The following is a 60948-nucleotide window of genomic DNA, read 5'->3' as shown; positions in this document are numbered from 1 at the left end:
TTCCCCCTACGCAAAGAATACTAATGGCAATTCTCCGGTAATGTTTTCTGTACATTGATGGAATAAAGCTCCATTTTAAAATTTAGTGAAATGAACCCCGCACAAGCATGCAAAAACACAACAACAAAACAACTTGATTGCGTGACGGGGAAAGTGAGACCGCGTGACCTTTCCGGTTTTAGAAGCAGCCGCGGTTACCAAGTTTCTCGTGACAGACACGCACTGCGGCTCAGCTCAGAATGTTTACTCATCACGCTATAGTCTTCCAATCTGCCGCTATTTCTTGGAAAATGGTTTACTTGGTGACCTATTTCTGCAGTTACTGGTAACTTAATGACTGCTCTTATCGCCCCAGCCCGGGCAGCAAGGTATTGTACTTTATAAAACGTGCGTCACAGGCCAAACTTCTGATCATGATGTGTCCACAAGCACTGTTTTGCGATATTTGATCTAACAACTTTTATGTAAACTTCATTCAAACTTTATTGCAGTTTTGAGGGCCTCATATTCTTTGTCTACGACCGAGAAGCCGTGAAGAAAGAAGCAGATCCACCTGAAAATGCGATCGTTTACTTCTATCCTCCCTCGGTAAACTATGTCGAAAATTGTTTCGTTATGTTTATGTTCTGTTATGTAATTCTTCTTGATCATGTACTTTTACTGTATTTACCTTAATACCGACAGTGAGTCCAGAGTCCAGTGGGTATTCCTTTATAAAGATATACAAATTCAATATGTTCAAAAGGACCAGTCACATCAGTTATTTAAATTTAGAAAAAGTAGATTTCCTTATGGATCATACTTAATTATGCATACTGCTGATACTGTCACTTTGCTCATACTATCCTAGCTATAGTCCAGTTTTCTGGCCCTCTCTCTCTGTCACACCACTTTGGGAGAGAGGGTACAGGGACAATTTAATTTTCTGTGCATGCTAGTGATAAACCAATCACATGCAACACTCAGAACAAAATGTCAAGACAAAAAGTTGGGTGTCTTGATGGGATGGCAGTCATCTCTGCCTCTTTGCCAAAAGCTATACAAAATCTGTCTTGAACCTTAAGAATACGGTATATTGGAACATTTCAGTGTTAGAAGATCATTTTGAATACATCTGAGATGACGCTATAAAAACATTCAATTAATCAGAATTGAAGAATTTTTGAAATCCTGTTCTGTTTGTAACAGCATTTCACCAATCGGCAGAAATTCAAAAACGGATATTTTGGCGCGTCTTGCTGATGGTGGTTGTATATTCCCACAAATGCAATCACACAAAACAAAACAAAACAAACCCGAAATCTTGATGTTGTGGCCAGTCCATGCATGAAAAACTATACTTTTTATTTAGGGCACATATGACTTGTTTTGGAATTTACAAATGAAGAATTTATCAGTTTCTGATGAACAGCCATTGATTCACATGCATGAATTACCACAAAAATATCCTGTAATCTACACACACAAAATTTTTTTTGGGCATATTTTATTTGAGTCTACCAAAAACAAATTTTAAACGTTACCTGAACCAGAAGTTCCGAACACAAGATTTTGTAATATCTAATCTTTAAGATTTTAAATGATTTGATACAACTGAGTGTTAAATTACAACAAGTAGCTTCAGAACAGGAGGCAGATATAATTGACAACGATCTCAAAAATACATGTGCAATAGCAATTAGTCAATAATCTGGGCATCCAACAAGATTAAACATACGCAGACAATAATTGTCTGCGCATGTTTGTCGAATATTGGTCCTAATTAGGTAATTAGACTAGTCTTATTATTATTTGTCTGCCCTACAAACAGGGAAGATGGATTTACTTTACATGTAACTTATGATTTGTTTGGCTGAAGCTTTCTGCTGGGTGGAAATGTCAATTGAGTTTTATGTTATTAATAGTTCCTAGAACAATTTTCGTAATCACCTCTTTCTCAACCTTTATCTGTGACAAACTGTCTACTTGTCAAACTGTGACAAGTTGTCAGCATGGAGATTTGTACAAGACAACTTGTTGCCGGTACATTATTGTTGTAATACACAGGAAACTTTGTTGGTGCATGTGCATTTGCCTAAGATATATAGTCAATGCTTTCTTCACAGGGGTGGGATCGGAGGCACGGTGGCCTAATGGTTTGTGTGTCTGACTCTGGATTGACGGTCCAAGTTCAAGCCCTGGCCGGTGTCACTTTGTTGTGATCTTGGGCTAGACACATTACTCTCATACTGCCTCTCTACGCCCAGGTGTATAAATGGGTGCTGCTGAAATAATGCTGGGGGTACCCTGTGATGAACTAGCATCCCATCCAGGGGGAACTAGAAATATTCCTAGCTGCTTAATGCTACAAAAAATCGGGATAAGCTCTCCTCTGGCAGTATGGGCCACATGGCTCAAGTATTCCATTTTTTTCTTCACAGGCATCTATTGAAGATCGGATTTCTGTCTGTGGACAACTAATTGGCATGTCACATTTTATGCATGGCTTTCTCAATGCCAGACCAGCTCTTTGTAAGCTGCAAACAGAGAAGGTGGCTACTGTACATTCTGGCAAATACACCTTGGTAATAAATTGTAACTGTTTTAGTGCCATAGAAACTAGTAGTAATGTTAGTGTACTGGATATAGGTATTTAGATTTTAAAAATAAAATAAAAAAAAAAAACCCAAAAAAAAAAATACCCCCAACATACGGGTTCCACTTATTAATATATAATACCAGTGCAGTAAGTTACATGATTGTGATCTCATTTCTTTCGTGTGGAGTGTGTTGTGTATAACTGTCTTGCCTCTAGATTTGAAAATTGAATGTCTAATTGTCACTTCAAACAAAAAGTTGCATGAATTACCTTGTTTACTCTTAACTCTTAGCTTTACATTGTCTGAGTCATTACATGTAAATGCAAGATACTTTTCTCTGTGGAAATGAGAAAAAATTATCTCCCAGGAAACTTATTCATTTAATAACTTATCTTTGATAGACCCTGTATGCCAAAAACCCTGGATCTTTAATATTGCATGTGCTTGTCCTAAATTTCAAAAAAACATTTATGAGAAGGAGTATTGCTCTTCCAAGGATCCATGAGATAAATAACCATGTGCCATTGTTTTGTTCCATGTCACCCTAAGTGATGCAAGGAGAGGGTTCAAAATCCAGGAAAAGTTTTGAATGAAACAATTTTGTATGTTAGGGAGGTGCTGTGGCCTGCTGGGTATTGAGGCCCTGCCAGGGGGGTTCCCGTGTCACTTGTCTAAATTTTAAAATGTGCCGTGTCGCTGTTTTATGTGCCGCTGTCGGTAGTAAAATTGAAGGAAAATTACTTGTCCTTGTCGGAATTTAAGTTTTTTAAGAAGGGTTGTCGTTTGTCGCGATTTTATTTTATGTGCTGTCGTTACTTTTTGGGCTATGTCGCTTGTCGGAATTTACCCTGGCAGGGCCTCGGTATTGCGCTTGACTAATCAGATCAGATAGTCCAGCTGGATTGAGCCCTTGCCGGGGACACTGTGTTGAGTTCTTTGGCGAGACACTTAAAAATCTTAATTACTGTGCTTCTTTCCACCCACCCATGGGTACTGGCAAAGTGTTTGGGTAACCTGACAGAATGTTGGGGAGTTACTTGTGATGGACTAGCATCCCAGGGGGGATTCTCAGTATTTCAAGTGACAGGGATGATCAAAGGATTTTTGGGGGTAAACTTGTAATTTTTGATTTTGGGAATTTTTTTGGGTTGGAAAATTTGGCAAGTATTTTTTTGGGGTGGCTTGATTTAAGTAGGGATTTTTTGGGGGGATTAAAAACAATCCAAAGATTTGTGGTAGTGCCTTGGCTGCTTTGTTGTGCAAGTAAAGTACGGACACTGAACATGTTTCTAATGTTTTTTGTTGTGTTATATCTTTAGATCATTCCCCCTTTCTTAAAAATTTAATGAATCAGAAATTTAGCATGGGATTTTTTTTTTTTTTTTTTTTTTTTTGGGGGGGGGGTTGATTTTTGGTCCAGGGATTTTTTTTTTTTTTGGGGGGGGGGGTTTGTTGGAAACCCTAGGGTTTTTGGATCTTGATTTATGCCCCCATTCAATCATCCCAGTCACTTGAAATCCTGAGTACCCGCCCCCCTGGGACTGGCATCCCATCCAGGGGGGAGTAGAAATACTTCTAGCTGCTTCATGTTACAGAATCTGAAGCGCTTTGGGCCACTTGGGCTTAAAAGCTAAACCACAGGGAGCCCTCACATCCGTTAAGAATATGAATAAAAGATTAACCTACCTTTATCGCGCGCGTGTTTTTGTGGCGGCCATTTTTAATTTTTAATTCGCGCGCGGTCTGCTAGTGGGAGGTCTGGAACCGATATTACGGAAGTCTGGGACGGGCGGCAGAATTCGTAAATTCTCGGAGGATCCGATCGCTCACCGAGGATAAATAAGTGTCATTTTCTTAGAGCTCCGAGCAGCGTCTGCGCGATCTCCGTAATATCGGTTCCAGACCTCGCACTAGCAGACCGCGCGCGAATTAAAAATTCAAAATGGCCACCACAAAAACACGCGCGCGATAAAGGTAGGTTAATCTTTTATTCATATTCTTAACGGATGTGAGGGCTCCCTGTGGCTAAACATTGAGTATGCCAGGCCCAACACAGCTAAACAGCAGTGTCATTAACTATTGATGTATTTTGTGACAGGCACTTGGTGGGGGCCTCAGTGAGCCTGATTCACTGTTGATAAGGCAGCTGGAGACACTTCATAGTATCTTCACATTTTACCATGGCTCACTGGAGAGGATCAGAATGGTGAGTTAAAGTTTTAACCTTGAGAGATCCTGCCTATGCACAGTGTGGTATAAACCGACATTGACCTGAAAACTTGTGACACAAGGGGGGGGGGGGGGGCAGGGGGTTGTCTGAGCTTCTCACTTTCCGTACCTTTTACTTCCAGTTACCGTCACTCCCAGGGGGGATACTCCAGCTTGTAAATGACGGGGATGATCGAATGGAGGCAAAACTCAGGACCCAAAAAATCCTTAAGTCTTCCGACATTACCCAAAAAAATCCCTGGACGAAAAATAACCCCCCAAAATATCCCTTGTCAAATTACTCCTAAATTGCCAGGAGGGGCAATAACATAACACAAAGAACGCTCGTTTTGTTTATTCATCATACCATAAATATGCCAAGGCCGCGGCAAGGCACTTTAGTTCGTTTTTAATACCCCCAAAACCCCTATCTAAATCAAGTCACTCAAAAAATACTTGCCAAATTTTCCAACCCAAACAAATCCCGGAATCGAAAATTGCAAACCCCAAAAAATCCTTCGATCATCCCCGTCATTAACAAGCCGGAGTACCCCCCTGGGCCGTCCCTACCTCTTTGTGCTATTTCTATTGAAAAATATTATGCAATGTTACAAAAATTTTCTTCAATTTCTTGCCCCTCCCACCACCTTGGGAATCCTGCCTCCAGCCTCTTCTCCTGCCTCCATACCACTCCTATCCCCTATTCTCCCAGGCTCCTGACCCCTGCCCCCCTGCCCCCCTGCCCCCATCTACACAGTATCCACAGTCTTTTAATCTTAAAGTATATAATGATCAAACTACCAATAAAGGGGTGCAAATGGTTCTGAACCAGATGCACCCCTATGTACCACCAAGTTATAAAATGAATAATGTCATTGATGACATACATTGTTTTTCAGATGTGTGAGAGTCAGAAGATCTTCCTGACGCGGATGAATGTAATCTGGGATTGTTATCTGCATTTCGTTCGTCACTATGGTGATTTCCTGCCAGGAGTGTTTGATCCTTTACCATTTCTTGATCTGCCCAAAGTATGTATTGTGTATTTTGTGTTAGTTGTTTACTATTACTTGTATATAACTGAATGAATAAGCACACTGTCTCCAGTATGTGCCTTTAACCTCCCTTAACTACCAAAACTTTACTTATGCCGTAGACGCTAATTGAATCATTACAGTAGTTAGAAATTATTTATTACTCAACTATGGCAGCTAAGTAAATAAACCCACCGTAGCGAATTTTGAAAGCTGACGTTTCAAGCATTAGCCCTTTGTCTGAGTTTTTTTTTTTCTCAGATGAAGGGCTAACCTTCGAAAGGTCAGCTTTAAAAAATTTGCTAGGGCGGTTTATTTACCTTTATCAAATTTTAGTTGATAATCAACTAAGCATTCTGTACAGACCTGGGGCAGATAGTCTCCCAGTGCAGGCTTAATGCTTGGTTTATAAGTCAAACGTAATTTCTGTTTGTTAATAGAGAGTTGCAGCCACGTGTTTTACCAAGGCTTCCTACATTTTACAAGCTTGCCAACGCAGACAACACATTCTTGGTGGATGCATTCTCTACAGTAACAGGTATTCAATCATGTCACACTCTGTTTGACAGAGTAATCTCAGGACCAATCACTTTGGTCTGAAATACAGGGTTGACACAGGTCAGGAGATTGGTCTGGAAAAAAATAAGTTCTTCAAGTTCAGGGAAAAGTCAGGGAATTTTATTTTGGGTCAGGAAAAATTGACATTTTGAGGAAAAGGCAAGGACAATTGGAATATAACACCACTGATTTCATACAATTGATGGTTGGAAGGAACATAATTTTCAGGTCAGTGTGATCTCAGCAATGTTTTTTCTTGGAAGTGGAGGCCGGAAGCCACTACTTTATCTGACATTGTTTATTTATTTGGTCAGGGAAATTTTATTTTTATCAGGGAAAAGTCAAGGAATTTTAAAAACTGATGTCTGTGGCAACAATGAAATATAGCAAAATCCTAGCAAAACCCCATTCTGAAATTGATAAAAAGTTGATGTGAAGTTGTGGCATGCAATGCAGCTCAAGATTGGTTTGTTTCTGAACCAGTGATAACTCGAAGCAAAAACCAAGTAACCAGTGCCAAGTGATTGACGCACGTAAGCCAAGTCACGATTAGTCTAACTTTGCATCAGATTGGTCAAGAAAACACGGTTCCAAAACGGTTAGAGCTGATGTCACACAAGTCTCTTGAACCAATCAGTAAGCTAAGTAGATACAAACAAACAAACAGTTAATGCAAACAAACAACTAAAGCACATAAAGTGCGGTTTTCTAATGGTATCATTAAACCCAGAAGCATAAAAAATCACATCTGACCGATAAAAAAAATGATAAAACGAAACCAAACCTGTAGCCAGTGTCATCTATATAGGAAAACGTGTGTAAGCTTGCACATGTTTAGTCGACACATTAGGATGCTTACTATGATTGGTTAGAACGTGTGTAATATGTATTTTTAAAACTTAACAAACGCTAACCTTCAGCATGCACTTGCATGACTTATTTTGAGAGTTAATCAAAAATTAATCTAAATATTCTTACACGTTGTTGTTTTCAGTATTCTGTGTACCCAGTTGGAGCCGTCCATAACAGAAAGGCTTCTTCTTCTTAAACCCAATCAAAGCAATGTAAGTGTGACCGGGAATGGTTCTAAACATTGAACATTGTGTATAGAGCGGTTTTCACTTGAGTGTCGAAAGTAAATTGCGTTTGCTTTGGTTTTGCATTACTATGCTTAGTGATTGGCTTAAAAATCTCGCGGCATTTTCTTAGCCAATCAGGAGTAAAACCAAAACCAATCACGACTCGCTCGCGCACGTTTACCCGCGCTTCGTGCCAGCTACGTGTATTTGCTTCGAGTTTTGATTGGTTTACTGAATTGTCTGTGTCCTTTGTGATTGGCCAGAGCAATTACTTTGGTTTTGGTTTTTACGACACTCAATTGAAAACTGCTCTATGTTCGTCATTTCCAGTGAATTGTTTGTCATTATTTGGTTCTTTTTCTTACCACTGTTTTTTTGTTACAGCATCCTGCAAGGCCGGTAAAAACTGGTAAGTTTTATAATTTGCACCTGTATTTTCTGGAAATACAATTAATAAACCACCAGGCCCCAGTTGTTCAAAGCCTTTAGGGTGGATAACTCTATCCACTGGATATATCACTATCCACTGGCTAAGTGTTGACGAAAAAAACTACGCTATCCACTGGATAGTGATTTATCCTATGGATACCATCATCCACCCCTTGAACAACTGGGCCAGAAAGCAACTAGTACTTTACGCGCATTCACATTAGTTTCGTAAGGCATCTAGGAAGGCTTTTGGTCCGGAAGTCACAAGTGAAATCGTTTATTACAAAACAGAAAAATCAAAACTTGAAACAAAAACATGTAAACTGTGGCAAGCGCGGGAAAAAGTCACGCGAGCAAGCTAAAAGTGATCAACAGCTTATTTCACCTTACAATATTAATACATTGTCAAGCAGACACGTGATGAGATTAAAGAAAATCATCAACTAGGAGATATTGTCTATATTTACCAGGAAATTCAAAGCATTGTTTGCCAGTTAGTCAGGGCCGTAACTAGCAAGAGGCAAGACGAGGCACTTCCCTCGTCTAGATTTTAGCCCAAATTAAAAAAAAAAACTTTCAGGTCGGAAATAATCCCCAATTGAACGTTATTGATTTTTCGGAAGAAAAATCTCATGAAAAATACCATAAAAATAGTGTCTTAGAGCTTCTAGATTTCAAAGTTTTCTTTCTGTACCCCGCTTAGGCCATCCCCTTTTTTCTCTCTGTTTAGCGTCGTCCGACCGACCCAGATTTTCGCGTTTTCAAAAAAAAATTCATACCGAAGGTAATGAAGGCAATGACACATTATTTTAAATAATGTTTCATCCTTTTTACGCTGTTCTCGTTTGAGTTTTTAAACCACGACGTCGATTTTTCCTTCCACCATTGTCGCCATGTTGACTTTGTAACCATGTCTTTTTGTTTCCAGGCTCCACCGATATTTTGCCTTTCCACAAGTTGCTCGAGCGAGATTTCCCAAAAAGTTGCCGGTAATTTCTCAAAAAGTTGCTGCAAAAATCCAAAAAAGTTGCTTCTGATAATAAAAGTTGCTCGAAAGTTGCTCCAAAAAATCCAAAACGCTGCTTCTAATCAAGAGAATCTTTCTAATTATGTGCTAATTTCCCTTTGAGGGTTAGATTTCTAAGTAGTTTTCTGCAATTTTACAGCAACAGAAGTATCTTAACAACATATTAAGGGTAAATTTGATAAATAACAAGGTTTTCTTTAATTGACAAAAATCGTGAAGATATCGATAACGTCATGTTTCCTGGCGAGGTTCGTAATGTTTAAAGCAGAATGAGCGGAAAGTTGAGTGACGGACTTCATATGTACCTCGAAAATCTTCGGCAAACTTCGGAAATCTTTGGAAACGTTCGTAAGCCTTTGAACAACACTCGGATAATCTTTGGAAATCGTAGGTTCGGAAATTGCTCAAAATGCAACAAGTTGCTCGAGAGGAAAAAAGTTGCTCGAAGGGGAAAAAGTTGCTCGAAATATGAAAAGTTGCCAAAAAGTTGCCGAACAACTTGTGGAAAGCCCTAACCGATATTATGCTGAGGTACCGGGCCTCCTAGTTCCAGACTCCTTATCCATTTTTTTTTTTTTTGATTTTTTTTTTTAATTCCGACCGACCGACCCAAAATCAGAAAACACATTCGACGATAAACGAAAAAAAAAGGGGGGATGGCCTTACGGCTTGTACTTTCGACACTCACAACTTTTGCCTCGTCTATGTCAAAAGTCTGGCTACGGCCCTGATTTAGTAAGGAGAATTGAAGCGTTTATGTTATATTTGTTCCTCAGAGCATGAACTACCATTTGGCGTCCGTATCCTGAATGCCTTCCTTACTCTTTCTGAGTATCTTAACCTTTACGACGCTCTGGCCGAATCTGCTTACAGGCAGACTTCCTCGAACGAAACATCTGGGACATTTCCTGATTTGTACGCAACGTCCTTTTCATCCGCGGGCAATAGAAATTCCTCGAGTAGGCAGAATGATGCGAGCGATGAAAAACAAAATCTGCAACAAGTCTCTAGTGCCATTAGTGGTGCATCGGGCGAAGGCCTTAAAGGTAACTCTACAGAAAATTCTGCAGAGGATGTCGCGTCTGTTGCGCCATTAGATGCGGCAGATGACGCAAAGATTGAAGACGAAAAACAACACACTAATGGCGATTCTAACGTTGCGGATCAGGAAGAACCTAGATCAGAGAAGCAATCTAAAACTGAATCAAATACTCCACTTGATGCGAAGACTAGCTCTGTCGAACACACAGACGAACAAGATGTCAACGGCGATAGGACAATTGAGGGAGGAAGCGAAAGAATTGTAAATGAAGTTGAGGAGATAAATGGAAGTGAGAACTGTGTTTTAGCTGAAAAAAGAGACGAGGAAGAGGGTACAGACATCAATGGGCACAGCTTAACGGATGGAATTGAAGTGACAAATTCTACCGCAGCGTTCGACAGCAGTTCTTGCGAAAGTGGATTTTCTAACGATGTTTGTCTTACTATGGAAGCTATTGACGTGTCTGGGTTAAAAGTCATTGAATGTTCTGCCCCTCAGTCGCAAGGGCAACAATGTAACGAAGAAAAGAACGAAATTAAGCGTAGTATATCTTCTACTGGTTCTTCGTGTAATGGCTCAAACTGTACAACGTCGGAATCAGCTAAAGATGATGATGATACAGATATTTGTAGCTTAGTATTGATAGATTTGATAACGAAAGTTGTTGCCATGGTCGAGGAAGAGAATTCTGACTTGAAGAATAAGAGCAGTGCCCCTCAGTCGCAAGGGCAACAATGTGACGAAGAAAAGAACGAAATTAAGCGTAGTATATCTTCTACTGGTTCTTCGTGTAATGGCTCAAACTGTACAACGTCGGAATCAGCTAAAAATGATGATGATACAGATATTTGTAGCTTAGTATTGGAAGATTTGATAACGAAAGTTGTTGCCATGGTTGAGGAAGAGAATTCTGACTTGAGGAATAAAAGCAGTGAAAGCGTTGTTGGTTTTGGGGCGTGCTGCCAAGCGTGCTCGGATGTGCAAAAATCACGTGACTTTTCTAATGGGAGCGCTAAGCCTTGTGGATCCAAAGAAAATGAGGACAAGGTAGCACCTAACGAATCTGTCACAAATGGAGACTCGAGCTCTGTTGAGCACGATCTGGAGACTGAAACAGTGGATTCCACTCCAGATATTCAAGAAACAATTCCGCCACAGTCGGATAGTAATGATAGCGAAGAAGCCAGTTGTAGTCAGTCACCAAAAACTGCAGATGTCGCTGAAAACGGTCTCCCGTCTGATGCGAACTCAAGCAAAGAAAATAGTTTGAGAAGTGACTTGATCAGGACTCCTATAGTGTGCGATTCGTTTTCAATTCGCAATCTCAACGTAGGAACTGAGAAGTTTTTAGAAAAGTCCTTCGCGTGCGTGGACACTGATACTGATACAGAAATTCAACAATCTCAGCCAGGCAGGCCTGAATCTGAGGTAAATACATCGACTTTAGATGTTAATGGCAGTGCAGATGCAGTAGATGGGCTTTCTATGACAGCATCGTTTTACTCAATTGAATCTGATTCTGAAATCTTTGTCGCAAACGGCCACGAAGGGGTCTCCTCGTCTGAAGGTATTGAAGCGCCAGTTGACACGGCGCTGGAAGAGGTGGAGGAGGAGGAATCACCCGAATGGTTCGAACCGCCATTGGGTGACGTCCACTCATCATCCCTCTCGGATTTGGAAGGTGAAGAGGAATTGTTGTTCGAGGAAGAAGGTGGAGGAGATGAAGTAAATCAAGTAAGTACAACTGACTTTGTTCAGTAAATTGTCGCAAATCATCGTGTACTAGTACAAAAGATACGTTAGTTACAGCGAGGGTTTTTTTTGCAACATTTTGTGTCATTTGTACGCACACTTTTAAGCCTCGTCCGCACTGACCCGGGTAAATTTGAAAACGCCGCGTAAATTTTTTTCCCGTCCACATTAACCCGGGTAAATTTGAAAACGATACCCACTTTGGAGAGCGTGTTTGAAAAGCTCCGTTTTCGGTGACCGAAAACGCCGGTTCAGTGTGGACGGTTTGCCTAACCGGAGAAAAAAGATGCGTTTTCAAATTTACCCGGGTCAATGTGGACGGAGCCTTAGTCATGTATAAAGCACTCCATCCCTCCGTCCTTTGCCCACTTCCCCAACCACCAACCCAACTAACCAACCAACCAACCAACATCCAAGCAATTCCCTTCTTTTAAGAGCGGTTTTCACCTGAGTGTCTAAAGTAATTCGCATTTGTTTTGGTTTTGCATTACTATGCTAAGTGATTGGCTTAAAAACTCGCGCCACTTTCTAGACCAATCAGAAGTAAAACCAATCGTGACTTAACCTCGACTTAACCTCATGCCCAGACCTTCTCACTCTTCTGGGTACGAGATTAATTGTGACTCGCTCGCGCGCCGTCACCCGTGCTTTGCGTCGGCTACACATGTATTTCCTTCGAGTTTTGATTTGTTCACTGGAATGTTTGCGTCCTTTGTGGTTGGCCAGAGTGATACACTCAATTGACAATCGCTTTACGCTCAAGTCAGCTGTTTTTTCAACGACTGCGTAAGTTATCCATTCGGTCCCTTCTTAATACAGTGTTTATTATGTGCAGTGGTTTTCGTTACAATCTTTCCTCTCATTTGATAGGTAGAGGGCTTAACGCACGTGAATCTGTATGTCCAAGCACACTCTAAAGTTGTACTCATTCTTCTGGCCGAGGAGGGACTGAACAGCGACAGCAACAGTATCAAAGCTTTGGTGAGTACAAACTAAAAGCTACAGCGTGTTTCTTCGCGCAAGTATTGATCATCTAAACCACCTGATAGTGAAGGTTGAGGCGTTTTACAGTGTATCACCTCAGTAGGTCATTAACACTCTAGGTTCCCAGGCCGAGAACTGAAGTCGAAAGAGCTACGATCAAACATAAAGCTGTATAAACCTGAAACCTTAATTCTGCCAGAAATAATCAGACGGTCTGATCTTTCTTCTTTTAAGAGGAAACTTAAAGAAAATTAATAGTTAATTTATTAGTTGGTCCACATCAGGACTTTGGTCTTGCCAATTGTAGCAACCTGCTGTATTAAATAAACGATGTATGTATGTTGTCTCTGCCACCACATCCCTTAAATAAAATTAACCTTGCTCTTTTAGCATAAATTGTTATGCTCAAGCAACGCATGAAAATCCAGATCACGAAAAGAATCTGAATGTTATATACATTGATTTTTTGATTGTTTTGTTTAATTTTTTTATTATTTGCAGTGGGAAACATCGCTAAATCAACTTGGCGAACTGGAGTTTCTGGTCAAACAGTCTTTAGGCGATGAATCAATTCCTGTAAGTAAAAAAATATCTAGTAATGGTTAGTGACAATAGATCTGGGTAAATGTAAGTGATGACTAAAATTTTCCTTGCTCCATCCAATACTTCGCCTATTTAACATGAAATTTGTTGCGCCTGGATCTAAAATGATGAAAGTCGATAATCTACGAAACAAGAACTTGGAGTAGCTCAGATATCTTTTAATCAGTGTTTACTAATTAAAATTAAATATACGAGAGATGCGTCAGAAGGCAGAAATAATTAGGTCATTTCCTTATTGTCTTCGCCACTGTGTCAGAACGAGTCTTCGTGTAAAACTATTCACATTAAAATGTGTTTTAATTACGCGTTAATTTTCGTGCAAATCTATTTCATTTTCAAATGAAAATTTTTGCACAGGGACTCGTTTTGAAACAGAGGCTCATGCTGGTTATGCTTTTTTTTTGTTTTCAGGCTCACTCGGATGAATACAGTTTTCTTGTGTACGACAGTTTTGAGAGGAATATGAAAGGTAATAAACTGCTACGTGTTTTAGAACCAAATATGAGTGAAAAAACTAGTCATTATGAACACTCGAACAAAGAAAACAAAAACTTTTTTTATTAAATTAATTTTTTAAAGGAATGTTTTAATTAATATTCAATATATTCTGATCTTTAGGCAACCTTGATGAACTTGTCTATCAAGTGGACCACTCGTTCTGCGAGACAACCAAAGTTTTGCATGAGCAGTTTGAAAACTGTTCAACTCTGAGGGATGTCACTTTAAGGTAGGAGATTGAAGATGTGGAAAATAAAGCCTTTATCCGGAAATATTGTCCTTGCAATCTGGGCTTTCCATTGTCAACTCTAAATAAAAATATAGGCTTTGTTTAACGAGGGTAGCGCATAATAGTATTGCGACTAACAAACTTTTGGCCCTCGGATTCCCGATCGAATTGCAATTTAGTTGTATTGGTTTTTGAGGAGGAAGGGAAAACGGAGAACCTGGAGAAAAACTCTCGGAGTAAAGGCGAGAACAAACAACAAGAAACAACACACATATGACTATATATGGGATGTATATGTAATAAACACCCACGTGATCGCGCGCCAATTACGTAACAAATAAGCGCGGAGGGAAAACAAAAAATAGAATTTTGTTATTGGTACGAGTACGTGGACAAGTGTTGAGTTGGGAAAGTAGTTCATACAAGGTTTAATACAATACCTGCTGAAACGAAAATATATGTTTTGTTTTTTTTGTAGGAGCCGTTCTTCCACAGTGTATGGCAAGAGTAGCCTGGGTCGAGGAACGTACTTCCACATGAAGGGCTCATACAGAACCGCGCAGGGTGTGCCGTCACCTCGTGACCCAATGTTAAAACTTGAAAGAAGGGCCACGAAGGTCCTTCACAAAGAACATGACGTCAACGTTTTTTGATGGAGGAAATTTATTGCAACCAGCTATTGCCGGAATTCATTCGATCGATCGATTATCGGTCGGTCGGCAGGTCGATCGATTGATCATCGGTCGGTCGGTCAATCATTTATTTAATGCCCAGGGGCTTAAAGATGAATTACAGTCCGTACTGCGCAATCTCGGCTGCAATGTTTATGTGAGCCTCACAAACAAAGCAAAACTAAAAATTACGTGACAAACTTACCTGTTTCTTCATTATTAGCGCCAGATATCCTTGCAGAACAAATAATTACAAGTAGAAGAACCTTGACGCTATTTCAAACCGACGTTTCAGCTCATCGGAAATTCTTGAACGAAGCCGAGCGAACTGTAATGGCGGACTAAAAAAACTTCATGTATGCTGTCAACGAAGTGTAACGTTTCAACGAATTCAAAACAAAAACGAAAATTAAGCACGTACGTGAAATCACGACCCAGTTTGAATTTCGTTTTCATAGTGAAAGACCTTAGGAACGAGGCTAAGTATGTTGCATAATTACTCGGTATATGCGAATTTAGATGCATGTCTCCAGTTTATTTCTTTATTTTTTTAAGAAATTCATACAATTATAAACCAAATAATTCAGTTGTGGATAGTAAGGATCCTATCTCGCTCACGCCCCTTTTTTCCCAAAATTTTAATTGCCGGGGAAAAAAAAAAAAAAGTGGGGCCGGAAAAAGGAAAAAATTTTAAATTTTTTAACAAAAGGGGCCTCGGAGGAAAAACACAATAGAAAATTATTAACTTGATCGACAAAAAAAAATCAAAAACAATCTACTCAGCTTGAGAGGGCTTTAACATTATGTACTTTTGCTTTCTAAAGAAAATAAGCTTGGTTTCTAAGCTACCTTGAGTTTTTTTTTGACTTTTGATATTTTCTTTTTTATTTTATTTTTCTATTATTATTTTGAGGTTTACTTCAACCAGAAAATATCGAAAAGATCATTTAAGAGTCCAGTTATCATGAACTAATTTGCCTAATCCAATCCACGTGACTTCCATTTGACCCGTACGATCGCTTTAGTTATTTGAATGATTTTGTGGCTTAAGACGCCGCCTGTTCAACTATCGTCCTCCAGATTCATTTTCGCATTCTCCTGAAAACCAATGCGAGAATAGCACCCTGATTGCACCAAATAGTATTTAACCTGAATACGATTTTCGTGACTTTCCTCCCGGCCGTGGGCAATCGCCAGCAATCACGTAGAATTAAAAACACTTCAAATGAAAAAAAATTGACAAATAGATCTCTTGTTGTTTTGTGTTTATAGTAAAACACTACTCTACCTAGAAAGTCAAATTATCATCTGCAATATGTAAACTGCGTTTATTCCCAGAAAGTGCTCAAACTATTAAGAGTTATTCACAGAGAAGAAAATCATTTATAGGGGATCCCAGAGAAATTGAAACAGTAAGGTGTTTCTTCTTCTAAACTTGGTTATTATTTTCACCTTACACTGTCTTGTTTAACATACTAACCATTACAATCATGGTTGCTGGATGCTGTTGCAGTGTAGTTAACATGTAACTAATACACGTTGAAAAAAATAAAGAATAATATATAATGAACATATCAGTTCTCAAACATTCTTTTTGTTAGTAAATAATAAATGGTAAATTTTAAGCTCGGTGATAAATAATGAAGATTAATTTTTCAACAATGACACGAGCATGGGACAAAGAAAAATTCTGACTCGCCGACAGAATCGAATCCATCGCCTCCCAGATACCGGTTGGGCGCTCTCACCAAGCTCATCACGAGTCTCTCGTAGCTCAGTTGGTTAGAGCGTCCAACCGGTATCTGGGAGGCCATGGGTTCGATTTCGGTCGGCGACTCAGAATTTTTTCTTCCCGATGCTCGCCGGTGTCATGGTTGAAAAATTCGTCTTCATTCTTTTTGTTATTCGAATTCCCCTCCTTTGAATAAAGAGCACTTTGTTTCGACAGCCAATATAGTCTTGGTTTGTATCCTAATGGCAATTGGTAATGTCACCGATAGCTGCTAGGATACCAAACGCCTTGTTCTTAGGTTTTCGCTATCTTTTCGTTGGTTCAGTTTCTTTTTGTTTGTTGTTCGCCTAAAGTTTAAATAAATATTCCCAGCGTTTAAATCTTCACAAAGACTTATATTAAACTTTCATTGCCAGCTCAGAAAAAACGCTTTTCGTCATTCATTCGTTTATTTTGTATCTGATAGTTTTACTGAAAACAAAAATCCAAAGTCCATTTTTCACGGCTTCGATTTGGTGCCATCAGAAGTAAATTATGTAACAGAGATCGAAAAATCAAGCCGGGATAATAGCACCGAGTCTGTAAAAGATATCAAAATATTTATTAGCACACCATTCTTTCTTTAAAATTTTCTTATTCTAATACTCTCGACTTAATTATATCTTTTTGTTACTCCGTCCAAAACCCATGTTATAGTTGTTGTAAAAGCAAACAAACGAAACGATATTGTTTCATTATTCAGTTCCATTTACCTCCTGGGGCGATTACGTACTCGCCCCTTCAATATTTTCATTATTTATTCCTCTTCAGTGCCCTTTAACGTCACAACAAAGTTTAAACTCCGATTCGCTCAATTAGAACAGCATCTCGTTACATAAGATAAACACGGTCAAGACGTTATCACAACTTAGAGAGTCGACCGTTCTTAACACTACAGACTGTATGTGAAATGAGAGACTTGCTTCGCGTGGAAAATGGGCGTTATGGAAGCGAAGCGGTAACAGATGATTTTGCGGACAAGTACCATTACGATTACGAAGGAGGCAGCGAGATACTGGGCGAGTAAGTTTTATTTAAATATTTTTGTGCGACAAAAAAAAATGCAAATGGCGCGAGTACTAGTGTTACTATTAGATACGCGGCACAAAATTTGTCCAACAACAACCCTATAAAGTCTTAAAACTGAGAGCGCTAGAGCCTAGCTTGCATAAGGCTATTCATGAAGAAAGAGATATACCGATGTCTGCCTTATAACTTTTTTTTTTTTTTTTTTTATTCCCGGCCCTTTTAATTTTTTCCAAATAAAAAAAAAAAAAATTTAAATAACAAAAAACAACGCGAGCTTTTACTCTCCAATAATTAAACAACACCAAACTCTCGACGGCTTTTACACTATCTTTGCTGTTTTTAAAACAATACATGTCAGAAACATTACAAACAAGTGCAGCAATCAATGCTGGACAGAATTCTCTACAATCTCTACAAAAAATTAACTAATAAAGATGTATTTTTCAACAATGACACAAGCATGGGACAAAGAAAAATTCTGAGTCCCAACGGGAATCAAACCCATGGCCTCCCAGATACCGCCGGGTTGGGCGCTCCAACCAACTGAGCTACGAAAGACTCGTGGTGAGCTGGGCCATTTACTAGGTTGATATCGCGAAAAAAAAAAAAAAAAAAAAAAAAAAAAAAAAAAAAAAAAAAAAAAAAGGATATAACTAGCAAGTTCAAACCAAGCTCAAAATTTACAATCTTTATTATCTACTACACAAAAATTTAACTTTGCGCAAAAGTTTATGTATCATTTAATATATTGATTCACCGAGCTCCCTCTTTCAAACTCTAACATGCGAACTGTAGACGTGATCTGTTTTCATAGGCGATTAAATCGTTAATTGTGCAAATAATACCGCATGATCCAGTATCAGTCCAAAGGGAAAATTATATTTGTTTTTAAAGAAAATAAAGGGTTAAAAACCTTGCCAGGCTCGCTATTCAAAGACCAGTCACTCCATCTCTACTTGCCGCCTCAAGTTTAGCCTTCTTTCTTAGCCCAGAGCAATGGCCAACAGCTCTGAGCGCAACTAAAGCGTTACTTAGATTGTTGTAACCGTTTGCATAAAAAACAAACTAACTACTTAAATGGATATAAGCTTTGCTCGAGACTACGTGGTTGAGATGACAACACATGATGGATAGCTCGGACTGATATTGAAGGGCCGTAGGAGCCCGCAAACGGTCAGTTTGTCTCAGTCACACTAATTTGCGATGGAAATGTAAGGGGCTGGATTGGCTCCTGTGAAACACGCGTTGAGGGAAAATTACATGTACAGTCGAATCCCGATACTCGACCTTCAAGGGAAATCGAATAAGGTTCGAGATATGGGAGTTCGAGTTTCGGGGTAAATTAGTAGAACATGGCCTGAAGGGGATCGAAAAGGTTCGAGATAGCGGGAGTTCGAGTTGCTGAGGGTTCGAGTTACGGATTCAACTGTAATACTACTTTTCGTTATGAAAATAAACCATTATTTAAGCTGAAATCGAAATCTGACAAAAGCGGAGTTTCATAGAGTTCCTTATCCGAATCCACTTGAAAATTGACGTTAAAAGGAAAATGTGAGTCAGCAGTGACGTTCCGGCGGATGAATATTAACGTAGGGCCATAAGTTTAATATTGGCCTAACCATTGCAGACAATGTCGTGCCGATATTGCTTTGATTTTGTTTACGTGAAGCAGCATCCTGCCGCGGGTCCAATATTGGTTTGTTTGGGGGCGGACGGGAAGTTATGCTTTTGTTACGCAGTTCAGGCAATTCACAATAGAGCGGCGTGCGGCAGCGAGCGAAGACGGCCTGTTTGAATTTTAGAGAGCTAGCGCGAAAGCCCGTGCTAGCTTTTTTGTGGATGGTCAATGTTTTCCACTCGACTTTTTATGAAAATGCGAATTCTCTTTACGAATGCCGCACATTTCTTTCAATGTTATACCCCATTCACACCGAAGCTACTGAAGCTTATCCACAAGGGGTTTCCCCGAAACGTAGTAAACGTCTGTTTTTACACAACGTTTTAAAGTACTCCAAGAACACCATTGAGTGCACGTTTAAAAACACGGTTTAAAATTGTTTTCTTCGCTGAAGTTGCTAACTGATATTTGTTGACTTCAAATTTAGCACAGTGAAGTGCAAGTTGGAGCTTACTTTACCTTTTGCATTTAACTTTGGGGGTTTAATTGTATTTTCTTATGTATTGACCTTACCAACAAAACCATAACTTTTTTCGAATACAAACTTATTAAAGGTACAGTTGATTAGTCGAAGCTGTCACGCAATGTTAATTATCACTTAACACGTGAGTTTGATAGAACGATCAATTCAGCAACGAACATTTTCAGAATCTTACCGTTCCAAAGCTGTTCAGATTAAAAAAAAAAACAAGGTCTCTCCATAAGATTTTCTTGAACATTCATCACTTTCTCCCTGAAATTTGCAAGACAATGCAATGGGGAAGTTTGTTTTTCTCAGAACAATTTTTATTTTTGGCAACTTTCGTCACGCGTCTATGGCTGAGGTCACGTTTTCCGATTGTTGCAGCAACACTCACAGAGCCTACCGCTGACCAGCAAGTACTCATTTTACCATTCGCAGGCCAGGGTTAATCTATTCGGCGATTTTAGATGACTTCAAATCGTTGCAGTTTTACTAAGTAGTTCACTTTTGTTCTGCATCTCGTCGAGATGCCTCCCTTCAGATGATTTTAGAACTATGTTTGAGAGTAGAAAACCGAAATACTGTGACGTGGATTTCGTGAAATGACAGAATTTGACTTGGAAGATGGGCCGTTAGGAACCGAAGCAACCGGCGGATTTTCAGACAAGTACGAAGTGAAGGAGAAATTGGGCGCGTAAGTGCAATTTGTTTTGTTTAGATGAATGTTTTCAAGAAAGAGCTTAAATCTTTATGCGTTTCACATTTAGGGCTATTTGTCGAGCAATTAGTATTAAAGCTAGCTGTGTGTTTATACAGTGAAGCGTAAAGTCTTTCCGCCGTCTGTTCTTGTATGCTACGGAAACTAATTTCGCTGTGATGTCTCACGAACTTTTTCCAGTTCTCACATGTTTTACATAAGGCGGTGATGGGTTTTAACTTGACTAAGGTGCCTTTTCATTGCTTAAAACTCCTCACAAGGCACCCAAACAAATGTAAGGCGAAGGATGTCGAAATTCTTGAACACGTCTTATCGATTTGTTATTAGATCCGGTTTGTACGTAGAAGCCGGCCGAACTTTGGAGCGTTAGACCGGGGGTTCTACGCATCTGATCTGTAAAGTAAACAAATAGCACCTTAGTGAAAATTTGTCAACGTTTTCACTTGAAATCTGGTTGGCTTTACATACAAATTGGTATATAAAGATGCTTGTATAACATGGTTATCATACCGGCCGGCAGACGCTTCGCTTCGAAACGAAGGCTCGTGTTTTTGTTATGGCCGACACGAATCGCCGACTAACAAGCAAAAACGTGATCTGCAAACGGTTACACTTAACCTAGAAGGTCACATAATCCACCTCCTACAATATAGAACATTTTAACGATAGTTGAGGCTGCAACAAATTCTGTGACCAACCGAATTCTCAGTGTTGCTTGTTTTGGGCCTCATGCTTAAAACAGGTTAACTACTGGGATAAACTTTATAACTCGATCAAGCTCGGAGAAACTACTGTTTGTTTATTTTGGTAGTACATTGTATACAAAGCTGTAATGCATAAGTTAAAAGTTTGTAAACCATATGTTTTAAGAGCTGGTACGCCCAGAATGACAGTTGGGCATGTAAGTTTGTACAATGTTCAGTTCTTTAAACTTGCATTCTGATTGTGGTTCCAAGCTTCTAAAAAATAGTTTAATAATGGCCACTTTCACACTAGACTTGGTTTTATTAGGCGAGTTATTGTTCAGCTTAGACCAGTGGCCATTTTCTAGCTAGGAATTTCAAGGCATAGCTTGCAATGAAAATATTGGGAGGGGGATATTGAAATAACATTGTCTTTTTCTGATGGACAGAATAGTGGAATTTCAGCTTGAGAATAAAATTCATATAACCAAGTAACTAATACACCAACTAACAAAAACAAACAAATGAACTAAAAACTAACTAAGGACCGTATGAACTGTTGACTTGAAAGCCATCAGCTTGCAGAATTACCCTGTTAAAATAAAGGCTTTGCTACTTCTGCTATGCCACAAGGCGCAAAGGTTTACAAGTTACTGAAAACATCTGTTATTATTCCGCACCCCTGAAGGCAGCTGCTACCTACGGGTACAGCTGTAGCACTAGCTATGCAGGTACCTGAGCATCCTCGGAGACCCAGGGGCAGTTAGTGGGGGCGAAAGAAACGCGAAACTGCGGGCAAAAATAGCGCGAAACTGCGCGCAACAAAAATTGGCATATATAAAAAGTTGTATTGACTGAAAGTGCCCCTGGGGAAAGTGTCTTACCAGACCAGTTCAAAAACCTCTCTGAATACTGCCTCCCGATTGGGCAGAAAAATCTTTTGTATTCCCTTTGTATTATTCTGCCCAATCGGCGACCAGCCTGACTACAGTCCTTTTGGTGTGTTCCACACGAAATATGTACACAAAGCCAGTTCGCTCGCCGTACCTGTCTGCTTGTTCGCCAAGAATTTGCTCGGGAAGGAAAAGTTTCGGCTAGTGCCTTCCCCTGGTGGAAAACGTCGAAAGTTTGACGGCCATGCACACGGACAAACGGCAGATTCTTCATATTGTGGTCGATCGTCGATCGTTTGCGAGTTTTAAAAGTTTGTGTGCGATATGCTAGTTGCACTGCTGTAATGGATGTTTTCAGATTTTTTCTGGGAAGATCAATGACAGCTTTACGCGAAAATTTTCCAAACAAGAGTAATTTTTTTACGAACAAGCCCGGCAGATGAGCTACGCGTGCAAAGCGTGCAGCAGCGATTCCTAAGTTTTTTATAGGTGAGATAATAGAAGATCGATCGCAGCTGGAAGCGAAACTACAACAACAACAAAAATTTATTTAAACAATCATATTATTTACAATATTTTTCACCTCCCGCAATTAGCCTAGTTATTTGAGGCGGGAGGTAAGAAGAAAATGAAGAAGAAAAAAAAAAAAAAAGTTACAAAAGAAATACCTTATCTACATTAAAGAAAGATAGTAATAAGAAAGATAACTTCGAATATATAGTAATAAATTAAAATAACAATGTGTTTTATGTGCATCAATAATTTAGTAAGTCAAAAATATTTCCAAACAAACTTTCAAGACTTAATTTTGTAATTTTTCCGTCGATCGACCATTAGCTACGCGCGCGTGTAATGCGTGCAGCAACAATTGTAGCACTCAAATGACGGTCATATTTCCCGAAGACAAAATTTTCCCGACACTTCACATCCAAGTTGAGGAGGCACTAGCCGAAACTTTTCCTTCCCGAGCAAATTCTTGGCGAACAAGCAAGACAGGTACGGCGAGCGAACTGGCTTTGTGTACATATTTCGTGTGAAACACACCAAAAGGACTGTAGTCAGGCTGGTCGCCGATTGGGCAGAATATACAAAGGGAATACAAAAGATTTTTCTGCCCAATCGGGAGGCAGTATTCAGAGAGGTTTTTGAACTGGTCTGGTAAGACACTTTCCCCAGGGGCACTTTCAGTCAATACAACTTTTTATATATGCTAATTTTTTTTGCGCGCAGTTTCCGCTATTTTGGCCCGCAGTTTCGCGTTTCTTTCGCCCCCACTAACTCCCCTGGGTCTCCAGTGGTACTGAGGCAACCTGGGTTTCTATATTTAGTCTAGTGAAAAATGTCAACCTCTAGTCTGATCAACTTTGAAACTCTGTTTCAATTATTAACTTAAGGCAAGTTCATGTTACAACAATTCTTTGAAGCGTAGCAAGTTGCCATGGTAATGGAACCAAAGCTGCACTCCCCTTAGAGGGATGAACAACTAAACAAACACTAAGCCGGCTCATGAACAAGGGCAGCTGGCTTTTCTGGCCTTGGCAGCTCTAAAAGTTTACCTTAGAAAGAAGAGCCTTCTTATTATTTAAGTGAAATTTCAGCCGGATTTTAGTTCTATTTCAGCCAGTGAAATTAGCTAGCAGCTGTCTCTTAGCGACATTGCTGCCCTAAAGGTGCCTACATTGTATCTGCCTTTGGGCAACATGACAAACTTACAACTTTAGACCAATTGCTTAAGACCTTGGATGCCATGCATGGAAGGAATCAAAGTCTTTTAAAAAGCCATTTCCAATTTGCCTTTTTCCTATAAAAATTATTGCAAAATAAGTTGTAGTTTTTGATTTGCATGGCAACCATATAAACAGCTTTAACCAGAATGTATAGTATTGTGATAGTAAAGTTGCCTAAAAACACACTGCACTATCCCTGACAAGGGCTCGAGCATCCCATTATTTGGCAAACCCTATGATCAGATTTTGGTGACCCATTGGAAGCCCGGTTAACAACATTGCACTGTACATGCTGTAGATTAAAGCCAAATCACACTATAAAGAAACGAAAATAAACAAAAAAAAATTATTTATAAATTCACTTTCAGAGGAATTTCTAGTGTGGTGCGGCAATGTTTCCACAAAGCTACTGGCAAACCATATGCTGTAAAAATAATAGATAAGCTGAGTGATGCAGGAGGCGGGGACATAGAGGAGACAACAAGAGATGAAGTCACCATCCTTCTTGCACTGCAGGGACATGACAACATAAGTAAGCAAATTTGCACACATTCCATTTCAAATAGTTATTATGTGGAGCCTTCTTAGCTTGAGTTCATATAAACAGTTGTTTCTCTTTCGATGCTCAATATTTTTCCCCTACTCAAGAGACGTAATGAGATTTGAACCCACAATATTACTTACTGATGAAATGGTGTACATGTACACTCTTGTTTTTGTTTTTCGATCTGTAATATTTATGGCATGTTGGTTTCTTTACAGTTGGCTTGGTAGATGTGTTTGAGTCTCCTGTGTTTTTCTTTCTGGTTTTTGAACTGTAAGTACACATTATATTGTTACAGACTGAAATTGAAGAGCTCCAGAGAAGAATGGCCCCTGGACTTTCTGGCTAAATCGAACATTATCAAAACAGCTCCAAATTGCGCATGTAGGTTTGTTTACGTGTGCTTACACTGTCCTTTGTTTCATTTCGCTGGTCTTTCGTTTGTTTTCGAAAAATAACATATGCAAAAGACAAGGGAAGGGAACGTGCCCTGCGAAACATCTAAAGAATTTTTTAAAGTCTAAAACAAGTTCACTTCTCGGCAACTTTGTCGCTGCAGCACCCAAGGGGACACTGCAAAAGTCACGCTGACATAGTTCTTTTATAGACATAGTCTTTTTAGACTTTATTTACCACATGGCTCTGCCGGCCTTTGTCGAACAACTTTTCCCTTGAGCGCTAAACAGCACTTTTGTACAAAACAAAGGCCGAACATCACTCATTTCTTCGAGAAATGCTGTGAGACTTACGGGTTTTCAGACTTAATGATGTCCTTCAACCGCCAAGTGGATGCACTTGCACTCAAACGAACCAGTAGTTTATTTTCTCAAGAAATGCGCCATTTTTGTTTTCTGTACTTGAATCCCTAACATGTGACTTAAGACGTCACAATAGAATAGCGAGTCCCAGTCCCTAGCTGCTACCCCCTGCGAGCAAATTTAATAATGGCGGCCGGTCAGCAAAGTTGGTTTGTGAAACGCTGTTTTTACATCCCCGACGACTGTAATAAAGTTCCTAGAGGCAAGATTTGCACACGCGATGCGTGGAAAAATGTCTAGTGCTGGATTACTGTGGACAATGTAAGCTACAAAATCTTTCTTTTTTTGCATATGTTATTTTTCGAAAACGAACGAAAGACCAGCGAAACGAAACGTAGGACAGTGTTTAGCACACGTAAACAAACCTGTATGCGCAATTTGGAGCTCTTTGATAATGTTTGATTTAGCCAGAAAGTCCAGGGGCTGTTCTTCTCCGGAGCTCTTCAATTTATTTATTTCTTTGCATTTTTTTTCCATTATTAACTATAATAACAACACTAAGATAATTATTTAACTTATTATATATACTCTTGATTATTCACTTCAGACTATTTTATTGGCCTCGAAAGAGTCTGAATAATAAGTTTGTTAAAGTTAAACCTGCAACTGGAATGGTCTGTAGCTGCAACAGATTCTTTTTAACTTTCAGTATTGCTGTTTCATAACAGGCTATCATTATAACAACATGCTTGTTGTAGGTCAAATGGGTTTTCAGTTTAAATTTGTTTTTATCACTGACCGAAACATTAAAGATTCTTTCTCTTCACCATGGTTATTTGTTGAACATTAAATAAATGTGACTCCCTTCTTCAGTCATAAGAGTTATTTCTTAATTTTTGTATTGTATTATAGAGCAGCAAAAGGGGAATTGTTTGACCATCTTACAGACCAAGTAACGTTATCAGAAAAGAAAACCAGGTGAGAATTGATTAACTTTTAAACTAATGTTCATTAAGAGAAAAGATACCTGTAAATTTTACAAAATTTAATGTTAGTCTTGCTTTAGATGTCAGCATGATATAATTTTTGATGAACTAAAGAACACATACATGTAACTATATAAACACAACATTGACAAAACATGTTAAAACTAATGTTTATTTTTATTTTTTCAGGCGAATCATGCTTGAGGTATTTGAAGCTGTGAAGTTCATGCATGAAAATAACATTGTGCACAGAGATCTGAAGGTGAGTTTCATTGCCCAGATAAAGTTAGTATTTAACTTTATTATATGGGCATGTCCCACAAGGTCTTGAAACTACTGAATTCAAAAATTTGATTGGCTGAAAGCGCTATTGAATCGCTTTTTAGATGGTGATGTCTCAGTGCAATATAAGGGCAAGGATTAATAGTGCAGGGCTGTCATCAAGTTTTTGATCAGCCATTACACCAAAGTTATCACTTGTAGCATTTTGCTCTGTATGCAAGCGTAACTTAACGCCAATTAACATCTTCACCTGTAACATTGAGTGGACTCAGCTGTAACAGGTTACGGGCCTTAACGACATCCCTGATAGTGTGACCTTGGACTTAAAGAGTTTCTTAATTTTCCTTGTGCACAGAAAGTAAAATGTTGTCTTGGTCTGATTTGTCATTAATATTAATAACAATTCAAGTGCAATGTTCATTTTTGTTTTCACTGATGTGATTGGTTATTGTTTCTCTCCAGCCTGAAAACATCCTTCTTGATGAAGACTTCAGAGTAAAAATATCAGATTTTGGATTTGCAGTTAGGCTAAGAGAGGGAGAAAAGCTCAGAGGTACAAAGCAATGACTTGTTTTCAACTTTTTTGTTATCAGCAGTTTTGTCACCCTCTGCTGCCCCTCCAAACTATTCCTTAATGCAAACCTAACCACTTACTGACTTTGTGCTTTTGGTTTCTTGTGCTAGCTACAAGTCACATCTTTAATTAGGATTGAAAATCTGCTGGTTAGCCTTTATTACCCTTGTTAGTAGGAAAAGGGAAAGTCTGCGCTCAGGCCATGAAGTGGTCCATCAGGCCAGAACTTCTCCCAGTTCCCATAGCATAAAGCGGCTATGAGTATTTCTACTCTTTTCTCCCCCCTCCCAAGCTGGGATGGTTGAAGAGTTGGAGAGAGGCACTATGTTCATAAAGTGTTTTACCCAAGAACAGAATGCAGTGACCCTGGCCTGAGTTAAAAAAAAAATAATGGTCCCCTCGGTCCAGTCCAGCGTTCTAATGATTTGGCCACATGACTGTGCCTTCCACGACCTGGGTTTGAAAAAATAAAAATTATCTAATCAGTCATGTGTTTCTAACATAAATATTTTTTCCGTTGTTAGAGTTGTGTGGGACTCCAGGCTATTTATCACCTGAAGTACTTCAGTGTTCTATGTTTGCTGATGCCCCAGGCTATGGAAAAGAAGTTGACATGTGAGGAAATGCTCCTTCATTCTGTTTTACATTACATGTAGATATTTAAGCCAGCTGGCTTACAGTGCATGCAGAAGGCTACAGCTACATATGCAAAGCCTTTTGCACGCAATGCATGCCTATAATGCTATTATGATAGGTCTGCAATGTATGCAGAAGGCTACGCCTACATAGCTACGTAGCATGCACTGTGTGTGTGTTATGCTTGGAAATAATTACCAGTATTTAAATACAACATGTACATTTATAACAACTTTATCATGTGAATAATCAGGGTGTACAGTGTCTTATACATTACAAGAACCAGTTCTGTCTGAAAGTGCATTTCCATTGTAAATGATGCCAGAGTGAATGCAACTTTAGTCATGTTTTGGTATAATTTTGTATTCATATTTGAAAGCCTCGTGATCTTACTCCAGCGGAATCCTTGATTTCTCAACTTTGATTTCTCGAACCTTTTGATAACTCGAACCAAAACTCATTTCGCTTGGATTGGCTTCACTTAGTTGAACACTGCAATTTTACCTGGAATTCTTGAACTCCTAATTTCTCGACCTAGTTTTCATTTCTCTTGGTGGTACAAGAAATTGGGATTCCAAATAATTATTATGTGTACATGTTGCTGAATATTTTTTATGTTTTATTTCTAGGTGGGCATGTGGAGTGATAATGTATACTTTGTAAGTATTTGTTCTCTTTTGTATTTATATTATATCATCTTAGTCCACATAAAAAAAGAGAGAGAAATTGGTTAACATTTCTGCATCTGTGCTGCATGCTTGGTCAATGGAAACTTTGTATTCAGTTAAATTGAGATCGGCTACTAGGCTGTTAAACATTGTTTTACTTAGTGAGTAAGGTTAAGTCTGCTTTGTGCCAAGGCCCATACTGCTGGAGCTTATCCTGGTTTCTCTAACGTGAAGGGACTAGGAGTATTTCTACTCCACCCCTCTGAATTGGATGCCAGTCCATCGCAGGGTCATCCCCCAGCATTAAATTCACTGGTGCCTATTTATACACCTGTGTGGAGAGAGGTACTGAGAGTAAAGTGTCTTACCCAAAGTGTCTTGCCCAAGAATACAGCACAATGTCCCCAGCCAGGGCTTTGAGTCCAGCGCACTGACCATAAGGCCACGCACCACACCTCCCAGTAGATTAAGACAAAAATCATTGCAACATTAATGTTGTTAGAAGCATGATGCAGAATGTGAACAGTATTCACCCAATTCTCTTCACAGGTTGGTCGGTTGTCCTCCTTTTTGGCATCGGCGACAGGTTATAATGTTGCGATCAATAATGGAAGGCAGATATCATTTCCACAGTCCTGAGTGGGATGACATTTCTGAATCTGCCAAGGATCTGGTAAGTTCCTTTCCTTTTTAGAAAACTGAAACTTGAAATTAACAATTCATAAGCATGTGAGCATGTTGCCTAGCCAAAAATAAATGTAATCGTGCACGCCATGGTACTATGTCTAGAAGGTCATGTTCTATTTGGATCAACTGTATTAGGTTGTTTGTATGTTTGTTCTTCAATGCCTTAGACTGCTTTAAAAAAATAAAATGTCAGCTGTCACCATAGTCAGTTAAAACAGTCAATCTGTCAAGAAGCCAAATATTTTGTAGTTAAGTGTTTTGATCAAAGGTTGTTTTGTTAGCCAAGGTGAGACCACACATGTGCCGTAGTTATTCTTGGACGCCTCGTTTGTTCGTCCAAGAGATTTAGCATTCAAAAGTAGGTGTTAGCTGTAAACATGTTTTGGTTTCCTTACCACCTTAGCTACAATTTCGCTATCACTTGTTTGAACATTTGTGTCCCCCATTTTTGATTGGTTACTCCTTGTTCGCTTTTTATAGTCAGCTGGGTTTGCTTTGATTTTCTGATTAAGTACCCTCTGTTTTGAACCACCTGGTTTTCTCTTGGCAAAAATTCTAAGCATACCTACAGGTAATATATAGCCTTGTACATTGAACTTTGTAAAGTAGCAGAAGAATTAGAAGCAACAGTAGCTTTTAGAGGTTTTGAAGTTGCCAATAAAGCCTTTGAAGAACGGTTAAGTAAGTCCAGACTTTCAGACACCTGTATCTTCTATCCAACAAGTGGTCCATTTGCAACATTGTTTTCAACCAAATCAACCGGTAACTTTTTTCCCACAATAGAACACAAAAAAAATTAACCACCCAAACCAATCGGAAACGCTTGATCTCACTAGAACACAGCCTAACAGTTGTCAACCGTTTCAGCTGGAAACGCGAAAAAGTGTTGTTAATTACTGGGACACTTCAGCTGAATCAACTAAAACCGGTTGCAGTTGAAATCGTTTGCCCCAATAAAATATGACCTAAACAACATCCTTGCCAAAAACTGTGTCACACTCAATGTTTTGTAGTCTCATGGTGAACGTTTCTTTCTTTCTTTCCTCAGATATCCAAGCTTTTAGTTGTTCATCCTAAATTAAGACTGACTGCAGAACAAGCACTGGAGCATCCCTGGTTCAAAGGAGCTCAGGTTTGTGTTTAGTTAGGTTCGGAAAGTGATCAAAAGCTGATTTCTCCTTACAATACCAGTTTGCTGTCAAGCAGACAGGTGCTGAGAAAAAGGAAAATCATCAACTCAAAGATTTTGTCTTGATGTACCGCCAAATTCTCAAAACTAGCATTAAAACAAAACTATGTAAACGAGTAAGGAGAATTAGTGGTTTGAGCTTGGTACTCAAAATGGTTGAATTCCAGTTCACCTCCTTTGTGCTTTCTTTGCCTGTCCTAATTTTTGTTTTGTGTTAAATTATGAACATTGCTCATTTAGTTCATTTTTTTATTTGCAGCAACCAAAAAATGAAGGATTTTCAGCAAGACGAAAATACAGGGTAAGTTATATACTTTTATTTTGTACTATTAGAACATAAAAGTGTGTAAAGGCACTGTTTTTTTTTTTTTGTTCTTCATGGTGACATCAACTCTAATCAGTAATTGAAGCAGAAAAATTTTCAAAAAGCATTTCCAGTGCATGTTCAAGGTTTAGTAGCCATGCTAATAGGCTTAAAGGGGGGGGGGGGGGAGGAAGGGGGAATTGGGAAAAAAGAAAAAATGAAGAAATAAACCAATGGGTCTTGATAGCAGGCGTTCCCTTCCCTCCCCCCCTCCTCCCTGTTCCACTCCGCTTTCACTCCTCAAATTCCCTCGATCCCCCTACTACCCTCTCCCCTTCTTACGCCTGCTATGCAGGCTAAAGGTTTAGTGAATTTCACTATAGCAAAAGACAAGTCATAGCAAAATATGTATATAATTGACTTATTGGTTGTTAATTTCCTACAGGGAATCCTGATTGCCCTTGTAGCGGTCAGGGAATTCTCCAACTTTGCCAAGAATAAATTACAACCAGTGACATTTGATTCAATTCTTCGAGAACCTTATGGCGTGAAACCGCTGCGTAAAATGATCGACGGCTGTGCATTTAGAATCTACGGACACTGGGTCAAGCGGAACAAGGATGAAAACCAGAACAGGGCTGCTTTGTTTGAAAACAAGCCACACAAAGAGAAGTACAATGGCAATGGACATTTACCCAGGAAGGCTGGAAATCTAGAGCCCTACAATGCATCCTTTAGAATGTCTTCCTTGGGTTTTTTTCAGTACAAGTCCGTTAGAAAAATTGCTTCGAGCAACTAAGGAAGCTGTTACACAAGGCAAGGTTTTGCATAGTTTGTCTCACAGCGGCTAAAATCGTTGTGTTGCGACATGAGTTACTCAAGGGGTGTTAAACTGTGCAATGCTATTCTGCGTAACTTGCGGTTTTGTTGGCGCGCAAAAGGAATGAAAAATCACCAGCTACGCAGGCTTTTTAATGACGTTTGTTTGTTCTGGTCGCTCAGGTTACACTTTTTTTCTGTGACGCTCAGGTCACGCCTTCTCCGGTCACGCTGGCATTGCTCAAAGTATGCTCAAAGCTCATGAGCTGCTGGACGCTTACATTCAAACACTGAACTAAATGGTGGTTAAAAAAACTAAAAATGTAAATACAAATTAAAACTTTAAAGCTGCTAGCTGGCTGTTGTTCTCCACAATGTCAGAGCAAGGGATAAGTAACCAAGATTGTAAGACTGCTACAGTCATTGCAAAAATAGCAACATTTGAGCAACTAAAGAAACTAAACGATGCATTGCACTAAGCCAAGATTGCCTCTTACAAACTGTGTCGCAACAGTGCGAGACAAGTGCATGAAGCACAAAATATTGCCTTATGTAACAGTTTGTACATGTAATATAGATTTTCAACGGGGTGCCTTGTAAAAAGAATTTTATTTTTTTTTTGTTTGGTCACTGCACTCATGAGCACATGAACTTTGTTGACCTTTTATTATGCCCAGCAGTGTGAACCGACAGATCATTGGAATTGGAATTGATGTTATGAGAAGAAAGTTTCGACTTTAAATCTTGAAAAACAAAATTATCTAATTCTTAACAAAAAAATTTACATGATATATAAAAGGTGTTGTAAAAAGAAATATTCTTAGCATTGTAACCAGGGCAATTTTTCCAGCAAGAGCTGCGTTTGTTGAGTTATTATTAATCTGCGTAAATTTGCAGTTAAAACGTTTTGTTACTTTATTCCATTAATTTATAATTATTTAATTTAAAACAAGAAAGGCAATGTTGAAGCTCAATTCAGACGAGTGAGCGCGCTAGAATTTATGGTACATTGTACCTTTTTTGGGGGGAGGGGGGACTGGGGGGAGTGGTGGTTAGAAGAGAACAAGTGATGGGGATCGAGGGAGTTGCATGTCTGAAGAGTAAAAAATGTAGTTCAGGTGAAACGTTGAAAGGAAAAATCAATCCGTAGCAATTTGATTGCACAGAAGATTCCTTCTCCTCGCCCCTCACCAAAAACGACCTTGGGAGCTCACGTCCTACTCTTGAGTGAGTTAAGCATGTTGTCAACGTGACTGTATAGGAACAGCTTGTGCAGCTGTGTTTTTGTGAAAAATTTTAAAGGGACCAAGTTAAGAACTGTAAATGGAGTGAGAAAATGTATGCATTTATCTTAAAATGCCATCTAGTTTTTATCATCATAAATCCATGATTGTGTGACAGAGTGGTTGAGATCGCAAAGGTTCTGGGCGGAGGCTTGTAATGTTGGGTTTATTTTCAAACAATTTCAAATTTTTGGGACTTCTTTGTGGTGCTGACATACCAAGGGATATGTCGCAGTGGCATGTAGTAGAAACAAAATTACAGCATGTACACACACAAGAAATGAAGCAGAGACATGTTGCCGCAACACAGACCCTATTAAAGTAAGAATTTTTTTTTTTTTTTTATGAGGGTGATTTTTGAACTTGGCAGTTCAGAATTAACTGATAACCTTGTGGCCCTCCTATCTATGAGTTAACCATAATAAATATAAGTATTAATAAAAAATAATATGAACGGTATTACAACAATGAGATCCCTGATCATGAAAAGTATAAGTGCACCCCAAAGCACGAGGGGTCGGGTCACTGCAACATGTCTTGCCATATTTTCTTGTGTGTATGTTGTGGTTCAGTTTAATCCTTTTTTCAAAATTCCTTTTCCTTTGTTTTGGGGTATGGTAATGTATGATAATGAGTTTAAACAAAGCAAAATGAAATTTGAATCGCTGATAAAACTGAACTACAATCATGTGATTTTGTTCTAGCTACATGTCCCTACAACATCATGATGTCCCTTGTTGTGTCAGCACCTTAACATTTGGTCAGTTAAGACTCGATCTCAATTCTCTCCATTTTTTTTACTTTTATTCTTTAAATGCTTTTTATATTAAGTTGATGTTGCCGTAACCTAATTCTGTACAGAAAGTAAAGCAAATAATACTAAGATTTATCAAAAGATGATTGTAAATGGCACGTATATATTTACAAGTATTTATCCTGAAATGTCCGGGTGCCTCTAGGAGAACTTTGATAATTTATGGCATCCGGTTTTTGACAATTTGAAGAAATTAGTTAGCTATTAGTTGTATATTGGTGGTGAATAAAAAGTTGAATCCTTGCAAAGAACTCAAAGAATATTTTTCTTTCGATGCTTGTTATGTTGACGTGTAACAGGGTTTGTACAGGTCATGGAAAACCTAGCCTGCAAACGCGGACTCAAGCAACAGCCGGAAATGCGTCTGTGTTCGCAGGCATGGAATTTTAGAATTTCATTTTCCAGGCCTGGAAAGTCATGGAATTTAAGTGTGGTTCATGGAAAGTCATGGAAAATGGTATTGATTGTATAATGCACCTATCAATGTTAAGCCCGAGGGGGGGTTGGGCATGGGGTGGGGATTATGACATTTTCTTAAAAAAAATGTCAAATTCCCCATCCCCGGGACAAAAAACTTGGTCAAAATCCCCACCTGGGAGCAAGAGAAGGTGGTCAGATGTCCTTCAAACCTTGTTGCAGGGAATCATACGACCAAAATCCCTACCCTGGGGACATCATGTATGATCAAAATCCCTACCCTGGGGAACGACCTCACGATCAAATTCCCGTGGTTAGCCCCCCCCCCCCCCCCCTCCCTCGGGCTAAACATTGATAGGTGCATAAAATAATTTAGGAAGGTTATTTTTCATGAAGAAAAGGGTAAAAACGTATCCGAAATCAAGATGATTTTTGAAAATTTCCAAGAAAAATGGTCAAATTTAGGTCAAGAAAAATTTTAAAAAGTCGTGGAAAAGGTCATGGAAAGTCATGGGATTTCAAAAGCTCACAATACTACGAACCCTGTGTAAGTGAAATGTACAGTAATACAGGACAAAAGATAGAAGGTCAAAAAAATCCGTAATGTTGGCTTCTGGTTGGTTGTTAGAGAGCCCCCAAAAAATAGAGAGACAAGGAGTGAGAAAGTCTGGGTACTAGTGTCGTAAACACAACCGAACGGGCTCTTGAGACTGCGGTTACATAATTACAACATGGCGGCTAATATGGCGTAGATCTTTTTGAGCTGCGTTTTCACCAAAAAAGCAGTCAAAATGGAGTTTATTTGCTGTAACTTTTTTATTACTGCGAAGGAAATTTGACTGAATTATCACTCATCTTTTGGAACAGCTAGCCGGTCGCTCTCCTTAAATTCGATGTTTTGTGCAGTCTCTCACTCGACGAAACGGCTTCTTCGTTGCCGATTTCATTTCGATATTCAAGATGTTTGTGCTTTCAGGAGAGCATGCTATAGCAATGGAATAAGGTCTAATGAAGGGCCTTTACGCTTGTACAAGTCCTACTTAGAAAAACAAGTACTGAAGCCTGATGACTCCCAGCTTAAAGTCGTTTATCAGCTTCAGGGTTTGTACGAGCGACTGAAGGATTATGATCCTCAACAGATATCAAGTAAGTCCACACTCTAAATAAGTAAATGTAAATTAATAATATTGTGTTACGTCTTTTTTCTACACCAAGTAGACTGCAACTTAAAAAAAATACAATTTTATTAAGTCAAAAATGCCGCAAGGCTAAGAGCATAATTTTTCCTTGATAAAAAAATGGGCAATTTTGCCAATCAGTGCTACATTTCTAGTTTTCACTGTCACGCAATCAAAAAATAAATTTGAAATCATTCAGCTACCGAAGCTATGAATTTCAAATATTTTAGAAAATAAATAAATAATCAATTTCTCCAAGTCTCAGGTCTGTGCAGTGTACCGTTGGCGAGTTATTTGCCAAACCGTCCATGCAAATTTGTAAGGCTCAGTATGGAGACCCCGTATTTGTGTCCTTCCGAGGGACACAAATATGGCTGCCATGATGTCAGAGAAACCATCTGGAACTCAATTTTGCTATAATAGCAACTACTTTTGGCTCATGAGCTAGTATACTTTCACATAAGCAGCACTTATTATACAGTGTAAAATTTGAAATGTTCAATTTGCTGAAAATGGAAAGGAAAGGCCTTTTTTCAAACAAAACAGCTTTGTCACGGCATTCACCTTGATGTCACATTTGGCGGGGGACTCAGATATCCAAAATGCTCTGTTTAAAAAACAAAGGCTGGAAATTTGTTTTAAAAAAACAAGAGCTGGGAATTTGCAGAAAGATATATTTTTAGTTCATCGTACAACTAGCCAGTATTTTGATTACAGAAGTTGATGACGTAACCTGAAAACCAAGAATAAGTTAGAAGAACTATAACCTGTCACAGTTCTCTGGGTATTTTAGGGTATGCATACACAGTCAAAAATGATTATCCATCCTTTCTTCTACCTGTCGTGGCATAAACGATAAACAATCAAACAGAATGAAATGGAATTTTACAGTAAATTGAACATAATGTACAAACAGAACTGTGCCTGGTCAATCCAATAGTCAAATCCTGGCCTCTGGCCACTCTGCACCGTGTAGTGCACCATGTACTGCATAGCACCCCCCCACCTCCACCCTCACCCTGCATGGTCCCTCCAACACTTATTGCATTGGGCAATTTCTGATGCCTCACTCATTTGAAGCCTGGTCTTCCCTTCATTCTGCTTCAACTACTCTTCTCCACATCAACTTTTCCTCCATCACCTGTTTCTGCCTGGGCTCCGATATAGGCCCTTTTTGGTGATGTTAAAGTTTACCTTTGACTTGCCTCATTTTTACCGAATGGTAATGAAGGTGTAGTGATCATTCTTGAAGTGACGTGTTTCCCTCACTCGACCACTCGCTCACTCCATTCTGATATTAAACCGCAATTAATTCATGCATTTAACGGTGAACGTGCTGACAGAAAGGTTCTATAAAAACGCCATTCAATGCATGTCTAAACAAATTATTCTCCAACCTCGTTCCCAGGGTCTCTCTTTCAGGGAAGTGAATTGAATTTTCACAAAACAAATCGAAAGAGGATCAGTTACATGTATCCTCTGGTGATAAAAGAGAATAGAATCCGCTCTACAAAGCCTCAGAGCATAGGCTATCAATGACCCATTCACGTAAGAAAACATTCAAAGACGCGTTCTAGTAAACACAACATTCATGCACGTTTTTGTTTCGCGTCACATCATCTTCGTCTCATCTTTTTGAGTCGTGCAGAAACGCGCATCTTTCTCTCAAATTTTATTCGCTGCTCAAAATAACGCTATACGTTCTGGCAGAAAAGTAAACATATTTACAAAACAAATTTACTTAACGCTAAAAAGGATCAAAGGTTACACTTAAATATTTTTGTGATGAAATAGAATTCGCGCTACGAAGCCTGAGGGCACGAACCATCATGACGCAATTCCCATGGAAAAATAAAACATTCACAGGGAAATAAAGTGAGATTGTGTTACATTATTGAACGCTTATTTAAAGAAAAAATCTATCAATGAATCTATCAATGACCCATTCACGCAAGAAAAAAATTAAAGGCAAATTAAGTGAGATTGTGACATTACTGAAAGCAGCTATGAACTACATATAGTTACGCTTAAATTGTTATAAAAAATTATTACGCTCGCCATGCGACGTGTTTTAGTTAACACCACATCAACAGCACGTTTTTGTTTCGCGTCACGCCACCTCGTGTCACGTCATCTGTTTTTGTTTCGTTTCCTCAGAAACGATACGGTATTATTTTGGATTCGAGGTGAACTATTTACACAGTGGAGGCTGCTATCCAATCAGGAGAACGCTCGCAACCACAAAGTAAATAAGTTTGACCGAAGGCAATTAATTTCGTAAAAGCATGTTCTTCAAATATCTGAAAGATAATCCTCAGCATGACCAAAAAATATTGAGATTCCTTACAAATACAAATATCCGACGACTGCAATGATTTTAGGTATGTTTAAAGCGATGTATTGGAAAAAAATTAGAGCAAGTTCTTTTAGCGTTAATTGTAAAGTAAACATTCTAGCGATTTTCTTAAACGGAAGAAAACTTCCACCAATCAGAGTGTTTGCAACGCAAACAAAAGCATGATGACATGGCATATCTGCCGTGTTTGCTCGCACAGAAGGGCTAGCATGCCCCGAAAACGGGCATGTTGATTGAAGAGAATCGCATATATGCAGGAGAGTTAAAAAGTTTTTTCACTTCATGTAACAGATTAATGTATAAATGTGTATAGGAAAATTCACGGCATCTTCGACGTCACAAGCCGCGCGAATACACGCAAAATTGCGTGGGTTCCCGCGTGGACGTATCCGGAGTTGCGTGATCAGTGTCACGTAAATCGCGAAAACATTCGAGTCGGCACGAAAAGTTCAGAACGAAAAAGAAGACAGTCAAGTTCTTTTAAAATCAAATTTCTATGACAGTTTTGTATAGCAAGCTGTGCAACTGCCATGTCGAACAACATTTATCACCTTGATGTAAAGCTCAAGATTTGTATCTCTGTTCTTGTCGACTAGGGTTTTGGTTTCATGGTTTGTCTAGATTTTCAGTTGGCATTTATTTGATTTGAGCATGTGCCTTGAGCATGTGATCAATTTAGAGATCAATTTAGAGATTATATATAAATCAAGATTTTTGTCAAAAGGTAATAATTTCATCTACGATTATATTGATTAAGGAACATATTATTTTCTGTAGTTATTTTTTCATTAATAAAAAAAAGTGTTGGTGAAGGCCAAGCTCCCTTTATTTAACTTTATTTGGAGAGAAAGACACATACTATTTCTATAAGGAGAAATATTAATGTGTTACTTGAACTCTGCCAAACTGTAGCAGGTCTGAGTTTATGCCTCCTTCACATAAAATGGACAGTAGGCCTTAAATGGGAAGTTACTACTGAATATGAAGTTTTTTTCTTCACTCGCGCATAAATTTAGCAAATTTAACATACACTAGGACCTCCAAATTAAAATAAACCCCAAACCAACCTTTCCTTAAACATTTATTTACGCTATTCTCACCTTCCGCAATCTGGAAACGAAACACTATTTCTTTGTGAAATAGCTGCTCGTTCATTTTTTTGAGTCGAGCAGATACACGAAGTGCTCAGGCGTATCTTTTCTCTCTTTTATCCGCTGCTCAAAAATAACGCTATACGTGCTCACAGAAAAGTAAACATATTCACAAAACAAATTCACTTAATGCTTAAAAGGATCAAAGATAATAAACTGACCGGTAAATATTTTGGTTGTGAAAACTGAATAGCGCTACGACGGCTGAGAGCACGAGCCATCAATGACGCAACTCACGTGGAAAAGTAAAGCAAAGTGAGATTGCTTTACTTTATTGGAAACTTATTTAGAAAAAAATACGGAGGTCGGCACTACATTCATCGAATTACCATGAAGTTGCTCGAAGAGCCTTTGATTTCTGCTCATATACCATATAATTTTCCTTAAACAACAGCTATCCCTCAATTAACCTCCCCCCCCCTTCAATCATTTCCCCATTTGGTGAAAATATTTGAAATAATCACCAACCTCCCTAATCTTCCTTTAATATTCAACCCTCTCTCTTTCTTCCTACCCTTTCTTTCATCACCTTCCTGTCAAGTTACAAATTTACAACTGGGATCGGGGTGACCCAAGCTCTGATGCCAAGGATACTGACACTGACAATTAGTCAAAGAAACCAAATTGAAAGCTCTTGGAAAGCTGTTTTTAGTGAAAATTCGCATGTTATTGAAAGGGTAGTAAATAATGATAAAGTGGATAAACAGGAAGGGACATATGGCAGTGACATGTGTCAGCAACATGTAGCAGAAAGGGAATCCAAAATCCCTGCAACATGTGCCCTCCTGTCTTGTTGTCATAAACAATCTAATACTGTATTTACTGGATTGAGCACCCTGACATTCTTTAAATTTTTAGTGTTTCGGTTTGTGGCGCTAATTTAGGGCGATGCTTGGGGGCACTTATTGAAGGGGGGTGCATTGTTGTGGATGAACACAGTGCTTAATAATATTGAGGACAGTGCTTAATCAGGGACATTGCATATACTGTATTCAAAGATTGCTAGCGTCCATGAAATAATCAATTTATTATAGTAAATGGTTTGAACCCAGGAGTATCAGTGTGTCATATAGAGTGATCTTCCAGGTGAGAGTAGTTCTGAGAAGAACTGTTGTTGGTGACTGACCTCTCAACAACCTGAGCGGAAGTCATCTTCTGCCCAGGTTGTCAAAACGTCAGTCACCAACAACAGTTCTTCTCAGAACTACTCTCACCTGGAAGATCACTCTATATGACAAACAATTTATCAATCCATTCTTATTATTTACTAAACTTTTTATTGTTTTAAAAAATATTTTATTTTTATTTTTATAATATTGTTATTTTCAGATAGCCAACTGCCGGCACCACAGGGACTTTATCTCCACGGAGGAGTGGGTAGTGGCAAAACAATGTTGATGGACATCTTCTATGACAGCATTCAGGTTCAAAACAAGAAGCGTGTGCATTTCTATTCGTTCATGCTTCAGTTGTATTCAGCTCTGAATCGCTGGAACCTGTGTTGTCCTAGTGATGAACTGACCTTTGATATAACTCCAGTGGAGGCCATTGCATCTGAGCTGGCTGGAGAGGCTTGGCTGCTCTGCTTTGACGAGATGCAGCTGGCAGATTTTGCCTCCACTCGTCTCCTGGAAGGAGTGTTTCGTAAAATGTTGGAAAGTGGTGCAGTTATTGTAACAACATCAAACAGGTAAACACAGTACATTAAGATACATGTAGAGTCCCTTTTTAAGCCAAGTGGCCCATATGACTGGCGCTTGACATAAAGTGTTTCTACTTTCCCCAAGATGCTAGTCCATTGCAGGATTCCCCCCCTCCCCCCCCCCCCCCCCCCCCCACCCTGCGTTAAATTTGCTGGTACCCAGTTATACACCTGTCCCGGTTGTTCAAGGGATGGAAAACGCTCTCAACTGGGTGAATCACTATCCAATGGATTGCATAGTTTGTTTTTTCAACAGTTATTCACTGGATAGTGATTTACTGAGCCCTGGGTGGAGAAAGGCATTGCGAGAGTGAAGTGTCTTGCCCTAGAACACAACACACATGGGCTTGAACCTGTTCTGCTCGATCCAGGGTCCAACCCACTAACTATTAGGCCACTGCTCCTCCCCAAACATATTTATTACACTAGTAATACGTGACTCGCAGAGCCTCGCGAAGCTCTGGGTTGGGGAGGGAGGGGGGGTCTTATAAATAAGGAGTGATAACCGGTTTTAACCAGGTGATTTGTTATTGTTGCCTAGTAACGGACATGGCCGCGACACCCTTGTTCCCAGGGTCTACTCCGCTTTAAAAATGGCAGCTCTTTCTGGTTCGTAAAGAGGTATAAAGCGTTGGGAAGCGCAGGCTATTTTCAAAATCATCGACAAATTATTGGATATTCGCATTTTGGACATTTATTTCAGGGCATTAAAAAAAAAAAGAAGAACGAACGGCAGGAGGATTCGAACCCTCCGCCCGCGCGCCTCTGATGGCCATGAAAGGTTTATAGCTTGAATAGGCGTTGAGGGAGTATTATGTGGAAATCAGTGGTACAGTTTAATCCGAAAAGGAAAACGATAAAAATAAAGGGTTAAGATTCAAACCCACAAAAAAAAGTAAAAAAAAAAAAAGAAAAAAAAAAACTTTAGCCGGATTCGAACCCCTGCCCTCAGTCCCGAAGATCTGATTTGAAGTCCGATGCTCACACCATTAGGCCACCAGCGCGCGGCCGTGTGACGTCATTTCCGCCATACACCAAGCTCACAAATATATATATATGACCGTAAACTCCACACGAGATTTCATCCCGCCTGAGCCCTTTGAGGGACAAAATTATACACCCCGTTACGCTCGGCCGTCGGCCTCGCTTCGCGAGGAATTAGTTGTTGTCATATATGAATCTCACACTATGCACAGTTTCCCTCTTAATGTTTTCGGGCTATTTTTTACTCAATGAATAGTCCTCTTTAGCTTCGTTTGTTTGTTGTCCCATTTCAGACCATGTGTTGTTGCCCTTGAGAATTATCTCTTTCGAATTCAAATAAATTCACGTGGAAAAAAATGAAAAATTTCCAGATAGACAAACGAACAATTCCCTGGAGAGCATCCATGATCTGAAATTGGCAATTTACATAAAACTCGAAAGAAGTCTATTATTGTTATTTCCTCTCATCCAAAACACTCAACAACATAAAACCTGCTAATCGGAATCTCCCCTTTGCGAATTTTGTAACGAATTAGAAACACTGTCGCACATGCTAGTTAACTGCTCCCGTATACGCGACTTTTGGAATTCAGTCTTATTTCGGTGGAATAGTCAAAATGACGACAATTACAATTTTGATGAGTTAGGAATAATGTACGGCTATAATCCCGGAAGTTCTGGCTCCTATATCTTTAATTATTATATTCTACTTAGCAAAAGACATGTCTTTTTACAAAAATATGAGCACAAATTACCTAATCTCCTTCTCTTTCTTGAGTTTGTAAAAGAAAAAATGTTTATTCAAAGATCAATCGCACATGCGAAAGGACAAAAAGAAAATTTTTTGAACTTATGGAAGCCTTTACTGACAATAACTTAGTTACAATAGTTACGTAAAACGTGTATAGCATTGTTACCTCTGTATTTTTTATTCATTTATCTTTTTTTTTTCCGTGTATTGTCAAGTGTATTGTGTTGAAAAATAAATAAATAAATAAAAATAAAAAATAAAAAAAATAAAACCTGCTAATTCTGAGTTTTGTCCTTCAGTCCAACTTGGTAAAGAAAAAGATAACATACACTTCACTTTTGAAGTAAAGATTTAACTGTAAAGTAAGATTTGCTCTATCTTTGTTTCCAGGTCTCCTAGTGAGCTTGGTGCCTCGTCGTTCGGACGCGAGAGGGAGGCTTTAGACTCTGTGACGTCACTTGTGGGTTTGCTTACGAAGCATTGTGAGCTGGCTGCCATGGATTCGGAAAAAGATTACAGAAATCACCAGAAACCTGGAAATAAAAGTTATTTTAGCCCTCTTACTTCTCAGACAGAAAAAGAATTTGACCAAGCATTTTGCCAGGAGGTGGGGCCTGGTCTTCGGCTTTCATCGGTTTCTCTTCCGGTCTATGGTCGGAGGGTAATCGTGCCTGTAGCTTCGGAGAATGGTGTGGCCAGGTTCACTTTTAATGAGCTGTGTCGGTCACCGCTTGGGCCGGCTGACTACATTACAATCTGTAATGCTTTCCACACAGTGTTTGTGGAAGACATTCCCCAGATGAACATTTACCAAAAGAATGAAGCCAGGCGCATTTTGAGTTTTGTGGACGCCGCCTATGAGAGCAAAGTGAAAGTATTCTGCACGGCAGCCAGTTCTCCAGATGAGCTGTTCCAACTAATTCCAAGCGATGACCCTCTACATGAAGACAAGATGCACATTGAAATGATTGGCGAACTAGCTTATGATCTTGAGCTCACGCAGCTCGACTTGAAATCACTCGGAATCTTGACTGGCGAAGAGGAAATCTTCTCCTTTAAGCGTTGCATCTCACGCCTGAAAGAAATGCAAAGCGAACTTTACCAGTTGCAGAAGCATCGCCGCCAAGCTTTCTCCCCATACATAGGTTCGTTTGAGGATCGGCTGCAATCGGAAAATCGGCGTCGGGAGCGTGAGCACAAGCGACGTCTGAAAATGCTCGAGGGAGCCTCGGAACTTGAAGACAGTGACGCTCCTCGGGAGATACCACTGACACCACTCACCGCGGGCTCGTCAGACTGGGCAGACGAAGCAAGCTATATCACGTGGAGTAATGACGTCATGAGAAAAGAACTGCGAGATCTGGAAAGGAAGAGAAGCGGAGATTTGTTGAAGAAACATGATGCGCCAAAATTTAATGAAGAGCACTTCTGGGGGTTTGGCTGGTGGGAAAAAGTTATGGGAAGGAAAAGGGGCAAAAGAAAAGAAAACAACAAACACAATAACCACCCAAAGGAATAAAAACCAAACTCATCATTATTTGTGAGTCTTCCCGAAACCACACCACGAGTACATGTATCCCCATTTAACATCTAATAATCCACAACCCACATTTTAGGTTTTGTCCTAAAACCATCAATATAACTACAACGTCGTCCTTTCAAGCGTTGTATCTCGCGACTGAAAGAAGTGCAAAGTGAACTACTGGGATTTTGGCTGGTGGGAAAACGTTTCTGAGAACTTTTTCCCATTCATTAGGGTTTCAGTATGTTTATTTCTATCTTTCTCCGATCACTTTAACAACATGCTGTCTGAAAAGCTACACTGAAAAGGAACCCTTATTCTTAGATAAGCGCACTGTGCAATGTGATTGGTTGTAAGGTTGTGGAAGGAATGAAAAGCAAAAGGAGAAAGTTATAAGCACAATAGCCACCCAAAACAATAAAAACCATGACACAATTACATGTATTTCTATATAGCGTAAAGTCTCGCCTTGCGGACACCTCGCTATTACGGACACCCCGTTATTACGGACGGGAGTTGAAGTCCCGGTGAATAAGGGCCTCTACATGAAGCCGAGTTGATTTTCATCCCGGGATGAATTTCGTCCCGGGATGAAAAAAAATTCATTTTACATGAGCGTGTTCATCCCGGGATGCTGGGACGTAAGTCGTCCCGCCCGTCCCGCCCGAGTTGAATTCATCTCGCCCGTGCTTACATTACTTTATATTTCATCCCGGAAAGACTGTTTACATGACGTTTCTCGTCACGTTTCATCCCGGGATGACATTTCAACTCGGTGTTTCGTCCCGGGACGAAATCATGTATCATTATGTAAACAGCAACAAGAAAATGACCAGACACCGAGATGAATTCATCCCGGGACGAAAGTCATCCCGGGACGAAAACTCTCATGTAAAGAGGCCCTAAGAATTACTGAAAATAACTCTCGCTACTACGGACATCCTTTATTACGGACACCAAATTGAGGTTCCCGTTATAGAGGGAGTTGACTGTATTGTACATCTAAGAAACCACAACATACACTTGATTACTAGATTACATGTGTCCATAGAACAATGACTAAACAACAAACAGTTTAGACTTTAGTCATTACTTGAACAACATGTTCTACGCTTTTTTGAAAAAAGCCCTCTTATATTTTGTGCAAATAATCCAGGTCTTTTTTAACCAGATACCAAAATATGATTATCTGGGGAGCAGGGATGGCGCAGTGGTGAGAGCGCTCGCCTCCCACCAATGTGGCCCGGGTTCGATTCCGGCCCGGTGCCATATGTGGGTTGAGTTTGTTGTTGGTTCTCGCCTTGCTCCGAGGGTTTTTCTCCGGTTTTCCTCCCTCCTGAAAAACCAACATTTCCAAATTCCAATTCGACCTGGACAGAGGACCCGCATGAAAATCAAAGATCTCTTCGAGATATCGACTTTTTTTGCATGAAGTTAGTATGAGTAGAAGGTTTATCCTGGGCATTGTTGTTCGAACATATCATGGAAGAATTCAAACGTCTTTCAGTTCAAGCATTTTTTTATTTTCGCGGAGCTTTGCGACTCATATACTTTGGCTTGGTTAAAAAAGGTAAACTTTGACGTTTGCCTTTAACATGTTTAATCGAAATAGTTGTTTCCTTTCGAGTTAGAAAGATTTCTACTCGGCTTAATGCAGAAAAATAACGCCTGATCGCAGGTTAGGTTACGCACGACAGAGTTACCTTTTGTCTCGTCACGCAATCTTAACCCCACATTGAGAAGTAAATTTTCGTTTGGATATTACCAAAAGCCGCTTCTCCTCGTTATTCTTTACCTTACGGCTACACATCCCATTTCTAACGACTACATTTCCAGCAAAACAGTTGCTGTTTATTTTTCTAATGGCGATGCATTAACTTCTGAACGGAAGAAACGTTTAACGTTTACTGCTTCCACCGGAAGTAATTTCACAACAGGCTACAAAACCGACACTTAAAAGAAGACCACCAGCTGCAAGTCTACAATGTACAAGACCAGTTTTCTGTTTTAAAGAAATTCCGCACGAAGTTGCACTGTTTAATTTACGAAATGCTCTTTATTAGAAACATAAAGCCGAAACTTAACACGCAATCAGATTCTGCGCATGCTAAACTGTTTATTTAAAATCTTAATATGCTAAATATATTATTTAACAAATAGATTTCATTTTGCCGTGCGTCTGTTCAGTAATAGATCACAGATGACGTCAAAATGTGGTATGAACAGAGAAGTGGTGTATTATTTTGACGTCTTCTGTGATCTATTACTGAACAGACGCACGGCAAAATGAAATCTATTTGTTTTATATAATAACACAAGACTTCAGCATACTTCTGCGTGAGCAATGCTGCCGTACCGATGAGCTAAGTTGTTTTGATTTCACTATTAAGTTTTCGTTAACACGAAGCACTGTTAATCCGATTGAATAAACAGAAAAATGGTCAATTGAAAGTCAATGAAAAAACTAACCTTTATTCCGATTTGGAAAGTTCGGTTCAAATCTGTAAGCATTAACCGAAGCGTTCAACCGCAATTCGTCCAATTCGTTTGTTTTCCGTGGCGTCGTCCAACTGTACAACATCGGTCAAACTTTCATACAGATTTCGGATAATTTCTCGAATAATTCACTGTCTTTTTCAAGCTTGTTTCGCCCAGTTAAATGCTTCGAAAAGTGAACGATGCTTGGCGTATTGTTTCTCACTGAAGATTTGTAATTAAGCTGAACTTTTTTGCTTTGTCGTGGCCCCGCAAGTTTGAAAAACTTTACCGACAACTCTGATTTGGACTATGAACTCTGATCACGCGCGCGAGTCACACCACCGCGTGACGTCATCCATGTGTCTGTACTCTGATAGATCATAAGTAAGAACCAATCAAAATGCGCGTAGAATTCAGGTTATTATATAACACACCCTAGATCACTATATAAGCCTGAACTCCGTATTATAATTTTAACTTGATAATGATGACATGGCGTCATCGAAACGTCGTTCTATTTTCCTATCGCTTATTTTTCTTCTCAAATGTTTCACAAAACATTTTGTTATTCGAAAGCTACAAAAACACTTATAAATATCACTTAACACATTTAATGATGTTGCAATTAGCGAAGCGCACTAATGACGTCACAGAATTTGACCCCCGGTGTGAGTCAAAATTCGGACAAACAAACCGCTCTGTAAGAGCAATGTATGGTTGGCTTGCACTTTGGAGGCATATTTAGCGATTGTTTCACAAAACCATGGCCAGATTGGCTCGGACTTCGGAAAGCCTTACCTGTGCAACGTAGAAAGCTCAAACCGTGGTTTGAAACAAAAGGTTTGTCAAACAGAGCGATTATTCAATAAATGTGTAAAATGTTTTACTCTCAGTTATTGAATGGATTATAAAGGCCCGATTTGCTGCCGGGATTTGCTGAAAGAAAACATTTATTTTTATGAGAAATGCAAAACGTTTACACTGTTCTTAGTGGCACATTTTGCAACACAACAGAGCTAACCTCAGATTTATGCCACCACAAAATTACACAAAGAAACGCTCGTCCGATCGGTCCCCTTGCCTGACCCGAATATTTAAAGAGGTCAATTTCGTTACACAATTGTCGCGGCAAATACTATTTAATATACACTGTTCGAGCTCGGCAGCTGTAGCTGCAGTCTGGGGATAAATAATAGCTTTATTTAAATCAAACCCGCCGTCAATTCCATTAGAAAGGCGTTTGAATAGCATAATATTTTCGCCCTCTATCTATCATGTGTTCGTGTTGTAAAATAAAGGTTGAAAAGGTTTAAGTTCACTTTTACCGCGTAGATTCAAAGCCAAAGGAAAAATGAAGTAATGTTTAAAGCGCGAGCACAAGAGGCACTGTATTCAAAGTGTATTGTAGGTTATCATGTTTAAAATAAAAGTTTAAAAGGTTCTAGCTCACTTTATACCGCGTAAATTTGTAAAATAATTAGAAAAATCACGAAATCGGAAAAATAGGTAGAATCGCGTAGAACTCGGAGAATCGGAAAAATCGGAGAATAACAATCGGTAGAATCGTATAATCGGAAAAATCGGAGAATCGTGTAGAACTAGGAGAATCGGAAAAATCGGAGAACAGCAATCGGAAGAATCGTATAATCGGAAAAATCGGAGAATCGTGTAGAACTAGGAGAATCGGAAAAATCGGAGAATAGCAATCGGAAGAAATGTATAATCGGAAAAATCGGAGAATCGTGTAGAACTAGGAGAATCGGAAAAATCGGAGAATAGCAATCGGAAGAATCGTATAATCGGAAAAATCGGAGAATCGTGTAGAACTAGGAGAATCGGAAAAATCGGAGAATAGCAATCGGAAGAATCGTATAATCGGAAAAATCGGAGAATCGTGTAAAACTAGGAGAATCGGAAAAATAGGAGAAATCGGAAAATCGCAAAATAACAATCGGAAGAATCGTATAATCGAAAGAATCGTGTTGAACACGGAGAATAAGAATAATCGGAGAATCGGAAGAATTGTACGTCACAATTCATATTTTACTTTTCTCCGGTTTAGCCATAATCGCACTCTTCTGAAACAGATCGGATGGCCGGCGATCAGTGCCGTCAAATTCGGGAAGAATTCTGAATTTCTTGCAACCGACGATCTTTCCGGTGCCTAAATGAAGCAAACATACAAGTGCTATCCTTCGCAATTATATAATTCGATAGTAATTCGCTATCCGCCGCTTAAATTTCTCGGCAGCCTGAATAATTTTGCAGTGGAAATCAAGGTGTCATTACCGGATCTTCGACTAATAAATTCAATTTTGGGCCATTTTTTGGATACCTTCAATCTGTTTTTCACTTACTAAAGCAAAAATGTTTGAAATCTATCATTTTTCGAGCCTTTCGAGAATCTCGGCCTCAAATTGTGCCTTTCTCGTCCTTTTTTTCTTGTCAAGAATGCGTCCCCTCCATACAAAGCCTTTGCCAAAACTAAAATTGTTGTCCGACTCACGACTCACTGTGGTGAAGTCTATTTTTAGTAATAGTGCGCTTTGCTAGATGATGTTGCAATTCTAAATTGTGCAACTCAGCAGAAATAATCAATTGTCATGAAATGAGTTCCCTTTGGTTAACTATTAGCAACGTTTTAGTGTGTTCGTGCGGGTAATGTTTGACCTCCTGACCTCTTTCAGTGCTTTGGCTAAATTAAAGGCACGGCGCCGCACAGTAAAATCTTTAGAAAAGTAGTCACTTGAGAAACACACAAGTCGTGTTTGCGTTAGTCACGGAGTGAACGTGACATGAATTTCCTTTACCACGTCATCTTTTGCTTTTTAAAACCACATGCCTAGCCGGAAAAATGCCTGCTTACGCATGCAAATATTTATTTTGTTCCGAATGTTCAATAAAATAACCCAAACCAGTTCATTTAAAAGAAAGCCAAATCACGCCAAAATGAAGAAGTAGTATAGAGGGTAGGCCACAAATACCACCTCGAATTAGACGCTTTTATCGCAGCTGGAGTGCGTTTTTTGGCAAGTGTTAATGAGTCACGGTAAATTCCCCGACTTTGTTTACCCACGCGGAAAAAAACAAAATTTGCATACCATGTTCAGGCAAGCCCTTGACATGTTCAAACAAGCCCGTGACTGTCACGCTCTTAACGTAATTCGACAAATACCACACTGAATTAGACGGCAAGGGGTCATAATTGATATCACGTGCATTAAATCAAAAGAACAATAGTTGTGCACGTGTAAAACAATAGATTTTTCATTCCAGAGTGCTTAGAACTCAGATTTTAAGCACACAGGAATGAAAACAACTTACAAAAGTCTAAAAATATCATTCGGGTAAACCCCGACACCCACGCACAAATTTGCATGCCGCTCGCGGCTTCATGTCAATTGAACATTTGCAGACATTGGAATATACACAAAGATGGGCCGAGGAAGAAAAGGAGTTTTGATAACAAGTGGGAAAAAAAAAGTTAAAAGGTTTATTGGACCCCCTTTACAAACTTTTCAACATAATAAAATTGCTAAAGAAAACAATCAAACAGTGATTTTATTGTCAGAAGAGGCGATCGCACAGTTGAAAACTTTTGACAAAGAGCTTGTCGCAAACCTCTTGACAGGAAATTGACTCTTTTAAAACTGTTTTTTTTTGTACGTCTTAATATTTACCGGTAATTATTAAATTTAACAAACCTGTTTTTGTATTTATTGCTCCGTTTTTATTTGAAATTGCGACCAAAATTTTGTCTCCTTTTGATGCTTCTAATGAAACAAGGTCCTGTTTTTGGAAATTAGAAACGGTTGGACTGAGTGTGGCTGACCCCCTTGCACCATTTTCTGTTTGAACCTTGATCGCCACCTGTACTTCATCATTTACAACATTATCATCTTTTTTACTTAAAATAAGAAACTGCCATTCTTCAATTCTTCCATCAACGGGCATAATAAAGTAATTTAAATTAAAATTAAATTTAACCAAATAAAAAACAACAGAACTTGGGTGAAAATGGCCCCCAAGAGTAATTGTACCATCGGTTCCATCATAAAAACCGTTTATGACAAAATTTGTTATTTTTGGAAAATAGTTTTTTAACTCAAACCCATTCATATCAATATTCGTTTCAAGCACCATGTCTCCACTTGAAATAATGAAAGGCTTTTCAAAAACATCGCTTGGCACGTCCGCTTGATAACCCTTTACACCATAAGCAATCAAATAAGCTTGCTCACTTGCTTGTGACCCCGAGTAACCAGGATTGGTTATGTCAATAAAAAGTTTATCGTCACTGTTTGACGCATTTTTTTGTGAGTGAATGATTGTTCTCGTATATTTTGGCGTGTGATTGTTGAATCTTTTTGTATGATAATTGACAGTGTTACTTCCAAAAGGTGACGAAGCACTTAAACTCCAGTTAAGATCACTTTCTGGGAAGAAAAACTCAACACAAAGAGTGTAATCACCAGAGGGCAACCCGGTTAGGCCGATTTTAAGTCTTGAATTGAAACTGTTTCCAGATTTTACTAAATTAAAACGAAAAGCGCTTTCTTTGAGTAAGTGAACACCAGAGGTAAAATTCTCAACAACTGTTAATGAGTTAACATTTGTAACACCTTGTAAAGAAGATGCAGAAAAAAACAAATGTGAAAACAAATTTTCGTTTACTCCTGAAGAAATTGAGTGAGTTGAAACATACTTTTGCATTGAAACTAAGTTTACAGCGTCTTGGTCACCGACGGGATTAGCAAGCTGTTTGATTGAATGGTCGTTCATTACCAAATTTTGATTAACAACACCCATTTGTCCAGGGTCACCTTTTATGCCAGCGGGACCTTGTGGACCAGTAGGACCAGTTGGGCCGGCATCTCCTTTTGGTCCTTTTGTTCCAGCAGGCCCAGTATGTCCAGCAGGCCCTGTGGCACCAGCGGGCCCCGTTGGACCTGTTTCACCTTTTGGACCCGCAGGGCCAGCAGGACCAGTTGCACCGACGGGGCCAGCAGAGCCAGTTGCACCTTGGGGCCCTTGTGGACCAGCAGGACCAGTAGAGCCAGTTGGGCCGCTGTCACCTTTATCGCCTTTTTGACCAACGAAACCTCTTGAGCCAGTTGGGCCTTGGGGACCTTGTGGACCAGTGTCGCCTTTCGGGCCAGCGGGGCCAGTAGGACCGCGAGAACCTTGTGGACCAGCAGGACCAGTAGGACCTTGGGGGCCTTGGGGGCCAGTGTCGCCTTTATGCCCAGCAGGGCCAATCGAACCTCTTGGGCCAGGGGGGCCGGGAGGGCCAGTTGTTGAAGAGCTGTCTGAAGGATGACCTGTGTCTCCGTTGAAAGCACCCATTATATATATTCGTCAAAATTTTTTTTCGTTGTTTTTTTTGGCCTGTCGTGATACAAAAAAGAGAATTTTTTTTTCTGTTGCAAGATCAAGCAGACTTCTGTCTATGCCGAGCTCATCAGCAATACGATTATTTTCTCTTGGAAGAAAGGAAAAAATGCAAAAATGGCTGCAGTTGTCACGGATATTTTTTGGAACTTTGAAAAAACATTGAGAAAGATAAATGACGCTGCATTGACGATGTCTTCCGTTTATAAAGTAATTGATGATTTCGTTTTGATTGCTTTCACAAACCATGTCGTCAAATATGACTATTTTTTGGTTGTCATCTGTGAGTTCTTCAAGAGGAATAACGGTGTTGGTTGCCTCAATAACTTCATAACCAGTTTCAGGATTGACTCTTTTTTCAAAATCGTCAAGAATCAACTGGTACTTTTCTTGATGAAGATTTTTTGCGCAAAGATAAATTTTGTCGTAAACCAAAAGCTCATAAAGCATGTGTAAAAGAGTGTTTGTTTTTCCAGAGTTGCTTGGACCACAAATAAGCATGCGAAAAGTGTCAGATGGCATGCTTGTATGCCCCTGTTTGAAAGCACTTTGCGAATAAAACTCAGGATCGTAATTCGGAATCTTCATTTTTTAGTCGTTATATATATACGCGAAAAGATGTCGATGAAAAAATGGCGAACACTTGCTGAAAAAAAGGCCGCTGTTGAGCAGCAAAATGAAAAAATACTTACTGCAATGAAAAACAAAGCGATTGAAAAAAAATTTGGACAGCTTTCAGGTGAGGAGGTATTTAAACCGCTGACACGAAGGTTTGACCGCGCCTTTACAGCGCAAAAAGATACTGAAGAAGTGCCAGACTATGCCTTAGATGCTTTTGATGCAATCAACCCATTTGATGGAGATTTCAGGCCAGATGAAGAAACACCCCCTGTAACTCCTCCTTTGACACCAGATGCAGAAACTTTTTTGCAGTTACCCGTACCTGACTATTCAATAGCTGAATCTGACCAAGATTTCGAAGACGACACCCCCGAATCAACACCACCACCAACACCAACATCATCACCGGTTCCCACTCTTGCAGAAGGGGAGGATGATGATGATGATGATGCAACGAAAGGTGGTGTTGATGATGATGCAACAAAAGGTGATGATGATGCAAAAGAGGGCGATGCCGCAACGCCGCCACAAGACTTGTCTCAGTCAGTTGAACGCGCCAAATGGGGGACACCACAAAATCCAGGAATTCAGGGATCAGAATCAACTGATTTGCAGGTGCTGAACAGCATGTTAACGAAAAATAAAGACAACCCCGACTATGTCGTGAAAAGCCCGAAATCAAAATATCACGGTTACACTATTCCAGACATACAAAAAGCCCGAGACGCAATTTTAGAAAAAAGGGGAGAAATGAAAGCAAAATCTTCTTCGGTTTTTGAAAAAGAACCACCCGATCAAGAGGGGAGTGGTGTTGTTGATGTAAACGCTCTTGTTGACAGGCTTTATATAAGCCTCGGTTCAATTGAGGCAGGAAACACTTCAAAAAAGTTGCGCAGACAAATAGTTTTATTGCTGCAAATGTTAACAAAACAAAAAGCACTGTCAACAGAAAAAGCAAAAAAAATTTTTGATAAATATATAGGATGATGAAACATCTCAACCTTTTGCTTAACTCTTCGATTGCAAAAAAAAATGATGCAAGAAATGAACCTCATGACTTTAAAATTCACTTTACACCCCCAATTGTTTTGGACCCTTCAAAAAGGTACAAAGCGGCAATGAACGAGCTTGTAACAATGAGCTATTCTTGGTACAATGTTTCAGAAAAATATAACAATAACAAATTTAAATGGAAGAAAAAAAGTGACTCAGACTGGATTGATGTTACCATTCCTGATGGAATGTATGATTACAAAGACTTGAACGACGCTTTTCAAACTCTTACAGGAAAAACTGATGATTCAAAAGACATTTTTGAACTTTATTTTTATACCACGACATACAGAGTCACAATTTTGATTGCAAATGATTACGAGCTTGATTTAAGAGAAGGTGATTTTTCAGATCTTATTGGTTTTGAAAAAAAAATCTTGAACGATGCAAACAACGTTGGCGATCATGTTCCGAACTTGACGAGAGGGGTAGACTGGATTTATGTTCATTGCGACCTTGTTTCAAGAGCTGTTGACAACATTGAAGACGATGTTTTGTACACGTTGTCAACATCGACTCTTCAAATATCTTATCCATTTTCGAAAGAGCCCCGTCGACTCTTGTGGCATCCAGTTAACAAATACCGAATTAACTCGATAAGAATCAGAATTAGTGACGGACTTGGAAACGACCTTTTTTTGAACGATCAACCTGTCGCTTTAAGCATTTTTATCGAAGAGGAAGAATGATTTTTTGAGAAAAGTATAGGATGAACCACCCAAGCGAATGGACGAGGTTTTACGACAGAGGTCACTACAGATATCGGCACAAAGGAACCGGAGTCGTAAGAGATACTTTATTGTCTATCGGTAAACGATTTGCAAAAAGTGGGAAAAAAAAAGGCTGAAGAGGCAGCCAAAAAAGCTGCTGAAAAAGCTGCTGAAAAAGCTGCTGAAAAAGCAGTTGAAACTACCAAAAAAGTTGCAGAGCGCGGCGCGGAAAAAATTCAGCAAGTTTTGAAAAGAAAAAAAACTCTTCTACCTGATTCTCGAAAAAAATCAACTGTGAAGAAAGGACTTAACCAAACTTCGAGACAAAAGCTTGAAAATATTTTGAAAAAAAAAGAAGCAACTATGGAGAAAGGACTCAACCAAACGTCGAGACAAAAGCTTGAAAATATCTTGAAAAGAAAAGCAGAGATGAAGGTGAACCGAATCATTTCAGAAAATTAATTTTTTTGTGGATAATATATACACCTGGTTTTGGAAGCGATGTTCAGAAGCGGAAAGTTTTTGGAAAAAACTGAGTTCATGAGATTTGGGTTAGACAAGCCCATAACAATTCCTGGAAACACTCAGCTACAGGCAAAAAGTGGCTACAAATTTTCTATAACAGACAGAGACAACTGGTTCGACTGGTACAACGCTTACATCCGTGCAGATTTCACATTCGAAGTAACCGCAGATGGGACTGCTGTTGCAGGAGACGCCCCTGCAGCGCCGGTTAATGGATCTTTTTCTTTGATAAATAAACTTGTGGTAAAATCTGCGGGAAAACCACTTTATAACGTTGACAACGCTCACAAGCTGATATTCATCAAAAACTTGTTGGATTTTTCAGATGACTATTCCAGAAGTGTGGCAAAAAGCCAGTTTTGGTATCTTGATACGGCAAACGATGCAAGAACAGCAGCAGCCTCAGCAAATGATGGAGCTAAAGCAAGAGGGGCGTTAGCCCACGGGGGTTCAACGGTTAACACTATCATTCCTCTCAACAGGTACTCTTTTTTTGAAGAGCTTAGTGACAAGCTCTTGCCACCAATGCCGCTTGAGCTTGAAATACAACTTCAGTCTGATGCAGAACTGATTTGGCAAAACGACGGTACGAACAGGCGAATTGTTGTAAAAACCCTTGAGCTGTGGGTTCCAATGCTTCGGTTTACGAGCGAAGGGCAAATGCTTGCGAATTAAGACTTTTTAAAACCAAGAAAGTGGTCTTACATGAGTGAAATGGTGGAGCCCAGCACCAGCCAACGCACTGCTTTCGGAACTTGGCAGATAAGTCCTGGAATTAAAAACGCAAAGCATGTCTTCATCTTTATCCAGCAGACCCGAAGAGTGAACACTATTACCCAGAACCCGTACTTTTTTGACACTTTTAACATTGACGGAGATGACTCAGCAAAGCTTGCTACTTGCAGGCTGCAGTACGGTACTTCAAAGTTTTATCCTGAGCTGGAGTATGACGAAAATTTCAAGCTGCGAATCCTCAACGACGTGATGAATTACCGTTACCGAAAGAATGATTACAATACAGGAGTTCAGCTGCAGACAAGCAACTTTAGCACACTTTACCCTTTTCTTTACTTCGACCTTCGAGAAAACAAAGATAACTTGACAAACGATCCGAAGCAGCTGATTTTTCACTACAGGCTAAATGAAGCGGCAAATGCCCAGGATTACACGATATTCGCTGCTATTATGTACGAAAGCGAAATGGTTCTGAGGCAGGTGGGTAACGAACTGGTTGTTGTCTAAATTTTTTATAAAATATATAAGATGTCTTCTTACTACCCACACAAGGTTGCGCTTTCTGAGGGCCAAAAAAACAGCCTCGCCAAGGCGTTTTTGAACAAAACATCAATCACGCTAAGACTGAAGTACGAAGACATTACGGGAAAAAATGGAGACTCTTTGCATCTGACCTCGCGGCAAATCAAAAAAATTCAAAAAGCCGTTAGCGAGAAAAGGGGGGTTGATCTGAAAATGAGCAAAACGCAGATTAAAAACGCAGTTAAAATCATCAAAACCGCAGTTCTTGGCAAAGGGTTGCAGGTAAAACCAAAAGGTGGAAATGGTATGAGGGTCCAGCCTGCAAATGTGATGCGGCGGCCGCCTCCATTCATTGGAACTTGGGGAGAAAAAAAATGAATTTTAAGGACGTTCCTTTAACTGATTTTGACCTGTTTGCGTGGTGTGATCAACTCAAAATCCCGATAAAAGGTGTTTTTTCAAGAAACGAATTTTTGCCAAAAAATCACTCTCCCTGCATAATCAACATGGACGACTTGGGCGGCCTTGGTACTCATTGGGTTTGTTGCTTTCGAAAAAGAGAAAAAGAAAACTATGAGTACTTCGACTCTTTCGGTTTGCCCCCACCCGCAGAATGGGAAAATGAGCTTGTTCTTGAAGGAAAAAAAGAGCTTTTTGCGAAACGACAACCAGATTCAGTGGGAAAAAAGCGTGCGGTGCGGTTACTACTGTTTGCTTTTTTTGAACGAACGAAACAAAGGGCGGTCGTTTAAGAAAATTCTTGAAATGTTTTCTGGCGATTTGTTGAAAAACGAAGCTGTGGTCAAAAAGTATTTTTTGCATCAAGTATAAAATGAAGGTGTATTGCGTTAAAGAAAGAAAGTTTACTCCCAACGTGCCCGGCAGTGAAAAAGTGGTAATAACCAAAAATGCCCGAAAAATGTTGAAAGCCAAGTGCGAAAGCTGCGGCATCACAAAAACAAGGTTCCTTTCGAAAAGCCAGAGCCAAGGAGGCGCTTTAGCAAGGCACAAGACACGCTTGGTTGACAAAATCGCCGAGGGAGCAAGCATGTTTTTGTCTGGCCCCTCTCCCTCGTTTGCAACGGCAGCTGCGAAACTTGCGGGGCAAGCATTCAAAGGAGTGAGCGACAATGTCAAATATTTTCGAAGAACATAAATTAAACAAAAAAAGACAAAAAAAAATAAATGGAAATTCAAAAAGTTTACTGCGTGAAAGAAAGGCGTTGCACTTACAACGAGCCTTATACCAAAAGAACTGCGATAAACATCGAAGGTCAATAAATTCTTGAAGCAAAATGCATCAGTTGCGGCATAAAAAAGGTTGTTCGTTATGACCCGGTAAAAGGTTTTTGGACTCCTAAAGGCGCTTGGAAAGCCAAGCAAAAAACAGAAATTTTTTCTACAGGTATATAAATGAAAGTCTATTGCGTAAAAGAAAGACAGTTCACTCCCAATGTGGAGGGAAGCGAAAAAATCGAGATGACAAAAAATGGCCGAAAAATGTTAAAAGTGAAATGCGCCAGTTGCGGAATAACGAAAACAAGATTCGTTTCAAACAAAACGGGGCTCCCGGGGCTTCGCCCCGGGGGCAGGCGTTGACATTCACAAAGCCATCGGCAAGCTACCAAAACCAAAAAAAGGTTGGACTCTACCAGGTCACAACTACACTGGTCCCTACAATCCTCTTGAAAAGCAGCTTACATACGATCCGAAGACCGGAAAGATATTGAAAATCATGCAGAAGCCTACCGGGGCGACAGACGCAGTCGCGATGCAACACGACGTTGATTATTCCGTGTGCGAAGGAAAAAAAGACGTGAAAGGTTGCAAACATGCTGCAGACAGAAAAATGGTGAAGGCGCTTGATGCAATTCCCAAAAACAAGCGCCAGTGGGGGCACACTTTGGCAAGAAACACTATCGCGTCAAAGCAGAAGGTCGGCTTGGGTGTCGGTGAAACGATCAACAAAAAGGTCGGTGAGAAAATTCCTGGTTTTAAGCAGGCTCAAGATCTCGGCATGTTGTTAACAGGAGCTCTCGGTGGAGATAAAAAGCTTCTTGAAAAATATTGGTCAGGAGACATAGCAAAGGGCGCTTTCAACACCAAAACGGGGTTTTTCAGCAAAAAGTTTTGGACTCACCCTTCAGAAAACCAAGACCCTTCTTGCTCAGCCACAGTTTATAACAAAAAAACAGGAAAATGGGTTAATCATTATTGTGATTAAATCAAAAAAAAATTTTTTTGTCTTCAAGTATAATGGCCCCCGCTACCCAATACAGACGAGCCGAAATCAAGGCAATGAAACTGACCTTGGAAAATCAGCAGGCCCACTACGAAAAGACTTCCGCCAAATTCAAGCGCTGGCATACTCGCTGTCAAACAGCTTGCGCTTTAACGGGCGGTGCCGCGACGATTCTTACCGGCTCAGGTCTCGCAGCTTCGCTTTCCGCTGTCGGCATTGTCGTTGGCGGGCCTTTGATTGGAATAGCAACAGTTTTTTCTCTCACTTCAACTTCTTTGGGCGTCACTGTCAAGTTTTTCTTGCAAAAAGCAAAAAAACACAAAAAAATACTTTCACTTGCGGAAGAAACTCTGTTTGCAATCAACTCTCTCACTTCTGCGGCCCTTGAAGACGGACAAATTTCTGACGAAGAATACCAAGAAATCGTCAAAAAGTACAGTGCCTTCTCTTCGAAAAAAACAAAACTGCGTTACTCAAATCACACTGACAGCGCTCGCTCCCACCAATCTTGAAAATGTTTTTCGGCAGTTTTTTTCGTTTTTTCATTTTTCGTCAAATTTTCCTCCAGCTTTTTGATCATTTCTTCTTTTTTTGGCCAAGAATCTGGTAGCTTTTTAAAATAAAAATACAAAAAACATGTGTAGTTAATATGTTTTTTTTTTTGGCAGTCTTTCACCACGTTTGCCAAAAATCGCAGCCTTGATGGATCAAAATCTTGCCAAACAATACCGTTTTTTGTTAAAACTGTTTTCAAATATGACAAGTTCGCTGTCGGCGCAACCGACCTTTTTTCTGTCTCTTCCAGGTATTCGAAACCGTGGGGTTCTTGAAAAACGATTGGTTCAAAAGTTTTCTTTTTCGCAACAAGAACCAAACAGAAATTTTGGATATCTTTTTTTGTCAATGGTTTTGCCCCGTAAAGCACACCATAAGGGTCATCAACAAATGGTTTTTTGTCTTTTAGCCACTTGAGGCTTAAAGATTTGACAAAGTTATAATAAATCGTAGTCATATTATCACTAAAGCCTGCAAGGGTACAAGTGCAATCAACGAATTTTTTTTTTCTTCCATGTTATATTAAGTCTTTTAAGTTCAAATGGAAAATAATAAATTGGAGGCACGTTACTACAGCCCTCAAGGATACTGGAAAGGAATTTCTGCAATAAAAAAATTAGCCCAAGCCGCAAAGGTTTCCGAAGATACTGCAAAAAGGTGGCTCGGAAAACAAGCTTCTTGGCAAATCTACCTTCCCGCACCACGATACGTTCCTCGTCCAAAGTTTGATGTATCTTCTCCCAACGCGGTCCACCAGGCGGACCTTCTTTTTCTTCCTCATGACAGATTGCCGCGAGGGCGAAAAGTTTACAAATACGCGTTGACTGTTGTTGACGTTGCCAGCCGTTACAAAGAGGCCGAGCCTTTGACCTCAAAAGATTCAACTGAGGTTGCAAAAGGTTTTCGGGCAATTTACAGGCGTAGTGCACTGAAATGGCCACAAATGCTGCAAGTTGACCCCGGGCGCGAATTTATGGGCGCTGTTACCAAAGAAATGGAAAATCAAAAAACAGCTATTCGACGCGGGCGTGTTAACATTCACAGAGATCAGGCCATTGTTGAACGTTTCAACCGCACACTGGCAGAGCGCCTGTTTGGTTATCAGTACAGTGTCGAGTTGACCCTGCCATCTGGCCAGCGGTCGACAGCGTGGGTTAAAAGGCTACCCGAAGTAATTGCCGCTCTGAACAACGAAGTTACACGGCTGACGGGCAAAAAACCCTCAGAAGCTATTAAATTAAAAGCCGTTGCCGCCAAGCCGTCGACTCCTTATTTGAGGCCTGTTGGTAAAAGCGAAAAAAAGCTCCCCTCCTCCGTGAATGTTAGATATTTGTACCAGCCGGGTGAGTTAGAAGGTGGCGTAAAACGTGCCACCGATCCAATCTGGTCTTTAAAAGTCTTTTCGCTTGAAAGAGCTGTAATGAAACCGAACGAACCTGTTTTGTATTACTTGCAAGACGGCCCTAAGCGTGGCTTTGTGCGCGAGGAGCTGCTCGTAGTACCTCCTGATACCGCCCTTCCACCAGTCAATGCCAGCTAAACGTGATATTCAATCGGTTCGGTATGTATTCCATCTTCAAGCACCCAACGTTTGTCGTAATAGGCGCTCAAACCCAGTTTTTCCTGCTCGTAAGTTACCATTTTTCCTTCCTTCATACGGAAGCCTCTGTTTGTTGCCATGTCCTTATGACCATTCAGAGCGGCCTTAAATCCTTGCCATCTTATTTCGTTTTGCGTCTTGGACATCCCCTTTGTGCTGAACTTCTTTTTTTCACCTTCTGGTTCCTCAATAAAATAACACTTTGAGCAGAGCGCAATCATCCGGCTGCCCGTACACTCTAGCTTAAAGAGCCCTGGTGTGCGGCCGCTCCACTTATCCCAAGCCAGCCATTGTTTTTTTTGGGCCTCAAATTCTTGTGTTAGCTCAGGTTTAACGATGTCCTCGAGCTTCGAAGCAGAAATGGCCATGTAACAACTGTCTGTGTCCATCTGAATTAGCTCAAAGTCCTTTCTATCAACATACTTATCCAAAAAGTCGTAGTAAAATTCCAAAATGCGCAGCTTTGCCAACTGGTAAACAGCGATCCCAACTTGAAAAGGCCTGCTGATTGTTATTCTTGGCTTGCGGCTTTCCAACTCGTACGCTTGCCCGATTTCATCTAAGTCACTAAAATACGCACTTCGCAGGGCTCTGTCAACCACTTTCTCATCTTTGGTGTATATCACATTCATTTGCCGTTCTAGTGCCTCGATCAGCTTCCCGTATGGAGTGTTTCCAAACAGCTTAAACACGTCAGCCAGCAAGGCCTTGCTCTTATCAACATCACCTGTTCTCCGCGCCTCTGTCACTTGTTCTACAAACCAGGCGAAGATCTTTTTCGGTTGATAGTCAATCGTTCGGTAAACCGCCGTTATCTCTGCCCCGTGTTCCACATACCAGCGCAGCAGTGGAGCATACAAAAGAATTTTTTTGGCTGATAGGGCCCCAACGAGCTTTTTACCATCTCCACGATTTCTTTTTGTTTTTTTCAAGTATTCATACATGTGTTGTGGAACGGCTTCGGCTGGCACCTCTTTGTTGTAAAAGAATGGCGGCATCTCTTCAAACTTTTTCCACAAATTTTTTGGAATTTCTATGTCAACTTCCGCAAATCCAAACCATTTGGGTATATGAGAAGGGTTTTCTCCTTTCAAGTTTTGCATAAGGGCATAGGCAGCAAAGGTTTCCATTCCTGTATAGTACCGAAGTTGTTCTTTTCCGCATGGCATGTCTTCTAACATTGTTGACAAATAGAGGGCATTTGCGTCGTAGCCAACGATGTTTTTGCACAATTTTGCTTTTTCGAACTGGTGGTC

At 39.7% G+C, this 60948-nt stretch overlaps 4 protein-coding genes across 5 annotated transcripts in view; 3 read left to right on the top strand and 1 right to left on the bottom strand.

Annotated features, from left to right (window-relative positions):
* Positions 1-229: 229 nt before the first annotated feature.
* Positions 230-15304, top strand: LOC144645281 (uncharacterized). Its single transcript, XM_078504796.1, has 14 exons — positions 230-368; positions 492-588; positions 2421-2564; positions 4678-4785; positions 5687-5818; positions 6262-6359; positions 7374-7443; positions 7843-7867; positions 9691-11690; positions 12579-12689; positions 13194-13268; positions 13707-13764; positions 13914-14022; positions 14501-15304. The coding sequence occupies exons 1-14, from the start codon at positions 334-336 to the stop codon at positions 14673-14675; spliced, it is 3237 nt and encodes a 1078-aa protein (XP_078360922.1). The 5' UTR covers positions 230-333; the 3' UTR covers positions 14676-15304.
* Positions 15305-20050: 4746 nt separating this feature from the next.
* Positions 20051-33450, top strand: LOC144647057 (phosphorylase b kinase gamma catalytic chain, skeletal muscle/heart isoform-like). The gene is made up of 12 exons (XM_078506798.1): positions 20051-20328; positions 24024-24187; positions 24418-24472; positions 25870-25935; positions 26133-26205; positions 26688-26778; positions 27324-27414; positions 28065-28094; positions 28653-28776; positions 29839-29922; positions 30239-30280; positions 30729-33450. Exons 1-12 carry the CDS (start codon positions 20237-20239, stop codon positions 31080-31082), a joined length of 1266 nt encoding a protein of 421 aa, XP_078362924.1. The 5' UTR covers positions 20051-20236; the 3' UTR covers positions 31083-33450.
* Positions 33451-34334: 884 nt separating this feature from the next.
* LOC144645327 (AFG1-like ATPase) lies at positions 34335-43645 on the top strand. Of its 2 annotated transcripts, none has more exons than XM_078504866.1 (3): positions 34335-34762; positions 39631-39991; positions 42129-43645. In XM_078504866.1, the coding sequence occupies exons 1-3, from the start codon at positions 34510-34512 to the stop codon at positions 43255-43257; spliced, it is 1743 nt and encodes a 580-aa protein (XP_078360992.1). In that variant the 5' UTR covers positions 34335-34509; the 3' UTR covers positions 43258-43645. The 2 variants fall into 2 exon arrangements, with proteins under 2 accessions (XP_078360992.1, XP_078360993.1); XM_078504867.1 differs by having other exon boundaries at positions 34335-34766; positions 39635-39991.
* A 14261-nt stretch (positions 43646-57906) lies between these two features.
* LOC144647554 (uncharacterized) overlaps positions 57907-60948 on the bottom strand; it is a 4131-nt gene continuing 1089 nt past the window's right edge. The window contains exons 2-4 of the mRNA XM_078507347.1: positions 60236-60948; positions 59731-60103; positions 57907-57939 (exon numbers count right to left, since the gene is read on the bottom strand). The exon at positions 60236-60948 is cut by the window's right edge and continues 497 nt beyond it. Coding sequence (XP_078363473.1) covers positions 57907-57939; positions 59731-60103; positions 60236-60948 — 1119 coding nt within the window. The remainder of the gene's footprint in view (positions 57940-59730; positions 60104-60235) is intronic.

Source organism: Oculina patagonica, chromosome 3, assembly GCF_052425735.1.
Source record: "Oculina patagonica isolate OP01 chromosome 3, crgOcupat, whole genome shotgun sequence".
Taxonomy (NCBI): domain Eukaryota; kingdom Metazoa; phylum Cnidaria; class Anthozoa; order Scleractinia; family Oculinidae; genus Oculina; species Oculina patagonica.
Note: the sequence above shows the minus strand (reverse complement) of the source record. Positions and strands in the feature narration are given on the sequence as shown.

Excerpts from the sequence above, each read along its gene's own strand:
- LOC144645281 (XM_078504796.1), top strand. The coding sequence starts at position 334 with ATGACTGCTCTTATCGCCCCAGCCCGGGCAGCAAG. Across the intron at positions 7,868-9,690 it reads TGCAAGGCCGGTAAAAACTG|AGCATGAACTACCATTTGGC; the intron begins GTAAGTTTTATA and ends TTTGTTCCTCAG. Across the intron at positions 13,269-13,706 it reads TAGGCGATGAATCAATTCCT|GCTCACTCGGATGAATACAG; the intron begins GTAAGTAAAAAA and ends TTTTGTTTTCAG.
- LOC144647057 (XM_078506798.1), top strand. The coding sequence starts at position 20,237 with ATGACAGAATTTGACTTGGAAGATGGGCCGTTAGGAACCGAAGCAACC. Across the intron at positions 25,936-26,132 it reads TTATCAGAAAAGAAAACCAG|GCGAATCATGCTTGAGGTAT; the intron begins GTGAGAATTGAT and ends TTATTTTTTCAG. Across the intron at positions 26,206-26,687 it reads TTGTGCACAGAGATCTGAAG|CCTGAAAACATCCTTCTTGA; the intron begins GTGAGTTTCATT and ends GTTTCTCTCCAG.
- LOC144645327 (XM_078504866.1), top strand. The coding sequence starts at position 34,510 with ATGTTTTGTGCAGTCTCTCACTCGACGAAACGGCTTCTTCGTTGCCGA. Across the intron at positions 34,763-39,630 it reads TGATCCTCAACAGATATCAA|ATAGCCAACTGCCGGCACCA; the intron begins GTAAGTCCACAC and ends TGTTATTTTCAG. Across the intron at positions 39,992-42,128 it reads ATTGTAACAACATCAAACAG|GTCTCCTAGTGAGCTTGGTG; the intron begins GTAAACACAGTA and ends CTTTGTTTCCAG.